The sequence below is a fragment of the Triticum aestivum genome, chromosome 3B (assembly GCF_018294505.1).
Source record: "Triticum aestivum cultivar Chinese Spring chromosome 3B, IWGSC CS RefSeq v2.1, whole genome shotgun sequence".
Lineage (NCBI taxonomy): Eukaryota > Viridiplantae > Streptophyta > Magnoliopsida > Poales > Poaceae > Triticum > Triticum aestivum.
This window is the reverse complement of record NC_057801.1, coordinates 557,299,718-557,370,837: the sequence shown is the minus strand read 5'-3', so window position 1 is coordinate 557,370,837 and position 71,120 is coordinate 557,299,718. Positions and strand designations below refer to the sequence as shown.

Here is a 71,120-nt window from a genome sequence, read left to right as displayed (position 1 = left end):
TATAAGCCGGCGCTTGAAGCGCTCCTGCTCTACGGGATCCTCAGGCACGCCGAATTCATCGTCGCCGAGGCTCACCTCGTCTTCGGAGGGAGGCATATATTTGTCCTCCTCCAAGTATCCGTCTGTCACCTGTTCATTTGGGCTAACCTGCCCGTCTTCCTGTTCGGCCTGCTCGAAGGCAGGCTGATCGGGATTGTATTCATCTTCGGCAACATCCAGATTGTTTTCATCTCCTGTGCCGGTATTGCTGTGGCGGGGCTTAGAGCGGCGCTGATGACGCCCATGCTTTGACTTCTGCCCTAAGGGGTTATCCTCTATTGCCTCATCGCCATTGGTTTCTTTGGGAGTTTCCACCATATATATATCATACGAGGAGGTGGCTGTCCAGCGCCCTGTGGGCGGTGGTTCTTGTTCTTCTCCTGCATCGTCGTCCACACCGTCGATGTCTTCGGAGTTGAAGTCAAGCACGTCGGTCAAATCATCGACAGTGGCAATGAAGTGGGTGGTGGGTGGGTAACAAATTTCTTCATCGGCTGCTTCCCACTTGAGCCAGACATAGTTTGGCCAAGAGTCTCCTGACAAAGACAGAGACCTTAATGAATTCAGCATGTCGGCGAAGGGCGAGTGCTGAAAGATATCCACCGTGGTGAACTCCATTACCGGAGCCCAATCGGATTCGATGGGCCCGGGCGCGTACAATCGGGAACCTACAGCCGGACACAAGTCCGGGGGTCCGGTAACACAGACTTCCTTAGAGGTGGAGTCTGTGTTCGGCTCTATCGCCAATGAGTATGCGGCCTCTGGGCGGGGTCCATCCACCCATCCTCGGACGATGCGATCTGCCTCGGATTTAGGTCCGGAGCTACTGCAGGTGCGACATCCCAAATATTGTCTAATAACAGGTCTAAGCCGTGCTCGTCGTGACTGTTCAGCGCTCCTGGCGTAGGCCTGAGTCCGTCGAATATCAATCTCTGCGGATATCGGCCGTGTAGCTCAAGTTTCCAAACCTGACCTGATGGCCAGGGGCGTAGCTGTCGATCTTCTCCAAATGGCCAAGCGAATCAGCCCGCAGTGCGAAGTCACCGAACACGAAGATCAGTCCGGGGAGAAAAGTTTCAACTTGGACCGCGTTGTTGTTGATGATTGAAGGAGCCATCGAGCCTTGCTGCGACGACACAGAGGAACTCTCAATGAAAGCATCAATGTCGGTGTCAAAACCGGCGGATCTCGGGTAGGGGGTCCCGAACTGTGCGTCTAAGGCTAATGGTAACAGGAGGCAGGGGACATGATGTTTACCCAGGTTTGGGCCCTCTCGATGGAGGTAATACCCTACTTCCTACTAGATTGATCTTGATGATATGAGTATTACAAGAGTTGATCTATCACGAGATCGTAGAGGCTAAACCCTAGGAGCTAGCCTATGATTATGATTGTTCTTGTCCTACGGACTAAACCCTCCGGTTTATATAGACACCGGAGGAGGCTAGGGTTACACAGAGTCGGTTACAAAGAAGGAGATCTAACATCTGAATCACCAAGCTTGCCTTCCACGCAAAGGAGAGTCCCATCCAGACACGGGATGAAGTCTTGAATCTTGTATCTTCATAGTCCAACAGTTCGGCCAAAGTATATAGTCCGGCTGTCCGGATACCCCCTTATCCAGGACTCCCTCACCCACCATACCAAAAATAGTGATGCCGGCACAAGAGATGATAACAATCCGGATGGTGCCAAAGACGAAAACAATCCTGCCCAGCTAGGCTTCGAGCAGGCCGAGCAAGAAGATGGGCAAGCTAGCCTTAAGGAACAGGCAACAGATGGAGAATTAGAGGATGATAATTACATACCTCTCTCCAAAGACAAAGTGATCCTTGGCGACGAAGAATTTATCATGCCTGAGGATCCCGTCGACCAGGAGCGCTTCAAGCGCCGGCTTATAGCCACTGCAAAAAGCCTGAAGAAAAAGCAGCAACAGCTTCAAGCTGATCAAGATCTGCTAACCGATAGATGGACCGAGGTCCTGGATGCCGAGGAATACGGACTCGAGCGCCCTACCAAAAGTTACCCAAAGCGCAGGTTGCTACCTCAACTCAAGGAGGAGGCGTTAAAACCCACACTACCAGCGCATGATGCGGCTGACCGGCCACCCCGTGGCCGAGACAAAGCGGCATACCAGCCCGAAGTCCATCCCGCACCCCGACGCCAAACAAGCAAAAACACGAAGGTCGGGGGCTCTACGCATGACCTGCGAGACAAATTGAAAAACAAAGCAGGCCGGTCAAGATCAATCTACGGATCATGGGGGTGCGCCCCAACGCGTAACGATTACCATCATGCCGGATACACCAACAAATCTGGCCAGACCGAATTCAATGCAGCCCGACATAGAGGCGCCGCACACCCTCAATGCTTCACTGATGAAGTAATGGATCATGAATTCCCAAAAGGGTTTAAACCCGTGAACATTGAATCATATGATGGTACTACAGACCCCGCGGTATGGGTAGAAGATTTCTTCCTCCATATTCACATGGCCCGCGGAGATGATCTACACGCCATCAAGTACCTCCCACTAAAACTCAAGGGACCGGCTCGGCACTGGCTGAATAGCTTGCCGGCAAACTCCATCGGGAGTTGGGAGAACATGGCAGATGCATTCCTTGAAAACTTCCAGGGCACTTATGTGCGACCACCAGATGCTGATGACCTAAGTCACATAACCCAACAGCCTGGAGATTCAGCCAGGAAATTTTGGACCCGGTTCCTAACTAAAAAGAACCAAATTGTCGACTGTCCGGATACCGAAGCCCTAGCGGCCTTTAAGCATAACATCCGTGACGAGTGGCTCGCCCGACATCTCGGCCAAGAAAAGCCAAAGTCCATGACAGCCCTCACAACACTCATGACCCGCTTTTGTGCGGGCAAGGATAGCTGGTTGGCTCGTAGCAACAACACAACAAGCAATCCTGGCACATCAAAAGCCAGGGATAGCAACGACAAACCACGGTGCAACAAACACAAGCGTCGCAAAAACGGTGATAGTGCCGAAGATATGGCAGTCAATGCCGGATTCAGTGGCTCCAAGTCTGGTCAGCGGAAAAGGCCATTCAAAAAACAATTCAGGCTCGTCCAGTTTGGACCACATACTCGACCGTCCATGCCAAATTCATGGCACCCCAGGAACACCAGCCAATCATACCAACAAAGAATGTTGGGTCTTCAAACAAACCAGCAGGTCAGGTGCCGAAAACAAGGGGAAGGGGTCTCAACGCGACGATGACGACGAGGAGCACCGATCACCGAACACAGGAAGACAGAAGAAATTCCCTCCCGGGGTGAAAACGGTGAATATGATATAGGCAACCCATATCCCGAAGCAGAAGCGTGAACTAAGGGACGTCTATGCAATGGAGCTTGTCGCCCCAAAGCTCAACCCATGGTCCTCTTGTCCGATCACTTTCGATCGAAGGGACCATCCTACTAGTATCCCTCATGGCGATTCAACCGCATTGGTCCTCGACCCCATCATCAACGGATTCCACCTCACACGAGTCCTCATGGACGGTGGCAGTAGCCTGAACCTGCTCTATCAAGATACAGTGCGCAAAATGGGCATCGACCCCTCAAGGATCAAGCCCACAAAAACCACCTTCAAAGGTGTCATGCCAGGTGTAGAGGCCGGTTGCATGGGCTCAATCACACTGGAAGTGATCTTCAAATCTCCGGACAGTTACCGTACCTAAGAGTTACTCTTTGACATCGTCCCCTTTTGCAGTGACTATCAGGCATTGCTCGGACAAACCGCGTTCGCTTGATTCAATGCGGTGCCACATTATGCCTACCGTAAACTCAAGATGCCTGGTCCACACGGCGTCATCACGGTTAAGGGCGGGGCCGAACTCCCCCTCACTGTCGAAGAATCTACCATCGCTTTAACAGCAAGAGCAATGGATGGCACCTCCCAATAGAACCTCGAGTCGATGGCCAAGCTCATGGACTCCGCCAAAGGAGTCCGCACTACTGCACAACAGAATAGCCCGGCCCATCCGGAGCTTAATTAAAAACACTCCGGCAAAACTTAAGACAAGCCACATACTGCGGCTCAACCGCTCCGTGGCGAAAAACCATTTCTTGCATTTTCTTCGCAGGTTCACCTTTGCGTAGGCCAGGATGGATGGCGTGGAAACAACGCGAGCACGTAACGGAATCATCAGATACTCCCCTCTATGATCATCCGACTACACTCCGGATCCGCGTACAACCTCCTCCTGCCTGGTCTCAGCAGTTCTGCAGTCATATTTCTTTTTATCACATTACCTGTACTCATACGCATTGACGTATTATTCAAATACAACATGTGGATTTATATGATGCTCGTCTACTGCTATCTCTTATTAAAACTCTTTTATCAAAAGGCAGTTGCACATCACGATATGCCTTAATATGCCAGTGGCTTCATTACACCCATTATACGGCAAAAAGTCCGAACACCTTCACGGTAGTTCGGCACCCCGAACTTATAGCATTACATGCATCAGCTCTGAATCATGTCTTGGTTCAATAGTTGGGTTTGCCCGGCTCCTATGTTTTGGTACCTTACATTCCGCTATATCGGTTAAGGTAGCGCAGGGAGAACTACTGCGATTGTGTCCCGGTTCTTCCAGACGAGCACCTCAATAGAGAAAGCCGAAAACTGACTGTCATGATGAAGCGAGAGCTGGTCAGCTGTTCGAGAGGTTGTAAAATCTTTAAGGATTTCTTCCGCATAATGCCATAACGAGGAATCGGCCTTTGTCTGATTTAGGCGTGTATAGCGCCCCATGTTCGGCCTTCCGAATACCAGGGGCTATGCCAAAATTTAAAATTATAGAACTTCTATGGCTAAGTGAGAGTGATAAAGTTGTATAGTCCAATTGCCTTGTTCGTTGCGCTAAACACCTCCTTAAAGGACCACAAATTTGGATAAAGGGTGTTTAGATTTATCCCGAACACCGCGGTACTAGTTACATGGGGGCAGAAGTCAACGACTGGCCAACTCTCAGATTTTATAAATGGCCGCACATAAGGTAAAATTTTAAATCAGCAAGCGTTATATTGCGCAAAAGAACTTGTTTCCTATTACAGGACAAAATAAGTGCATTCACTCAAAGATTACATCCTTCGCACATTGCTCCGCCACAAGGTGGGAGCCCTTCAGGAGACTATCATAATACTTTTCAGGGTGGCGATGCTCCTTGCCCTTCGGCGGCCCTTCGGTCATGAGCTTCTCGTCATCCATCTTCGCCCAGTGCACTTTTGCACGGGCGAAGGACATTTGCGCACCTTCAATGCAAACTGACCACTTTGTAACTTCAAGCCGCGGACAGGCACTCACAAGCCACTTTACTAGGCCGATGTAGCTGTTGGGGCAAGGGCTCGGCAGGCCACAGCCGGACTATGAGGTCCTTCACGGCCAGTTCTGCCGCCTTGTGCAGTTCGACCAGTTGCTTCAGCTGGTCGCTCCAGGGCATCGGATGTTCGGTCCCAAGATACTGAGACCAGAACAACTTCTCCGACGAGCTCCCTTCTTTAGCTTGGTAGAACTCTGCAACATCAGATATGCTGCACGGTAGATCTGCGAACGCTCCGGGAGAGCTCCAAATTCGGGTAAGTAAAAGGAAAGTCTCCTTCACATGCTTGCTTTGCATAATGAATGCCTTACCCGCCGCAATCCTCTTGACCGCCTGAATCTCCTGGAGGTCCTTTTGGGCTTTGGCTGTCTTGCAAGCTTTGGAGGGCCTTCGCAAGCTCAGATTCTTGCGTCTTAGAGTCACGCTCCAAGGACTCGTATTTTCGGATGAAATCCTGGAGCTCTTGCTGGACATTGTTGACCCGGGCGGCTTCCTTCTCGCTCTCGGCGCGTTCCTGAACCGCTTTGTCTTTGGCCTCGGTAAGCGCCTTCTTAAGGGCCGCCACTTCGGTCGTGGCCCCTATTAAAGTTCATGACGCTTCTATTAGCAGCAACAATTTTCCTTTATAATATACAGACGGGGTATTGTGTACCTTTGTTTTCCTCGAGCTGCCTCTTCACGAGGCGGAGCTCTTCCTCGGTATGCTCCAGGTCCCGCTTCAGTCCAGAGACCTCCGCGGTACGAGCGGCAGCGGACAGCAGCAACGCCTCCTTATTCACATAGACATATTTTGATTAGACTCCCGCATATGTTATTTGATCCTTTGTTCGACCTTTCTTTCCGAACACCAAACAGAGCATCAGGGGCTACTGTGTCTATAATGTGATATTTTCTTACAATTTGTTTACTTGCCTCAAAGGTTGTTAGGAGGCTGCCGCAGGCTTCGGTTAATCCTCTTTTGGCGGACCGGACCTTCTCGATCACCGTACTCATGATGGTATGGTGTTCGTCATCAATGGAAGCTCCGCGAAGCGCTTCCAGCAAGTTGTCCGATGCCTCTGGATGGACAGAGGTCATCGGCACGGGTGGCTCACCCCTCTTAGAGAGAGGCTGCCTGCTTGAATCCGGAACCACTGGGGGTTCTGGAGCAGTATACGGCTTGGGGCCATGCTTGCTGCAGCCCCCGTTATCGGAGTCCATGGGGGTCTTCCCCTCCCATGTGCCCGACGACTGGGATTTCGCCTGGGGGCGTCTCCAGAACTGTATCCCCCTCGTCCCGTATCCTCTGAAACAACACCTCGGTGTCGTCCGTGGGCCTAGGGGAGGAGGTTGTCGGGTGTGAATCGCTGTTCATCGCCGACAGGCCAAGGGACCCCTCTATCGGTGTCAAAACCGGCGGATCTCGGGTAGGGGGTCCCGAACTGTGCGTCTAAGGCTAATGGTAACAGGAGGCAGGGGACACGATGTTTTACCCAGGTTCGGGCCCTCTCGATGGAGGTAATACCCTACTTCCTGCTTGATTGATCTTGATGATATGAGTATTACAAGAGTTGATCTACCACGAGATCGTAGAGGCTAAACCCTAGGAGCTAGCCTATGATTATGATTATGATTGTCTTCTCCCTACGGACTAAACCCTCCGGTTTATATAGACACCGGAGGAGGCTAGGGTTACACAGAGTCGGTTACAAAGAAGGAGATCTAACATCCGAATCGCCAAGCTTGCCTTCCACGCAAAGGAGAGTCCCATCCGGACACGGGACGAAGTCTGAATCTTGTATCTTCATAGTCCAACAGTCCGGCCAAAGTATATAGTCCGGCTGTCCGGATACCCCCTAATCCAGGACTCCCTCAGTAGCCCCTGAACCAGGCTTCAATGACGATGAGTCTGGCACGCAGATTGTCTTCGGCATTGCAAGGCGGGTTCCATCTCCGAATACTCCAAGGTAGATTCTGGACACAAGGATCGTGTCTGGCTCTGCAAAATAATTTCCACATACCACCGTAGAGAGCACAATACTTTACAAATCTAATATGCTGATGATTTTTCATGGCGTGTCCTTATGCTGCGGCTTGGCTTAATACGAACCGTTTTCCTCAGCCTGCCATGGCACGCACTTCAAGGCGGTTTTATTGGCATGCCTCGTCGAAGCAGAGATTGTGTCCCCCTTATTGCGGGATTCTCATCAATACGGGTGTGGGCAACCCAACTACGCCTGTTGGCATGACTCCTTGTTTTTAGGCAAGTCCCAGATGGTTACGCTGAAGACGCTTGATATTCACCACCTTTATAGAGGGGCCAAGGCCTACTCCTCTCTCTTACGATGCTTGCGCCTTTCCCCATCTCGAGTTCCAACACCCGAAGCTCAAGCTTAGGCACTTCGGATCTTCAATCATGTCCGGATCCAACCTTCAAGGCCGGTGGATGGCCTCCTCTGTCCCAGAGGAGGACATTGGAAGCTTAGGGAGGCCAGATATCTGACCGCCGACATCAAGCACAGCCTTCCTGCTGCCAGGGCAGGTCATCCCCACTCCTGAGCCCAATGAGAGCGTCGTATTTGTTTCTCACTTACTCCGAGGTTTAGGCTTCACCCTTTATCCCTTCGTGAGAGGGCTCATGTTCTATTACGGGCTAGATTTTTCACGATCTACCTCTAGACTCCATCCTTCACATCTCGTCCTTTATCGTCGTGTGCGAAGCCTTCCTCCACATCACCCCACACTTCGGCTTGTGGCTCAAGACCTTCAATGTAAAGCCAAAGGTGACCGAGGGGCGACACGCGGAGTGCGGAGGCGCTGCAATAAGTAGAAATGTCGATGCCCCATGGCCAGAGGGTTTCTTCCGAGAGGTGTCCGATCTATGGCAGCGGAGGTGGTTCTACATCACGGCTCCCGAGGCACAAAGTGGGCGGCTGCCCCCGACTTCCGCTCAGGGCCCTCCGCCTCAACTGGCGTTGTGGGCCAACGTGGGACTGGACTGGGGGCCTGCCAATGACGTACCGGCACTGTAGAGCTGTATTCGGGAGCTCCTTGAGAGGGACACCGGTCTTGTCAGGATAATTCAGGTAATGCTAGTTCGACGGATCCTGTCGTGCAAACATCGGCCTCTCCGGATGTGGGAGTTCAACCTAGAGGGTTTGCGAACTATTCAGCACTTCTTCGGCATGACACTTGAAGGGATGTACAGGTTGTTCTTCGGACCACGAGTAAAGTGTTCGGACACCATCGAGGATGCGGGCCTGAGTTGCAACCGCCCAGATACCCAAGTAAGTAACCTTGAAACCGAACACTTCGTTCATATTTATCACAACATTATTCTGAAAACTGTCCGCGACCAGGATTGGCTCAGCAAGGCGGAGAGAATCAGGTGTCCCCCACTTCCCGAAGGCTCGCCTAATCCTGCAATAGCCAGGATGCTTAGACGTGTGCTAAGTCAAGTGCCGTCGGGGAAAGACGAAGGGAAGAATAGACAAGTCGAGCTTCACACATTGTACATCCAAAGCGGGGGAATTACTATCTCCATGAAGGAGGATAGTCGGGGAGGGTAATCTAAGGTTTCCTCCCCCCGTGGGAAGAAGAGGGCCACCTCCGAAGACTTGGAAGCGGAGGTGCCTAGACAAGGGAAGAAATCTTCACTAGGGGGCCCTGCCCCGGAGGGCGTCCTCACCGTGCCATGCCCGCAAATGGGCCATCCCTTCACCAAGCTGTAAGTTAATCATAAATACAAAGCTACTGCTTCCTCCTCCGGGAACAATAACCAGGATCCATCGCTTGCAGTCCGGCTGGTAGCTATTCTCGACAGAGTTCGTCTTCGGGGGATCTTCTTTCGGAGATGGTGGAGAGTGAAACCCCACCTGCCTCTCCGCCCCATGGGGCGGGCGACCCCGAGGTGTCGTCACGGAGAAGTCCAGATCCGCTAAGGTCAGAAGCTAACACTTCGGCCACCCTGAGCCCGGAGCGTTCGGCTCCCACGGGGGGCGATAAGAAAGGTCCGGTACAGTCCAGTGACCGGCCGGACACGCTGACGGGCCTTCTAGAGCAAGCTGCTCTCTCGGAGGATCACCGTGCATTAATGGGTACGGTGTTTGAGAAAATTTCAGCCGCCGCAAGCGGGTTGAATGAAGCTTTTACGAGCCTGCTCAAAGGCTTTGAGGTACATAATGAAATACGTAATTTTTCGGTTGTACCGCACGCGCTAGGTGTGCTCTATATAGATAGTATCCCCTGAGACTCTGGTTGCTAGCCCTAGGCAGCAAACGAAGGATCACACTCTCAAGTAATGATCGTACTGCATTCATGCGCAGGTGGCTAAGGGTCCGGCGATAGACCGGACCGCTGAATTCGCCGAATTGAGGCGACAGATTGATGTGGTGGACACCGACATCACGCTTGTAAACGAGCGGCTTGACGAGTCACAGAGTATGTGCTCTTTTTCCCTCATTTATTATAGGAAATATTAAGTGGAGCATAATGTTAATGTCATATACTTTGGCTGCAGGCGGAGCTGCTGCCGTGGAGGCCCTAAGGGCGGAACTTGCCCTAGCCAAGGAACAAGCCCGGGCTAGCAATGTGGCTGCCCTAAAGGCGGCCAAAGATTTGAGAGCCGAACAGGCTGCTCATCGCCGAAGCGAAGATAAAATAGTCGAGATGGCTGTGGAGCTGAGAGACGCTGCTGGCCGGTATGAGCTCCTTGAAAAGGATCATCACGCAAAGTCGGCTGACCTAAAGAGGGCCCTTGATGCGGCCAAGGAGACGCGTTCCAAAATTAGGGATGCGCGGGAGGAGCTTCGACAGGCCGGAGAAATCACGGCTGGAAGCCCCTATTTGTTGCGGATGAAGTTTTTAGATCCAAAGTACGCTCCTCTGGATCGTCTTTGGAGCGCTGCAGACGCGTATGCGGATCTGGCAAAAAGTACGGCTGATGCGACCAAGTTCTTCAAGGATCAAAAAGATAATGAGGTAGAAAGGCTGTTCTGGTCGTAATTCAGTGCTTCGACGCGCCCGTTGCCATTGAGTGAGAGGATGGCCTCTATGGCCAAGCTCCATAGGTTGTCTGGTCTTGCAATGAGGTCTGTAATAGACCATCTATGGCCGAAGGGACTGAGGTCGAACAGTTATTTTGGTTTAGTGCAACAATTCCTTGGCGCCGTATCGTGAATCGATGCCATGAAGAGGTCGGCGTGCATAGAGGGTGCGCGGATGGCTCTTGCCCATGTTAAAACATATTGGGTGGATATGGAGGCCACCATCATTGCAACCCAGAATCTAGCAGGAAGTCAGGACCCAGCCGAGCACTATTTTGAGCAGGTCGCAGAAGGTGACTGTTTAATAGAGGCTCAGTGCTCAAAGAGTGTCTTGTTTGAGTGACAAGTCGTTCAATTGTAAAAACAATTCTATTTTAATTATAGAGGCTATGTTTATACTTTCACCCGAAAGTGTTATAGTGCCTCCTGTGCGGCCGTTTGATGTATATATATATAACCTAAAAGTTAGCAGTCGTTGGCTTCAGCCCCCATGCATATAATGCGGGGGTGTTTGCAAAAATGTGCGTAATCACACTTGATCCAACGTCTTGGTCCATTAAGGAGGTGATCGCACGTCGAACTAGGCAACCGGACTATATAGCTTTAACACTTTCACTTAGCCATAGGAGTTTGACGGTGGGGCTACTATGTAGCCCCTCGTACCTTCGCGTGCATCCAGATACGGGCGCGTATGTACATGACCGGGCAGCGGCCCTTTGTTAATGCAGAGGAATCTCGGAGATTCTGATGAGTCCTCGAGTGGTTGACAAGTCTCTCGATGTATCATGACAGTCAGTTTTCGGCTTTCTCTACTGAGGTGCTCATCCGGAATAACCAGGGCACAATTGCAGTAGTTCTCCTTTGACCGCCTTAGCCGATAGAACGGAACGCAAGGCAGCAAACCCAGGAGCCGGGCAAACCCAACATTTGACCAAAGACATGATTCAGAGCTGATGCATATAAGGCCAAACTCGCAACGCCGAACACTCCCAAAGGTATTCGGACTTTATAACATATACTGGGCTGAGCAACGCCCTTGATTATGAACCCTGTATTTCCAGGTACGTGCATTAATCTGTCATGGCGAAATGCCAATAACGCCAGTATCCCCTGTGGGTGTATTGAATACCCATGGGATATCAAGCAACAAGAGACAGTAAATAAGGTTTACACAGGGGCTTAATCTAAATAGAAACCTTTGAGCGGGGCCCTGATGCACGTCCGTGCCTTTGTCTCCATTGTGCCGTGTCCTGGAAGGGTGTCGCACGAATGACGTCTGTAAAAAGAAAAACTCATGTAAAAGAGTATGGCGTAAGCATGCGAAAAGTTGGTTATTATCAATGGATAGTAGGAGTGTGAGACATTGGCATGTTAATAACGTTAAGCCAAATGCTGGGCTTTATTACATGTTTGCAGCCCCTGATGCCCTCTATGGGGTACATATATAGCACCCAGCTCAGGTTTATCTGGGCTGTTACCGATGGTGGTGCACCGGACTCGTCTAACCGTGCTCGTGGTCTTAACGACCAATCATGCATTCTGATAGGAGAGGCCACTTAGTGTCCGGCTGCTAGAGCCGCCACATACTCTTCCGCACGTAAGGAACGCTATGTGTTTCCGCTAACAGTGATGACGCCACGTGGACCGGGCATCTTGAGTTTAAGGTAGGCATAGTGCGGTACTGCGTTGAAGCGAGCGAAGGCCGTTCTTCCGAATAATGCATGATAACCGCTTTGGAAGGGAGCGATGTCAAAGAGTAATTCTTCGCTTCTAAAGTTGTCAGGAGAACCGAATGTCACCTCTAATACGAGGGAGCCCCTGCAGCGGGCCTCAATGCCTGGTATCACTCCTTTAAAGGTGGTGTTACTTTGGCTGATTCTGGATGGGTCTATCCCCATTTTGCGGACAGTGTCCTGATATATTAGATTGAGACTACTACCGCCATCCATGAGGACACGAGTGAGATGGTATCCATCGATTATTGGGTCGAGCACCAAGGCAGCCAATCCTCCATGCCGGATACTAGTCGGGTGGTCCCTGTGATCAAAAAAGTGATCGAGCAGGCTGACCAGGGGTTGAATTTGGGGGCGACGGGCTCTACAGCGTATACGTCTCTGAGCGCGCGTTTGTGCCTTCTCTTTGGTATGTGAGTCGCGTAGATCATGTTTACTGTTTTAACTTCTGGTGGGAATTTTTTCTGTCCCCCAGTGTTCGGCTGACGAGGCTCATCCTCGTCTTCACTTGGTGTTTCCCTTCCCTTGTGTTCGGCATTTAACTTGCCGGCCTGCTTAAAGACCCAGCATTCTCTGTGAGTGTGGTTCGCAGGTTTTTCGGGGGTGCCATGAATTTGGCATGATCTGTCCAGGACTTTGTTCAGGCCGGACGGTCCCTCTTTGCTGCCTTTAAATGGATTCTTTCGTTGACAGGGTCGAGAGCCCCTAAATCCGGCGTTAACCGTCCTGTTATCCGGACTTTCTTCCTTGCTTCGACGCTTGTTTTTATTGCGCTGTGGCTTCCCATTGCCATCCCTAATTTCGGATGTGCCCGGGTCACTGGTGCCTCTACGGGCCAACCAGCTGTCTTCACCCGCGCAGAAGCGGGTCATAAGGCTTGTTAAGGCCGCCATTGTCCTTGGCTTTTCTTGGCCGAGGTGTCTGGCGAGCCACTCGTCCCGGATACTATGCTTGAAGGCCGCTAGGGCTTCGGCATCCGGACAATCGACAATTTGATTTTTCTTAGTGAGAAATCTGTTCCAAAGCTTACGGGCTGACTCTCCGGGCTGTTGTATTATGTGACTTAAATCGTCTGCGTCTGGAGGTCGGACATAGGTCCCTTGAAAATTGTCCCTAAAAGTGTCCTCAAGTTCCTCCCAACTTCCGATTGAATTTTCGGGGAGGCTTTTCAACCAATGCCGAGCTGGCCCTTTCAACTTGAGGGGAAGGTATTTGATGGCATGGAGGTCATCCCCACGAGCCATGTGGATATGAAGGATAAAATGCTCAATCCAGACCCCAGGGTCTGTCGTTCTGTCGTATGCCTCTATGTTCACGGGTTTGAATCCCTGTGGGAATTCGTGATCCAGTACCTCGTCGGTGAAGCACAAAGGGTGCGCAGCCCCTCTGTATCTGGACATGTCATGGCATGCTGTCGACTTTTGTTGTGTCCGGTGTTGATTCCGAACTGGTATTCAATCAGTCTGATCGTTTTGGTGACCGTAATCCTGCGCCAGAGCATGTCCTCTAGATCCATAGATGGACCTGGTCGCACCGGCCTTTTTGTCCAGGAGCTCACATAAATCGTGTGCGGCGTCAATAGATGCTCTATCGCGGTCATGATATGGTTGGTCCGGCCAATTGGTCGTATTGTTCTTCGGCGAAATGGCCTCATCATCGAATTCTGGCAGCAGCTTTCATTTTGGGTAGCTCTTTGTGTGGCGATCGTCGCCATATTTTTCTTCAGTGTCTAGCACTTTATTCCATCTACGGTTGAGCGTATCCTGCGCGGCCTTAAGCCTTTGCTTCTGCTTCTTTAGGCTTCTCGCAGTGGCCATAAGCCTTCTGTGGGGGTTTTCTCGTTCCAAACATTTTTCCGGGATGATGAATGCATCATCGTCCGGACTGTATTCTTCTTCGGAGGCAGGTTGATGAGTTCGGCCCTCGGGATCGCTGTGATCGGGCATCTGCTCCGGGCTGTGTTCGGCGTGACCTAGCTCATCCTGCTCCATCGCTGGGTCCATATGTTCGTTGTTGCCTTTGGAGTTGACTGGGGTGTCGATTTTTCTAGCGTTGTTATCGCTATTTTTACTGTGGCTGGACTTAGAGCGGCGCCTGCGCCGTCGCTTTGGCTTTTGTCCGGGGGGGTTATCCTCCGTTGTGTCCTTTTTGTCGCTGTTGTCCTTCTTAGGCATGTCCACCATGTATATATCATATGATGAGGTAGCAGTCCAGCGCCCCGTGGGCTGTGGTTCCAAGTCGTCCCCTGCGCCGACGTCCATACCGTCGGTGTCGTCGGAGTCAAAGTCAAGCATGTCTGTTAGGTCATTGACAGCGGCTACTAAGTGGGTGGTGGGTTGGCGGAAAGTTTCTTCGTCATCCGAATCCCCCTCGAGCCGGACATAGTTCGGCCAAGAGTCCTCTGACAAAGAGAGAGACCTTAAAGAGTTTAGCACGTCACCAAAGGGTGGGTGCTGAAAGATATCCGTGGTGGTGAACTCCATGATTGGTGCCCAATCAGCTTCGATGGGCACGGATGCGCGCGGTCCTGGACCTACAGTCAGAAACAAGTCAGGGGGTCCGGCGACACAGATTTCCTTAGAGGTGGAGTCTGTGTTCGGCTCCAACACCGATGAGTATGCGGCCTCCGTGGCGGGGTCCATACACCCGTCCTCGGACGATGCGCTCTGCCCTGGATTTAGGTCTGGGGCTGCTGCAGGTGCGATATCCCGAATACTGTCCGACGGCAGATCCAAGTCGTGCCCGTCGTGACCGTTCGGCGCTCCTGACAAAGGCCCGAATTCGTCGAAGATCAAGTCTCCGCGGATGTCAGCCGTGTAATTCAAGTTGCCAAACCTGACCTGGTGGCCAGGGGCATAGCAGTCGATCTGCTCCAGGTGGCCAAGTGAGTTGGCCTGCAGTATGAAGCCGCCGAACACGAAGATCTGTCCGGGGAGAAAAGTCTCACCTTGGGCCGTGTTGTTGATAATTGAAGGAGCCATCAAGCCTTGCGGTGACGACACAGTGGAACTCTCAATGAAATCACCAATGTCGGTGTCAAAACCGGCGGATCTCGGGTATTACCTCCATCGAGAGGGCCCGGACCTGGGTAAAACATCATGTCCCCTGCCTCCTGTTACCATTAGCCTTATACGCACAGTTTAGGACCCCCTACCCGAGATCCGCCGGTTTTGACACCGACACCCCCCCCCCTCCGTGGCCTGGGTCTTTCTGGGACGAAACCTCGGCGTCATTCACATGTTTGGGGAGGGGGCCTTCGGGGGTATCCCACTCTCCATAGCATCCGAACCCAACAAATCCTCCGACGAGGATTGTTCGGTGCGGGACCTCGCAGGACTGTAAAGAAGCATGGCTCAGATTAAAGTGTTATGCCATGACAAGTCTGGACGCATAAGCATGTTCGTATTTTATACTCACGAGTTCACCAGGGGCTGGGCCCTGGGATCCCACTCCGGGCTGCTATCGGCGGCGGCAGTGGACTCCTCTAGAAGGGGAGTTTTTTCCCTCTTAGGAGACTCGGCCTCCAAGGAAGTGGAGGCCGTCCTTTTCTTTCTTCCTCCCGCGGGGGATTCGTCTCCCTCCTCCTCCTCGTCCTCTTCGGAGGAAGAATGGGCATTGGAGTCTTCGGATTTTGTGTCTAAAGTGCCACAGCGACAGAGGCCTCCCCTGGTCTTCTTGGCCTCCTTTTCGGCCTTCTTCTTCGGTGCCTTATAAGGCGCCGGGACCAGCATCTTTGTCAGAAGTGGGCCGGCCGGTTCTTCTGGCAGCGGGGCCGGACAGTAGATCCGCCTCGCCTTCTTCGCCCAACCCTAGGAAAGTTGTGGGAAATACATTAAGCCTTTTCCTAAGGATATGCCAATAAAACATATGAATTGTCAACGTACGATTACTTACCGAACTTGCAGGGCGGGACAGTTGGTACCCGCGGTCCTCGGCGGAGTCCGGCCATGATTTGCCGGACTTGAAAAGCACCTTCCGGATGTCCTTGTGCGAGGAGCCAAAGAGCTCTAGCAGGGTCTGGTGCTTGGCCGGGTCGAACTCCCATAAATTGCAAGCCCGATGTTGACAAGGTAGAATCTGGTGAACTAACATCACCTGGACTACATTGACAAGCTTGATGTTCTTGTCTTCCATATCTTGGACGCGCGTCTGGAGCACTGATAATTCGTCAGACAAAGCCCAGTCCAGGCCCTTCTTGGGCCAGGACGTAAGTCGCGGGGGGGCTCCAGATCTGAACTCCGGAGCGGCGGCCCATTCCTTGCCGCGCGGCTCAGTGATGTAAAACCACTGCTGCTGCCACTCCTTGACAGAATCATTGAAAGTACCTGTTGGCCATGTAACATTGGCCATCTTGCTCACCATGGCGCCTCCGCACTCGACATGCTCGTCGCTCACTACCGTGGGCTTCACGTTAAAAACCTTCAGCCAGAAGCCGAAGTGTGGCGGGATGCGGAGAAAGGCATCACACACGACAATGAATGTCGAGATGTTGAGGAAGGAATTTGGGGATAGATCATGAAAATCAATCCCGTAATAATACATGATGCCGCGAACGGACGGGTGAAGGGGAAACCCTAGCCCGTGGACAAAATGAGGGAGGAATACCACCCTCTCATGGGGTTCCGGAGTGTGGACGATCTGTCCCGCCGTCGGAAGACAGTGGCCAATTCTCTTGGCCAAATACCCAGCACTCGAAGCTTTTTGATATCCTTCTCCCGGACGGTAGAGGCCATCCACTTGCCTCCTGCTGCGGATCTGGACATTTTCGGGAAACCTTTTTGGGCAGAGAAGACGAACACTTGGGCACTAGGGCTCGAGCGAAAAGGAATGGATGAGCAGAGGAAGAAGAAGGCATGGGTGAAAAGGGGAGTTCTTATACCCTTATAAAGGCAGCGGATATCCTGCGCCTCCCCACTTGCCCGGTAAATTAGCATATTTCCCAAGCGCCATGTTGATGGCACGGTTGGGTTACCCACACCCGTATTGATGAGAATCCCGTGATAAGGGGACACGATCTCTGCTTTGACAAGACGTGCCGATAAAACTGCCTCGCGATATGTGCGGTGGAAGGTTGTGAAAAGCGGTTCGAATAATGATCAGGCCATGGTGTGAAGTCATGCTATGGAAAATTGTCAGCAGATTAGATCTGTGGAATATTGTTCTCTCTACGGTGGTATGTGGAATTTGTTTTGCAGAGCCGGACACGACTCTCATGTTCAAAATCTTCTATGGAGTATTCGGAGAAGGAACCCGCCTTGCGATGCCGAAGACAATCTGCGCGCCGGACTCATCATCATTGAAGCCTGGTTCAGGGGCTACTGAGGGAGTTCGGGATTAAGGGGTCCTCGGACAGCCGGACTGTTGGACTATGAAGATACAAGATTGAAGACTTCGTCCCGTGTCCGGATGGGACTCTCCTTTGCGAGGAAGGCAAGCTTGGCAATTTGGATATGTAGATCCCCTTCTATGTAACCGACTCTGTGTAACCCTAGCCCCCTCCGGTGTCTATATAAACTGGAGGGTTTAGTCCGTAGGACAACAACAATCATAATCATAGGCTATAGCTTCTAGGGTTTAGCCTCTACGATCTCGTGGTAGATCAACTCTTGTAATACTCATATCATCAAGATCAATCAAGCAGGAAGTAGGGTATTACCTCCATCGAGAGGGCCCGAACCTGGGTAAACATCATGCCCCCCGCCTCCTGTTACCATTAGCCTTAGACGCACAGTTCGGGACCCCCTACCCGAGATCCGCCGGTTTTGACACCAACACCCGGATTGCTTGCTGCAAGTGCTATCTACTAAGTACTCCGATCACTACCCGCTTCACCTTGTGCTACATGAGCGCATGCATGTCAGGAGGAGATTTTGTTTTGAGAAATTTTGGGTCAAGATGGACGGTTTCTTGGATGTTGTCAAGGAGGCTTGGGTCTGCGACCCGGATATCACTGATCCCTTCATGCGACTTGACATAATGTTCCGCAACATAGCCCGAGCTCTTGCAACATGGGGACGAAAGGAGATAGGTAACATAAAACTACAAATTGCAATCGCCAACATAGTCATCTTGCGGTTTGACTGTGCTCAGGAAAGTCGAGCGCTAACAGAGGAGGAGAGATGGCTTAGAAGGATGCTTAAAAAGCTTGTGCTGGGGCTGACATCCCTTGAGAGGACCATTGCGAGACAGAGCTCAAGAATCTCTTGGATGCAAGAAGGAGACGCAAACACGCGGTTGTTCCACTTGGTTGCAAATGGGAGACGAATGAAAAACTACATACCCTCCTTGACCATGGACGGGCACAAAATCACAGATCAGAATGGCAAGGAGGAAGCTTTCTACAATGCATACAAAGAGTCGCTCGGCAAGGATAGTGCCCGAGACTTCACACTTGATCTGGAGGGACTGGGTGTCACGCGTATTGACCTTTCAGAGCAAGATCGTGTGTTCTCTGAAGACGAGATTTGGGGGGTAATCAAGGATTTACCTTCGGACAAGGCGCCTGGCCTGGACGGGTTCATTGGCCTATTCTTCTAAAAGTCTTGGGAGATAATCAAGGAGGATATAGTTGCGGTGGTCCATAAACTTTTCCTTGGCAACGGGAGGGGGTTTTGAAGGCTTAACCAAGCTTTGATCACACTTATACCTAAGTCCCCGGAAGCGAGTGTTGTGTTTGACTTCAGACCTATATGCCTTGTGCACAGTATGCCCAAGATAGCATCCAAACTGCTGACAGCCAGGCTAAGGCCACGTATGGGAGAGCTTGTTTAGACAAACCAGTCCGCGTTCATCAAGGGCAGATGCTTGCACGACAATTTCCTCTTGGTTCGGCGAATGGCGCGTTCGATGCATAGGAGGAAAGCCAAGGGAGTGTTGCTTAAGCTTGACATTTCGAAAGCCTTTGACTCCCTGGCGTGGCCGTTCTTGTTTGAGGTGTTAAGGGCTAAAGGCTTCTCCGAGCGTTGGATCTCTTGGATTGCGATTTTTCTTACTACTGCCAGCTCGAGAGTTTTGGTGAATGGTTGCGCGGGTGACAAATTCATGCATGCCAAAGGGCTTAGGCAAGGGGACTCAACATCCCCCTTGCTGTTTGGTATTGCCATGGACATTTTAGCGGCTATCATCAGCAAGGCGCATGAAGCCAGAGTGTTGAGGACCATCAATGGATGTAGCCCTATGCAGCGCTTGTCCCTGTACGCGGATGATGTGGTGCTCTTCATAAAGCCAACTTGGCCAGATCTCATGTTCGTCAAGGAAATTCTCACCATATTCGGAGTGGCATCAGGGCTCAAAGTAAACTATACCAAATCTGCGGCGATCATGATCAGGGCTGGGAGTGAGGATGAGGAACTTGTCAAGTCTGCTCTGCCATGGAAGATTGACAACTTCCCATGCAAATATCTAGGGCTCCAGCTAAGCATAAAACAGCTAAAAAGATCCGAGTGGCAGCCCATTGTTGATACAGCAATACACATTTTGCCAGGATGGCAAAGGGAACTGGTGACGAGGCCTGGGAGGCTCATACTTGTTAACCAAGTCATGAGGGCGCGCGCTACACATCACCTCATGATCGCGGAGGCACCAAAATGGGCTCTGGAAAGAGTGGACAAAGGTTGTAGGGCTTTCTTCTAGGCCGGGACTGAGGCGTTGCATGGGGGCAAATGTGTTGTCTCATGGACTAAGGTGTGCAGGACAAAGCACATGGGAGGGCTTGGAGTCATTGACCTGTCGAAACACGACATCGCGTTAAGATTGAGATGGGAATGGCTCCGACGCACGGATGAGTCTAGGCCTTAGCAAGGACTCAATTTGACCGCGGACAAAAAAGTGGATCAAGCCTGTGGGAGCCTAGTTAAGTGGGAAGTTGGATCCGGAGGCAAGACCTTGTTTTGGAAAGACCGATGGATACATGGTGCAACAATCAAAGAGATTGCCCCATTGGTGGTGGCAAAGGTGCGGACACAAGTAGCAAATAGGAGACTCATGCGAGATGCAATGCACATGCATGCATGGATGGATGATCTTGTAGGAGACCTATGTACGGAGGGTCTCACTCAGCTCATCGGGCTTTGGGAGATACTCATGGAGGTCCAGCTGGATGATCAAATTGAGGACCGTCCCATCTGGGCTTGGAGTGCATCGGGCGTATATACTGCATCCTCGGTGTACAAGATGTTGTGTCAGGGAGGAACTAGATTCCATTCCTTCGGGGCCATATGGAAGTGTTGGGCACCTCTTGCGTGCAAGATTTTCATGTGGCTCGCGGTGCAATATCGTCTCTGGACATCGGACAGGAGAGCCACGCATGGGTTACAGGACCAAATCTCACAATGCTACATGTGGGACCAAGAGGAGGACACGGTTGATCATATATTGCTGCAATGCGTCTTCTCGCGGCAAGTGTGGTTCCGCTGCATCGTCAGGATGGGTCTGACGGCTGACCTATGCCCATCTAACAACTCGAGGCTGGTGCAGTGGTGGTCAGAAGGTAGAAAACGAATACATAAGCAATCCCGAAAAGGCTTTGACACTTTCGTGATGCTAATCTGTTGGACGTTATGGAAGCAAAGGAACGCGAGGGTCTTTGGCACCGGAATGATCAAGAACGAATGGGATACGGTGGACATGATCTTTGATGATCTCAGGACTTGGGCAAGAGCAGGAGCGTTCGGAGGACATCTAGATATAGAGTAATCGAGTAGACTTAGGGAGTGGCGTGGAGGGTTGGTTAGGGTCGACTTGTGACCCCTAACTAGCACATGTGTAATCTCTTGTACATACTTTTCTCCCTTCTATAAAGCTAAGGTACGTCTTTGATGTACCGTCGAAAAAAGAAAGTTTATTTTCATACGTGCATGTGTTGTATGGATATGAATGAGCAGGATTTAAGATACACGGGTACGAACGCAGCAAAATAAAAAAAATGGTCGGTCCGTGCCCGCGGATGCAAGGTGCCGGATTTGATGTTTTCGCTATGGATGCTCTAAGTACCTCGATACAAAGTCACGGTGACCGGATACAAGCGACGTAGCGCTGTGCGACACGACTTTGTCACGGAGCAACCAAATTTTTCTTAATGAGCAAAATCAAAGTTTGATCGAAGCTTATTTACAGTGAGGTGAGAGCTGGTGCTACTAGACACTTCGCAGGATTCACGTCTCGTTAAAGAAAAGTACTACTCCCTTATTCCATTTATATAGGCCTAACCGTTTTTTAATACCATCTTTAACTATTGAGAAGATTAATAATACATGAGATATATAATATGAAAATTATATTATTGAAAGCTCTTTTCATGTATGAATTTGACGGTATGCTTCGTATAAGTTGCATGTCATATATTATTTTTCTAACATTTAATCAAAATTAGTTTAAAAAACGCATTAGACCTATATATAGATGGAAGGACGGAGTACACAGTATCCACGTCTCCGTAAAAAAAAATAGGGACAATTGCATTTTTACCCCTAGTTGGTTCCTACCCACGGGTTTTGCCCTTACTTTTCGAGCTTGCTCAGTTTTGCCCTTACTTTTTCCATCGAGGTCCCTCAAATGCCCTTTGACTGTTTGACCAAAACTTTAAAAATTCATAACTAAATCATACAAACTCAGAAAAATGCAAATAAGATATTAAAATGTTCAGATAAACATTACCTTTATGGGCATATCATTTACAGTCAGGACAAAAGCATTGTTTAAACTACCCAAGGTAATTAATATTATTAACATTATTAAAAATAAATAGGTATAAACAATATATTTTTCATGAATAAAAATTACATGCAAATGTAGGTGATGTTTTCTAAACATCCTAATAACTTATTTGCATTTTTATGAGTTTGTATCAACTTGTTATGAATGTTCTAACAACTTTGACCATTATTTGGAAAGATCATAACAAGTTGATACGAACTCATGAAAATGCAAATAAGGTATCAGGATGTTCAAAAGACATCACCTACATTTGCGTATAATTTTTATTCATGAAAAAAATATTGTTTATACCTATTTATGTTTAATAATGTTAATAACATTAATTACCTTAGGTAGTTTAAACAATGCTTTTATCCTGAATGCAAATGATATGCCCATAAAGGTAATGTTTATCTGAACATTTTGATATCTTATTTGCATTTTTTCGAGTTCATACGAATTAGTTATGAATTTTCAAAGTTTTGGTCAAACGGTCAAAGAGCATTCGAGGGACCTCAATGGAAAAAGTAAGCGCAAAACTGAGCAAGCTCGAAAAGTAAGGGCAAAACCCATAAGTAGGAACCAACTAAGGGTAAAAATGCAATTGTCCCAAAAAATACTACACAGGATCCACGTCTCAGAGGAAACGCAGGGTCCAGCCAAGGAAACACGTGCCCGCCGCGCTGGCGTGCACGTGTGAAGAGCGCGTACCCGCGTAGCGTAGCCTTGCCCCAACGGTCGGTTCGGTCGATGTAGCCGGTTCGAATTTCGAAATAAATATCCCCTTCCTTCCTTCCTTCCTCCGCCTCCCCCAAATCCATTCCCCTCCCCTCCCTTTCCCGATCAGTCCACGCCGCCGCCGCCCGCCGCCGCCGCCATGGATTCCCTCAAGCGAGCTCTCCCCCAAGCCCAAGGTAAATACGGATCCTCTCCTTGATTTCCCTCCAACTTGTTTGCTGCTTCCTTAATTGATCCGTATTTATTTGTTTACTTATGCGGCCAGGTTCCCCGCGACGAAACCCCAGAGCCATGGAGGGCGACGAGAACGCGACCCCGAGGCGCCCCGTGGCGGCGGGGTCCGCGTCCCCGCAGAGGAAGAAGGTTCTGGGGGAGCGGAACGGCGCCGGACGCGGGGAGGGCGCCGCGTCGCCCGCCAAGGCCGCGCTCACCCCGCCGCCTTCCACCGGAGGGGGGGCGGGGACGTACGACCCGAAGACCAACTACACCACGCCGCGGCCGGACTTCCTGCGCTACGACCCCAAGCGGAGCCGCGAGATCATCCTCCGCCTGGGGCGCGAGGTGGAGGGCGACAGCTCCAGCGCCACCTCGGGCACCGAGCTCTCGGAGGTGCTGTCTTCCGGCTCGTCGGCGGCGAGAGGGAGCGACTCCGAGTGCGACGACGCCGATGAGGAGGAGGTGGTGCCTGCGCAAGGACGGGGAGGCCGCTGGGCGCGGCGACTGCTGCTGCTTCTCCTGTCCTCGGCCTGCCTCTTCTGCTACATCTACTGTATGAGTTCCGCTCCCTTCCCTGCTACTAATTCAGAAGAACCCATCAGTTTCGTCGGATTGAATGGGAGCATGTATGATGTCGGTGTTCACGAGGTAGTTCCTCTGCTGGGGCCAATTCAATATGAACATGAGGCGGATATAGATCAAACTGTGGTCGGAGACAGTGAAGATGGTATCCTTTTGCACGGCCCAGGAGCTTCACCTAGCAATTTCATGGCAGTTGCAATGATGGGAATGGCAGATGACTGCCCTAATGTTGCCTTCGGAGAATTTACATGCCAAATCGGGGATGAGAGCAGCGAGATTTTGGATGTTCTGAACGAAGATTCTGGGATAGGCGAGCTGAAATCAGAAGCGAGCATGAGGCCACTCGAGAATGCTGAAGAAAATAGTGAAGTTGTATGCTCGGGTGGAGATGTCACTGCAGCTCCCTTTGGTTCCACCCACAGCGATGATTTGGATGAGGACAGGCTAGGATTAGTTCCTCAAGAGACAGGGGAAGATGATTCAGAACACTCCATGCCACAGTCGGTCACCATGGATGAAATTCTGGAATCAGAAAGTTTGAAGGTGGTGAGTGATGATAAGGGTTTGGAAAGTGAGAAGTTAGATCAAGAATTCAACTCGTTGGAGTATGAGAACACAGCAAAAGCTGCCAAGAAACTTGTTGATATGGTGAAAATACTGTGGGCTGCAGTGGAACCCCATTTGCTGAAGATGCTGGCATGCTTGTCTGTTGCAGGCCTTGTGACTGTTATGTTCAAATATTCCCAAAGGTCTCGTAAGGTCAAGGTGCCCGTGTCACAACGTATGCCTTCAGTTCCAACCAGGCGAGTGCCAGTATTAGCTCCACATAATACTGTGCCGCTGCCGGTGTTCCATTCAGAGCAACCTGTGCAACGGATTGTGCCCAAACAAGAGTCGTCTGCCTGCTTGGAGCTTCCCCTGCAATCCTTGTTGTCAGAGTCAGACCAATCTGTGTGCCTCAATGTTCCATCAATTGGTCATAGGGATCATGATCAGAAAGTTCAGCAAGAGGATGGTGGTGGCATTGAAAGGGCTTCAGATGGCAGTACTATGGATCAGAAAGATACTGACAGATCAAAGCCACCGGTGGTTCAGTTGCTCGGAGAGTTCTCGTTTGTAGATGCGGATAGCTCAAGACGGAGGCCTGTCAAAGACTCAATTCAGCATGGCGGAGACGTCACGGTTCAGGAATCCGTGTCTTCGAGGAAGCGTGTAGTCAAGACGCAAAAGGATTCTGACAAAATGCAAACCCCTGGTCTTCAAACAGCAAGAAAGAAGGTAAATTCTGGTTTCTTTTCAGGACAACTTTTGGCATTGCATTTTTGTGTGGGAAGTGAGTGCATCATATGAGGCTATCCTCTCTAGAATTACATTGCATTTCAGTTCCTTGAAAAGTGAATTTTAGAATTATCTGTACTTACACCAAACATGTTTTCTGGCCCTATGGGTGTGTTATTTTCTGCCAATTACACAGGTACACAAAAGTAGTTAGCTTAATGTGCATTCACGCAGGGGAAGTGTAATGACTGGTGGTCATTCACATTAGTGGCCACTATTATGATATGTGACATCATCGTTGCTAGTCTTTATAGTCTGATCCATTACACATTTGAAAATAAATTAAACACACACACACACACACACAGTGCTTCAGATTTATCTTATCATTACCATTATGCCCCAGACATTAAGTGTATTTTCATGCTTTTAGTTCCCACACAGTGCTTCAAGCTTGTTATTAACTCGATGTGTTGTTATTCTGTTCAACAGGAGACTACAAGAGCAGAAGAAGAGAAGGTGGATGCTACACCGACTCCGAGGCGTTCAAACCGTCTCCGTAAACTGGCTTCTCCTTGAGCCAAGACAGACACGGTGCATTTTGCTGATGTCGGACGCTGATTCGTCATGTGGTGCTGGGAGCTGTGGGAGACATCGCCTAGTTGTAACCCAACGATGCTTAGATTTTGATGCTGTAGCTGTAACAGGTTAACTAGTGTACTAAGGCTTGCAGTGTGTTTGGTTTCCCAGAAAACCTGTATAATCTGCATTTGACATTATTGTACTCAGTTCAAATCCTCACTTACTTGCTGCAGGGACCAAAAAATTGAACTCTGGAACTGTACTTATGGGTCACAAAAAGAACACTAGAACCAGGAAGAATACTAGGACCAAAGTAGTCTAGGGAGACATAAACAGAGAAACTACTTGAGAGTTTCTGAAAACATAACTACAGTTACAGCACATGGTCAAAATAAAAAAAAAGATTTGGGGGAGCATGTTCAGAGAGATATGATATCATTTAGGAAAAAATGCTTGAACAAAAAAATCTAGGAATGTTGCATTATCAGAAAGCTATGACTGTATTTTTAGACACTTTGGTACTGACAAAGATTGTACACTAATCATGTTGGAAAAGCAATGAAGCTTGGAAAGAATCGCCCTCAGCAAAATCATTGGAAACAAATTTATCGCCATCAGACTCTTCGGAACAAGCAGCAAGAATGCCCTTACCAATACCCTTACTCAGTCTAACCATAGTTTAAATTATTTCCTAAATATATATAAATACATGGAAGAGAAAAATGCGGAGAACTAGGGCCAACGGCGGAGCTATGTTGGGGCCGAGGGGGGCCGTGGCTTTGGAGAAAAGCCTGAAGAATTATTTTTTTGAAGGGCCAAGATGAGATGAAAAATAGCCTTTTGCCCCATAACAAGGTATAATGGATAAAACATTACAAGGTATGTTTGTTGCTTAAACAGCCAGGCCTAACAACCCCATAACAGGTTGCTACCAAAGAGAAAGACATATCACAATCCACAGAGCACTCTAGTTATAAACTTAAAATCCAGAGATGAAAAACAAATAAGAACTAGCATTCATTACTTCATTTCTTCAGAATCTTGGGTCCTGACAGACACGCCTTCCCCCGGGGTCTCCTGCTTCTGCTTCACCTGAGAAAATCGCCACCTACGCACAATGAAATCATGAATTAGTCTGACGATATAAATCCATGGGTTCAAGCAAGATTCAGAATAAGAAATGCACCTCATGGGGAACCTTGAACTTGGTTCCCGATCACCATGTTGCCTCCGGGGCAGCAAGCAATCTGAACATTTATGTTCGCCGTCGGCGACCCCGCCGCCGTTGCCGCCGTAGCCCAGAATGGAGCGCAACTGATTAAAAGCCCACATGAAGCAACAGGCCGCGTCGTCTGCTAGATGGTCACGGCGCGGAGCTAAATCTTTCTTGCCGCATTTTCTAGCGAGATAAGCCAAAGATCTCAATGGCACTAGACCAGCGAAAGCCAAGGCCATGACACCGACTAACGCCGCCATGATTACAACGGCGGAGCTATATACAAGGTTGAGGGGGCCGTGCCCCCCCCCCCCCCCCCCCCCCCCCCCCCCCCCAACCAAAGTGCAAATTTTTTACTAGGTAGTAATCACCCTGCCCTGCAACTTTTACATACACGTAGAAGGCCACAAGCCTCTATTATCACGCATGCGCACGAACCTGCTCAGGGCTCGGTTGCTTCGACTCTTTTTCCCTCAACCGCACTTGTCACTCGGTTACGGTTGCTCGCCTCCATCGCCTGCCGGCCTGATCCATCCATGAACCAAGCTGCCGCATTGCCTCGATGTGGGCGCCGAGGAGAAGATCGCCTCTGATCTGCGTGCACTAAGGTATTTGATTTTGTATGTGCCATCCACCCAGCTCAAATGATGTGCTTCACTCAACCAGCCGAAGGCGCCGCGACGGACAGCCTGGAGCCCTCGACTTCGTCCGGCCTTTGCTGAGGAGAAGGCGAGGAGGTTAGGAGGAGCTCCGCGTTCGGGCCGGTGGCGACGACTCCAGCGCCCGGGGGATCAAGGGCGCACCCAGTATCAGCCACTGGCCGGTGGTCGCGGGTCTCCGATGGCCGATGCTGTCGACCACTTGAACTCTGGCCTGATGGCCGCTTCGTTGTCGCCGGCTGCCACAGCCTGCAGATTTCTCTGAATTCTCTAACACCGAAAGCGTTGCCTGTACATCAACACTGTTGTACAGTACGAGTCAAAGTGTTTTTTTCTTTTGTTGTTCCGTCGTGTGATTTGATATAGTTGGGATTTTTTTTGTGTTAGCACTACAATTTTCTCTCATAGTTAGTTAGTGGTTGATTGAATTGGACTATACAAATTATTAATTTGTTCTCTCAATAGCAGTTGCTCACTACAGATATTTTTCGTATTTTGTCTAGCTCCGCCACTGCATGATTACCCACAGAGTGTTGTTACCCTGATGATCGTCGTTCGCCACGCGGTTGGCATCCGTGGCTTGATGTGTCGTCGACGGCGGGCGGGGCGGAGCCGCCGGCCTTGGCGGCTGCAGGCCGGTGGAAGCCGGAAACGCCGCCGGCTGCAGGCTGGGCAGGGCCGGAAACGCTGCAGCGGGTGGAGCCGGAGAGGCGTCAGGCTGCAGTCTTGTTGGAGCAGAAAAGGCTGCAGCGGGTGGAGCCGGAAAGGCCGCCGGCCTTGGCGGCTGCGGACTCTCAGGGAGGTGACGCCCTCCTGCCACCGAGAAAACCACAGCCATCATCAACACAGCACACACCGTGTTCTTTGCCATCGAAGAACTGAGAGGGGAGGGGAGGGGAAAGTGTGGAGTGGAGAAGATGAGGGGGAGCGAATTCTGATGGGGAGAGAGAGATAAATCGAGCACCGGCGGCCACCATCCCAATTTCAGTGTCGGACCAAGCATGTGCTGCCTTCCATTTTGGGCATTAGGCGGGCATGTGGCCGTTCAGGCGAGGTTTTTTTTTCCGTTGACATTTCAAATTCATCAGTACATTCGGATGAAATGAATGTACACATATTCTAAAGTGTAGATTCACTCATTTTGCTCCATATGTATTCACTTGTTGAAATATCCATTGGTATTTTCTTCTTTCTTATGACGCCCCGCCGAATTCCGGCGGCCTGGCCGTCGCCCCGCCCGGAAAGGTGAAGAAGAAGCCGGCCAAGGGTCCAAAGAAGCTGCGGTCGGAATGCACGCCGAAGGAGCTCGCAAAGATGGAAGCGGAAGCGGCGAAGAGGAGGAAACGGAGGGCGGCCGTCAAGGGCAAAAACGCCGCGGCCAAGTTCGCCGCCGAGCGCGATGCGGTGGAGGCCGCGCGGCGCAAGGCCGAGGTCGACGAGAAGGAGGACATCGTCAACAAAGCGCACGCCCTCCTCATGCTTGGGCTGTGCCGTTCGGCGGGTGTCTCTGGTTCGGCCGTCGGCCCGGCGAGCACAGGCCCGGCGCTCGCCAGGCCTCACCACTGGCCCTCGCCGATGTCGCGGACGACGCCTTTGTCGCCCGGCTTCCCCCCGCCAAGGCACGATGGCCAGACCCTTTTTCGGGGTCAACGGATGTTGGCGCGGTCTCGCCGTCCACCTCGCGCCCCTCGGCCATCATCGACCTCAACGTCACGTCGGGGTCCAGCAACGGCGGCCGTCCGTCTGTCGAGATGCAAAGAAAGCAAGCACGGCCACCATTTACGGGCACCATGCGGTCGCCCGCGTCCTGTTCGACGAAATAGCAACACCAACGCTAACGGTCGACGACCCCTATTACAGCCAGTTCATGGAGAATGTGATCTAGGAAAAGGGGGTTTAGCTGGCCCTTCTATTTCTGCTGTAATGGTTTGTATTTTAGCAGACAACTGCGGCATCTTAACTGGTGTGTTCCTAATACATAGCAAGTGTGAGATAAATGCAGAAAAGGTCAGGTAAATTGATCCCACGCCGTGAGAAAGAAATTGATAACCTTATAACCAGCCAATGCAACATCATGTACAGTTACTACTGCCTGTAACATGTCGAGTAAGGGGCAGAAACCTCATATGCAGAATCAATTCCGATGGGGAGAGAGAGATAAATCGAGCACCGGCGGCCACCACCCCAATTTCAGTGTCGAACCAAGCATGGGCTGCCTTCCATTTTGGGCATTAGGAGCGCATGTGGCCGTTCAGCGAGGGTTTTTTTTTTCTGTTGACATTTCAAATTCATCAGTACATACGGATGAAATGAATGTAGACATATTTTAGAGTGTAGATTCATTTATTTTGCTCCATATGTATTCACTTGTTGAAATATCTAAGTGGCAAAGTGGCAAAGACTAGCTTAGTATGCCATTAGCCCCGTTTGTTCGTTGGGCTTCGCAGATTTGCCACTCTGAAGATTTGATTCGCACATTTGCCACTTCAGTCGTTGCATCCTTGATTAGTATGCCATTAGCCCCGTTTTAATAGTTTTTTCACATTAACAGGCTAGTGAAAAGACTAGCTTATCCCTGTGGCTATCTACACGAATGTATCTGCCAACGAGTCAGCACTTGACCGCAGAGGGCACGCTGGCTGTCGATAATATAGCTAACTGCGCCATGGCACCAGTTGCCTGGACGTGGCTCGAGCGATTCTTCTCGGCATCTTGCGTTGCTGATCGCCGCCGGGTGGAGGTCTTGCACTGCTGATTGACTGCACGTCGTGCGTCGCGGATTGTTCGCTATCGAAGTGGCGGCATGGAACCTGATCGGCTCGGAGGGTAGTATGGTTTTCCTTTCCCTTGCTTTGTTTGTTTGATCTCCAGTTCAAAATTCTACAGTGGTCGATCTCTCTTCTCTTACAAATCCTGGAATGAATAGCAAAATACTACCACATTACGGGCTATCGTTCCGAAAAACTACCGCTTTTTTTATTCTTTTCGAAAAACTACCACAAAAGTGGCTGGCTGTTCCAAAAAATCCAAGTGGTCGAACGGTTAAGTTTTAACTGGGGTTATGACATGTGGGGCCCGCCCGTCAGGGTTTTGTCGGCCACAGTGCTCACGGCGCGCGGGTGACGACCGTTAGGGCGCACGGGCCGTCCCGACCAGGTAAAAACGGATCCGGCCCTCACTCTGTCTCCCTCGCGCTCACTCACTCTCACTCTCCCCCTTCGCTCTGTTTCCCCTGGCTGAGCTCTCCATCATCGCCGACCACCTCAGTTCCTCGTCGCCGGCCAGGATGCCTTCTTGGAATGATGGGGATGAGAGCTCCGACGACAGCATGGGGGGCAACCTGATGGACATGGAGTACTTTGTAAGCCTCATCCTCCTCTCTGTCATTATCTAGGGTTAGGGTTAGGGTTGAATCGATTTGGGAATGAGGGTTGATGAGCTGCATATTTGTATGGATGGATTCGTTTGGTTTGGTTATCTATTAGTTTTGATCTAGGGTATGGATGGCTGATACGTCTCCAACGTATCTATAATTTTTTTATTGCTCCATGCTATATTATCTACTGTTTTGGACAATATTGGGTTTTATTATCCACTTTTATATTATTTTTGGGACTAACCTATTAACCGGAGGCCCAACCCAGATTTGCTGTTTTTTGCCTATTTTAGTATTTCGAAAAAAAAGGAATATCAAACGGAGTCGAAACGGAACGAAATCAACTGGAGAAGTTATTTTTGGAAGGAAAGCTACCGGATGGACTTGGACCCCACGTCAGGAGAGAAGGGAGGTGCTTACGAGGGTGGGGGCGCACCCACCCCCCTAGGGCCCGCCCCCCTGCCTCGTGGGGCCCCCGAAGCTCCACCGACGTACTTCCTGCACCCATATATACTCACGTACCCTAAAACTTCCAGACCGAAGAATAGATCGGGAGTTCCGCCGCCGCAAGCCTCTGTAGCCACCAAAAGTCAATCAGGACCATGTTCCGGCACCCTGCCAGAGGAGGGAACCCTCGCAGGTGGCCATCTTCATCATCCCGGCGCTCTCCATGACGAGGAGGGAGTAGTTCACCCTCGGGGCTGAGGGTATGTACCAGTAGCTATGTGTTTGATCTCTCTCTCTCTCGTGTTCTTGATTTGGCACGATCTTGATGTATCGCGAGCTTTGCTATTATAGTTGGATCTTATGTTTCTTCTCCCCCTCTACTCTCTTGTAATGGATTGAGTTTTCCCTTTGAAGTTATCTTATCGGATTGAGTGTTTAATGATTTGAGAACACTTGATGTATGTCTTGCCGTGCGTATCTGTGGTGACAATAGGATATCACGTGATTCACTTGATGTATGTTTTAGTGATCAATTTGCGGGTTCCGCCCATGAAGCTATGCATAGGGGTTGACACACGTTTTCGTCGTGATTCTCAGGTAGAAACTTTGGGGCACTCTTTGAAGTACTTTGTGTTGGATTGAATAGATGAATCTGAGATTGTGTGACGCATATCGTATAATCGTACCCACGGATACTTGAGGTGACATTGGAGTATCTAGGTGACATTAGGGTTTTGGTTGATTTGTGTCTTAAGATGTTATTCTAGTACGAACTCTAGGGCTGTTTGTGACACTTATAGGAATAGCCCAACGGATTTATTGGAAAGAATAACTTTGAGGTGATTTCGTACCCTACCATAATCTCTTCGTTTGTTCTCCGCTATTAGTGACTTTGGAGTGACTCTTTGTTGCATGTTGAGGGATAGTTATGTGATCCAATTATATTATTATTGTTGAGAGAACTTGCACTAGTGAAAGTATGAACCCTAGGCCTTGTTTCCTAGCATTGCAATACCGTTTACGCTCACTTTTATCATTAATTACCTTGCTGTTTTTATATTTTCAGATTACAAAAACCTATATCTACCATCCAAATTGCACTTGTATCACCATCTCTTCGTCGAACTAGTGCACCTATACAATTTACCATTGTATTGGATGTGTTGGGGACACAAGAGACTCTTTGTTATTTGGTTGCAGGGTTGCTTGAGAGAGACCATCTTCATCCTACGCCTCCCACGGATTGATAAACTTTAGGTCATCCACTTGAGGGAAATTTGCTACTGTTCTACAAACCTCTGCACTTGGAGGCCCAACAACGTCTACAAGAAGAAGGTTGCGTAGTAGACATCAAGCTCTTTTCTGGCGTCGTTGCCAGGGAGGTGATTGCTTGAAGGTATATCTTTAGATCTTGCAATTGAATCTTTTTGTTTCTTGTTTTAGCACTAGTTTAGTTTATAAAATAAAACTACAAAAAAATGGAATTGAGTTTGTCTCATACGCTTCATCTTTTTAATATCTTTCGTGAGTATGATGGGAAGGAAAATTGTGCCATAGTGTTAGAAGAAGAATGCATTAAAATATTTGGCACTAAATCTTTGAATGATGAGCATGATTGCAATGTTGTTAGTATGAACTCCTTTAATATCCATGGTACTAATGATGATTACACTAGTTATGATGAAAATATCTCCTATAAACATGTCAATTTTTATGGAGTGTATTGGGTTTGCAAGTACACACCAAATAGAGAAGATAGATATTGCAAGAGGCATACGCATTTAGAAACTAAATGGTTGCAAGAAAGGCTAGAAGTTAGTGCTGAAAATTTAAGATATCTTAGCCGTACTTGTGAACTTTGCAATGAACATGGTCATTTAAATATCAATTGCAAATTGTTTCATGATCGAATCGTGTCCAAAAATTGTGATGACTTGATTTCCCTTGCGCATCATAATGAACTTAGTTTGCTCTTGGGTTATGAAGAATTGAAACGTCAAACTAAGCATATTCCAGAATATAACCTCAAGAAATTCCTCGATATTGATCTAGAAGAAATTTATATGTATTGTGCGGTGAATTGTATTGAAAATCCTTATATTGCCAATTACATAAAGAAAAGAAAACAAATAGAGGATAAAGAGAATACTAATGAATGGGAAGAGACTTCCCAATATCCTCCTATTATTTCTTATGATGAATCAGGTAACGAGGAGGAGTCTTCTATTCAACCAATCTCATTAATAAGGGGCTCCGAAAAGAGGATTGAACTCACACATGATGTGGTGAAGAAGAAGAAAAGAAAAAGAAAGAGAGGTAAAAATGTATCTCTCCCAAATAATGTTGCTCCTATTATTATTGTGCCTCGTGAAAATGAATCAAAAATAATTATGGAAGATGATGCACTTGATGATGATCTCGTTATGCCTATTGCTTGTTGTGATGATTATGATTGGGAAGATAATTATACTCCTTATGATCTTGAAAATCTTTTTTGCACTTGCCTGGAAGAATATGATAATAATGTTTGCTATACTATTGGTGATATCCATACTATTAATGATGAGAGTGATTATGCTTATGATATGAAAAGGCCCAAGCTTGGGGAAGCTATGTTTGATGAGAATGACATATTTGAGAATATATTTGCTGCAATTACTGTTTGTCCCAACCTTAGGGATGCTATATTTAATGAAGATGATATTTTTAGCCTCTCAAGTTTTGATATGCAAAGTTAATGTGATGATAGCATGCCTTCTACCTATGATGATTATATTGATGAAAGTGGGTTTGGAAGAGTGTCAACTTTAGGAAGTAATGATCCCACAATATTGGAGGATGTTGAATCTTATAATATTTATGAAAGTGGATTTGGAGACGTCATGACTTTATTTAGTGATGTATCCACTATTTCCGAAGAGGTTTCAATCGATTATGATGAGAACAAAGTTGCTACTTATGATGATTATTGTGATGAAACTTATGCTATAAAAAGTAGTAATGATTATATTTATAAAACTTGTCATGATTATGATTACCCTTTTTCTGAACATTACTCTTTTAATGTGGAAACAATTTATAGTATTCAAGTCTCTTATGATACTCCCACTATTCCGAACGAGAAGAATTTTGCTTATGTGGAGAGTAATAAAATTTCTATGCAAGTAGATCATGAAAAGAATGCTTTATGTGTTGGTTATATTGTTGAATTTATTCATGATTATATTGAAAATTATTATGAGGGGGGAACATATGCTTGTAAGAATTGTAATAATATCAGGTTTCCTCTCTATGTGCTTAAAGTTTTGAAGTTATGCTTGTTTTCCCTTCCTATGCTAGTTGATTATTGTTTCCATAAGTTGTTTGCAAACAAAATCCCTATGCATAGGAAGTGGGTTAGACTTAAATGTTTTAGTCATATTCTTCATGATGCTCTCTCTATGTTTCAATTCTTATCTTTTATGCGAGCATCATTGAAATCGTCATGCCTAGCTAGGGGCGTTAAATGATAGCGCTTGTTGGGAGGCAACCCAATTTTATTTTAGTTTATTGCTTTTTGGTTCTGTTTAGAAATAAATAATACATCTATATTCTGTTTAGATGTGGTTTTGTGTTTTAATTAGTGTTTGTGCCAAGTAGAACCTTTGGGAAGACTTGGGTGAAGTCTTTATGATCATGCTGTAAAAAACAGAAACTTTAGCGCTCACGAGATTAGCTAGAACTTTTTACTGGAGAGTGCTATTTAGTTGATTCCTTTTGCAGATGATTACTAGAAAAATTACTCAGGTCGACCAATTTATTTTAGAATTTTTGTAGCTCCAAAAGTTTGCGTTAGTTACAGATTACTACAGACTGTTCTGTTTTTGACAGATTCTGTTTTCCGTGTGTTGTTTGCTTATTTTGATGAATCTATGGCTAGTAAAATGGTTTGTAAACCATAGATAAGTTCGAATACAGTAGGTTTAACACCAATATAAATAAAGAATGAGTTCATTACAGTACCTTGAAGTGGTGTTTTGTTTTCTTCCGCTAACGAAGCTCACGAGATTTTCTGTTAAGTTTTGTGTTGTGAAGTTTTCAAGTTTTGGGTAATGATTCGATGGACTATGAAATAAGGAGTGGCAAGAACCTAAGATTGGGGATGCCCAAGGCACCCCAAGGTAATATTCAAGGACAACCAAAAGCCTAAGCTTGGGGATGCCCCGGAAGGCATCCCCTCTTTCGTCTTCGTTCATCGGTAACTTTACTTGGAGCTATATTTTTATTAACCACATGATATGTGTTTTGCTTGGAGCGTCATTTTATTTTCTTTAGCTTTGCTTGCTGTTTGAATAAAATAACAAGATATGAAATTATTAAATGTTAGAGAGTCTTCACATAGTTGCATAATTATTCGACTACTCATTGATCTTCACTTATATCTTCAGAGTAGTTTGTTGTTTGCTCTAGTGCTTCACTTATATCTTTTAGAGCACGATGGTGGTATTATTTTGAAGAAATAGATGAACTCTCATGCTTCACTTAGATTATTTTGAGAGTATTAAATAGCATGGTAATGTGCTTAATTCTAATATGCTAGGTATTTAAGAATAGTAAAAACTTTCTTATGAGTGTGTTGAATACTAAGAAAAGTTTGATGCTTGATAATTGTTTTGAGATATGGAGGTGATAATATCAAAGTTGTGCTAGTTGAGTAGTTGTGAATTTGAGAAATGCTCGTGTTGAAGTTTGCAAGTCCCATAGCATGCACGTATGGTAAACGTTATGTAACAAATTTGAAACATGAGGTGTTATTTGATTGTCCTCCTTATGAGTGGCGGTCGGGGACGAGCGATGGTCTTTTCCTACCAATATATCCCCCTAGGAGCATGCGCGTAGTACTTTGGTTTTTTATGGCTTGTAGATTTTTTGCAATAAGTATATGAGTTCTTTATGACCAATGTTGAGTCCATGGATTATACGCACTCTCATCCTTCCATCATTGCTAGCCTCTTCGGTACCGTGCATTGCCCTTTCTCACACTGAGAGTTGGTGCAAACTTCGTCGATGCATCCAAACCCCGTGATATGATACGCTCTTTCACACATAAACCTCCTTATATCTTCCACAAAACAGCCACCATATCTACCTATTATGGCATTTCCATAGCCATTCCGAGATATATTGTCATGCAACTTTCCACCATTCCGTTCATCATGACACATTCGTCGTTGTCATATTGCTAGCATGATCATGTAGTTGACATAGTATTTGTGGCAAAGCTACCGTTCATAATTCTTTCATACATGTCACACTTTGTTCATTGCATATCCCGGTACACCGTCGGAGGCATTCATATAGAGTCATACTATGTTCTAGTATCGAGTTGTAATCATTGAGTTGTAAATAAATAGAAGTGTGATGATCATCATTCAATAGAGCATTGTCCCAAAAAAAGGCCAAAGAAAAAAAGGCCCAAAAAAAGAAAAAAAAGGGGCAATGCTACTATCCTTTTTCCACACTTGTGCTTCAAAGTAGCACCATAATCTTCATGATAGAGAGTCTCTTATTTTGTCATTTTCATATACTAGTGGGAATCTTTCATTATAGAACTTGGCTTGTATATTCCAACAATGGGCCTCCTCAAGTGCCCTAGGTCTTCGTGAGCAAGCAAGTTGGATGCACACCCACTAGTTTCTTTTGTTGAGCTTTCATACATTTATAGCTCTAGTGCATCTGTTGCATGGCAATCCCTACTCCTTGCATCAACATCAATCGATGGGCATCTCCATAGCCCATTGATTAGCCTCGTTGATGTGAGACTTTCTCCTTTTTTTGTCTTCTCCACTTAACCCCCATCATCATATTCTATTCCACCCATAGTGCTATATCCATGGCTCGTGCTCATGTATTGCGAGAAGGTTTATAAGTTTGAGATTACTAGAGTATGAAACAATTGCTTGGCTTGTCATCGGGGTTGTGCATGATGAGAGCATTCTTGTATAACAAAAATGGAGCATGACTAAACTATATGATTTTGTAGGGTTGAACTTTCTTTGGCCATGTTATTTTGAGAAGACATAATTGCTTAGTTAGTATGCTTGAAGTATTATTATTTTTATGTCAATATGAACTTTTGTCTTGAATCTTTCAGATCTGAATATTCATATCAAAATTAAGAAGAATTACAATGAAATTATGCCAACTAGCATTCCACATCAAAAATTATCTTTTTTATCATTTACCTACTCGAGGACGAGCAGGAATTAAGCTTGGGGACGCTTGATACGTCTCCAACGTATCTATAATTTTTGATTGCTCCATGCTATATTATCTACTGTTTTGGACAATATTGGGCTTTATTATCCACTTTTATATTATTTTTGGGACTAACCTATTAACCGGAGGCCCAGCCCAGATTTGCTGTTTTTTGCCTATTTCAGTGTTTCGAAGAAAAGGAATATCAAACAGAGTCGAAACGGAACGAAATCAACTGGAGAAGTTATTTTTGGAAGGGAAGCTACCGGATGGACTTGGACCCCACGTCAGGAGAGAAGGGAGGTGTTCACGAGGGTGGGGGGCGCGCCCACCCCCCTAGGGCGCGCCCCCTGCCTCGTGGGGCCCCCGAAGCTCCACCGACGTACTTCCTGCACCCATATATACTCACGTACCCTAAAACTTCCAGAACGGAGAATAGATCAGGAGTTCCGCCACCGCAAGCCTCTGTAGCCACCAAAAGTCAATCGGGACCCTGTTCCGGCACCCTGCCGGAGGGGGGAATGTTGGAAATATGCCCTAGAGGCAATAATAAAATGGTTATTATTATATTTCCTTGTTCATGATAATTGTCTATTGTTCATGCTATAATTGTATTAACTGGAAACCGTAATACATGTGTGAATACATAGACCACAACATGCCCCTAGTGAGCCTCTAGTTGACTAGCTCGTTGATCAATAGATGGTTATGGTTTCCTGACCATGGACATTGGATGTCATTGATAACGGGATCACATCATTAGGAGAATGATGTGATGGACAAGACCCGATCCTAAGCATAGCACAAGATCGTGTAGTTCGTCTGCTAAAGCTTTTCCAATGTCAAGTATCATTTCCTTAGATCATGAGGTTGTGCAACTCCCAGATATCGTAGGAATGCTTTGGGTGTGCCAAATGTCACAACGTAACTGGGTGGCTATAAAGGTGCACTACGGGTATCTCCGAAAGTGTCTGTTGGGTTGGCACGAATCAAGACTGGGATTTGTCACTCCGTGTGACGGAGAGGTGTCTCTGGGCCCACTCAGTAATGCATCATCATAATGAGCTCAATGTGACTAAGTAGTTAGTCACGAGATCATGCATTATGGAACGAGTAAAGTGACTTGCCGGTAACGAGATTGAACGAGGTATTGGGATATCGACGATCGAATCTCGGGCAAGTAACGTACCGATTGACAAAGGGAATTGCATACGGGATTGATTGAATCCCCGACATCGTGGTTCATCCGATGAGATCATCGTGGAACATGTGGGAGACAACATGGGTATCCAGATCCCGCTTTTGGTTATTGGCCAGAGTGCTGTCTCGGTCATGTCTGCATGATTCCCGAACCCGTAGGGTCTACACACTTAAGGTTCGGTGACGCTAGAGTTGTTATGGGAATTAGTGTGCAGTTACCGAATGTTGTTCGGAGTCCCAGATGAGATCCCGGACGTCACGAGGGGTTCTGGAATGGTCCGGAGGTAAAGATTTATATATGGGAAGTCCTATTTTGGCCACCGGAAAATGTTCAGGATTTTTTCAGTATTGTACCGGGAAGGTTCCGGAGTGGGGCCCGGCTGCATGGGGGGCCCACATGAACGTGGGTAGTGGGGGCAAGGCCCCACACCCCTGGTCAAGGCGCACCAAGATCCCCCTTAGAAGGAATAAGATCATATCCCGAAGGGATAAGATCAAGATCCCTAAAAGAGGGAGATAACAATCGGTGGGGAAGGAAATGATGGGATTTCTTTCCTCCCACCTTTGTCAACGCCCCAATGGACTTGGAGGGAAAGAAACCAGCCCCCTCCACCCCTATATATAGTGGGGAGGCGCATGGGAGCTTCACCCTGCCCCTGGCGCAGCCCTCCCCCTCTCCAACTCCACCTCCTCTTCAGTAGTGCTTGGTGAAGCCCTGCCGGAGAACTGCAAGCTCCACCACCACGCCGTCGTGCTGCCGGAGCTCTCCCTCAACTTCTCCTCTCCCCTTGCTGGATCAAGAAGGAGGAGACGTCCCCGGGCTGTACGTGTGTTGAACGCGGAGGCGCCATCCGTTCGGCGTTAGATCGGATCTTCCACGATTTGAATCACCGCGAGTACGACTCCCTCATCCGTGTTCTTGTAACGCTTTCGCCTCGCGATCTTCAAGGGTATGAAGATGCACTCCCCTCTCTCTCGTTGCTAGTCTCTCCATAGATTGATCTTGGTGATGTGTAGAATTTTTTTGAATTATTGCTACGTTCCCCAACAGGGAACCCTCGCCGGTGGCCATCTTCATCATCCAGACGCTCTCCATGACGAGGAGGGAGTAGTTCACCCTCGGGGCTGAGGGTATGTACCAGTAGCTATGTGTTTGATCTCTCTCTCTCGTGTTCTTGATTTGGCACGATCTTGATGTATCGCGAGCTTTGCTATTATAGTTGGATCTTATGTTTCTTCTCCCCCTCTACTCTCTTGTAATGGATTGAGTTTTCCCTTTGAAGTTATCTTATCGGATTGAGTCTTTAATGATTTGAGAACACTTGATGTATTTCTTGCCGTGCGTATCTATGGTGACAATGGGATATCACGTGATTCACTTGATGTATGTTTTGGTGATCAACTTGCGGGTTCCGCCCATGAACCTATGCATAGGGGTTGGCACACGTTTTCGTTGTGATTCTCCGGTAGAAACTTTGGGGCACTCTTTGAAGTACTTTGTGTTGGATTGAATAGATGAATCTGAGATTGTGTGACGCATATCGTATAATCATACCCACGGATACTTGAGGCGACATTGGAGTATCTAGGTGACATTAGGGTTTTGGTTGCTTTGTGTCTTAAGGTGTTATTCTAGTACGAACTCTAGGGTTGTTTGTGACACTTATAGGAATAGCCCAACGAATTTATTGGAAAGAATAACTTTGAGGTGGTTTCGTACCCTACCATAATCTCTTCGTTTGTTCTCCGCTATTAGTGACTTTGGAGTGACTCTTTGTTGCATGTTGAGGGATAGTTATGTGATCCAATTATGTTATTATTGTTGAGAGAACTTGCACTAGTGAAAGTATGAACCCTAGGCCTTGTTTCCTAGCATTGCAATACCGTTTACGCTCACTTTTATCATTAGTTACCTTGCTGTTTTTATATTTTCAGATTACAAAAACCTATATCTACCATCCATATTGCACTTGTATCACCATCTCTTCGTCGAACTAGTGCACCTATACAATTTACCATTGTATTGGGTGTGTTGGGGACACAAGAGACTCTTTGTTATTTGGTTGCAGGGTTGCTTGAGAGAGACCATCTTCATCCTACGCCTCCCACGGATTGATAAACCTTAGGTCATCCACTTGAGGGAAATTTGCTACTGTCCTACAAACCTCTGCACTTGGAGGCCCAACAACGTATACAAGAATAAGGTTGCGTAGTAGACATCAATGGCACTGTGATGTCTGATATGACCTTGAGCAAGGCAAAGCTTGACTCAAGTTGAACTAGTTGATGCATTGGTTCTGATCTACCTTTTACTGCATGTAGGACACACCTGACACCATCCCAGAGCCACTCTGGTGTGGTGCTCCCATGGAGGAAGTTGCCAAGTGTACTCTACACGATATGAAGCCTAGGAAGTGTGTTGCTTTTGAAGGTGCTAACACTGGGAGGAGGTTCTATGGATGCCCTGTTTAGGTGAGTAATTGAGTATGCTGGGTGGATTCAGGTATGCCTAGTGGATTCAGTTAATGTCTAGATTCAGTTATGCCTAGTGGATTCAGTTATGCCTAGTGGATTCAGTTATGCCCAGTGATTACTGAATTTGTACATTAACTCTGTTTGAACTGAATTTAGTACTGAATTTATGGTTACATGTCCTCCTTGTATACCAATCCTATTTTTGAATTGAAGTTAGAACTTAATTTATGCATTTTCTAAAGTATGTGTTCTCTGATCAAACTACAGGGAGGTGTGAATTGTGGTGTAGTTCAGTGGGTTGATCCTACCTGGCCTGATGTACTTAAGAACTGCCTCATCAAGTTGTGGAAATGTTCCATGAGCAAAACCTTGGAAGGATTCAAGACAAGCATGCATATGAGGATGAGGTTGCCAAGTTGAAGGACTATGATCATCTCTGCACTGAGTATCATAAAATGGTTGATGATGTTAGCAAGATGTTTGACTGGCAGGATGGTGTTGGCAAGATTGACTACCAGAAAGCAATGGATGCTGAGAAATTTGAGAAGCAGAAGGAAGCACTAGAGCTAGAGATGAAGATGGAGAAGCTAAGGCTAGCAAAAGAACAGAGGTGTATCCTTCAGGCTCAGGCAGACATAATTCACAACACCGGGAAGGCAATGAAAGAGATAAAGGTGGACAGGGATCTTCTTGCACAAGAGAAGACAAAGCTTGAGAAAGTAGTTGCTGATCTGCTGAATGCTGGCCATGGGAGCAAGGAAAAGCTTGAGTAAATCAAGGCCATACTGGAGGCTTGAAGATTTGGACAATGGTGGTTAAGTAAGTAAGGTGGCCTATACATATAACAGGACTTGCAAGATGATGGTAGGAGTATATTTTGTGGAGTCCTATATGAACTGTTTAAGTTATGGTAACTAGAGTGGTGGAGAACCTTTGCTAAGTCTGGCTTATGTTATTGTACTGTTAAGAACCTATCTATCTTAAGTAATGCAGTGAAGAACTGTTTTATTTCTTTAGGTTGTTTTCCTGAAACTAGCAATGTTGTACTAGTTTATTTTTTGGCCTAAAACCATTATGTATACAATGTGGGCCTAGACTGGGCTGTTTTATTACTCCACCTACCTACCACCAACCATTAGTAGTCTATAAAGCCCACCCCTTGGGTGAAACCGCAGTCAATCCCCCCATCCCCACCCTTCTCCACCCCAGCCGCCAAAGAAACCCTAGAATCCCAGGGAGAGATGCATCCTGGAGAGGTCATGGATGGAGAAGAAGAGGTGCCCAGGCAAGCCAGGCGCAGAGATGCAAGGAGGAGGGCGAGAAGGCAACTTGCTGAGATGATCCTTGCAGCACGCAACCGCAAGGACATAGAGCAGTCCTGGAGGCATCCCCCTGGCTCCAACCCTAGTGATGATGATATCATCTACTAGGCAAGGAGGAGGGCAAATTTCCATCCCTTTCAGGTCACTAGGCATAGGTGGACTAGGATTTTGTACCCATGATGTTGTTGTTATGTTTCTGTGTTCCTAGATCAGTTCCTAAAGTTGGTGTAAGAACAATGTTGAATGAGCTATGTATGTGATGAATCAAGTTATCTATGATGCAAAGTGGCCACTTTGGGTGCCTAGATGGGCAAATCTTGATGTTTTAGCTTTGATATGTTGGGTTTTGGTCCTAGATAGCCACTTTGGGGTTGGTCGACAAGTAGCCACCCAAAGTGGCCACATTTGGCACCTTTGGGGGTTGGTCGACAACTAGCCACTTTTGGGGTTGGTCGACAAGTTGCCCCCCAAAGTGGCCAAATGTGGCCACTTTGGGGTTGGTCGACAATTAGCCACTTTTGGGGTTGGTCGACAAGTAGCCACCCAAAGTGGCCACATTTGGCACCTTTGGGGGTTGGTCGATAACTAGCCACTTTTGGGGTTGGTCGACAAGTTGCCCCCCAAAGTGGCCAAATGTGGCCACTTTGGGGTTGGTCGACAATTAGCCACTTTGGGGGTTGGTCGATAAGTAGCCACCCAAAGTGGACACATTTGGCACCTTTAGGGGTTGGTCGACAACTAGCCACTTTTGGGGTTGGTCGACAACTAGCCCCCCAAAGTGACCTAATCATATCAATCAATTATCAACAAAATAAATCACTTGATCTACATAACAATGATCAGCATAAGAAATAATTTCATATGAAACAATTCATAACCTAGGACATATCAAATCAAAATAGAGCTTGACAACAGATAACTTAATTGTTCCAAGCAGTTTAAACACAGACCACATAACTTAATTGTTCCAAGAAGTTCATACACAGACCACATAACTTAATTGTTCAAATGAAAACAGAGTTCACTGCAAATAGCACAGATAGTAAGCATGCCTAACAAGCAGAGTTCAAGGCATAAAGCATAATTGAGTGCAACACATTCAATGGTTGCCACTGGCTGTGAAATACAAAGCAAGTTTGCTTGGGGCCTTCCTTTTCCTCTTATAACCAACATCAGCTTGACCTGATGTTGATGCTACCCTTGGAGCATTGAAACCGCTTGCACTTAACCTGGTGTTCTTTGCTGGAGATGATGCACTTGACCTGGTGTTGTTGGCTGGTGCTGAAGCAGGTGGTGGGTTCTTTCTCTTTCTTGATCCACCTGTTGAAACTGCAGTAGATGTGGTTGCCCTTGTTGAAGCAGATGTGGTTTCCCTTGTTGAAGATGTTGCTGGTTTCCTGCCCCTAACTGGTCCTAAAGTTGGAGCAGGACCTGAAGCTGGAGCTGGACCTGATGATGTGACCCTAGCTGGAGGTGGCCTGGTTGGTGCTGAAGTTGCTGGGTAGGATGCCCTGTTTTCCTACAATTAAAAACAAGTTGCAGCTCAAAAGATGTATGCATTAAAAACAAGTAGCAGATTTTCCTTGATGAACTGGCTTAGTTACCTGGTGGTTGTTTTTCCTTGTCATAAACTTGGCCTTAAGTCTGTCTCCACACATTGTCCATATGTGGCCTTGCAGACCACAGTTACTGCATGTTATTGTGCCCATCCTTGATGTATCCTTTGGAGCTGGCACCTCAAATTCACCCTTTCTCCTAGCTGTCTGCTTCTTGCCTTTCTTCTCCCTAAAAACTGGTGGTTCTATGTCTGGTGTGTTGGTGTTGGGCCAGAATTCAGGACCAGGGACAGGGTAGATGATGTGCTGGTATGCAGCCTTATATATTGGCTTCTTAAGGAATGGATGCACATAATCTTCTAGGTGAACTTTTATCTTCTGCATTGCAGATATTGCATGGTGGCAAGGTGATCCAGTCATGTCCCACCTCCTGCAAGAGCAGCTCCCTTCATCAAGCTTCACACAATATGTGTTCTCTCCATTAGTTACTTGCCAGATGTTGGGACCAGCCATGTTTGCTTCACAGTATTTAGCCCACTTCTTGCTCTCTTCAAGCTTCTCCATGTAATGTGGGGTTATTTCCCACCTACAGCTCTCTGTTTTCTCTCTGATGCCCTGGTACTTAACCATTAGTTTGGTCCTCAACCCTTCAAACATGGTCTTAATTGGTTTTAACCTAACATCTAGAATCATTTTGTTGAAAACCTCACTAAGGTTGTTCACTACCAAGTCAGTCTTGCACACATGATCCATTGCATATCTAGCCCAACACTCCTTAGGGATGCCATTCAACCACATGTAAGCTGGTTCACATGCTGCTTTCAAACCTGCCATTCCTTCTTTGTGACCATGTTTAGTGAAGGAATAGCTAGCTTTGTCAACCCATTTCTTAAGTTCTTCTGCTCTAAAGCCAGCTGACTGGAAGTTGGCATATATGTGTCTTAGGCAATATCTTTGTGGGGATTGAGGAAATACTTCATTAATTGCTTTAAGAAGGCCCTATTGTTTGATTACATAAGGTAGTAATGAGATAACTATAGCAGCATTGCTATGTGCATAAGAATAATACAGAGTCAGAGAAAATACCTTCTGCCTGTCAGACATGATGGTGCAGTTCCCAAACTGGTTGCTGGTGCCAATGCAGACTCTAAGTTGGTTTAGAAACCAGGTCCGGCTAGGCCCATCCTCTTTGTCAACCACCCCAAAAGCAATTGGGAACACATTGTTGTTCCCATCTCTCCCAGTTGCTGCCAATATCTGCTGGCCTGTGGATAACTTGATGAAGCAACCATCAAGTTTTGCATAAACAGAGATAGTTAGGGCCAAATTGAATAACTTGATTACATTTCAAACATGATCACATCACTGATTTGTACCTATGAAAGGCCTACAACCAGCAAGAAATCCATCTTTTGATGCCTGGAGGCAATAGAACATGTACTTGAACCTTGGTGTGGGGGATGGGTTCAAAGGATCCTCAAAAGTTGTCACTATGCACCTGCTTTCATGGTTTGTGTCAAGCACACATTGTAGGTAGTCCCTCAACCTCAGATACTGCTTTCTATGATCACCTTGCACAACATGAACAGCCATCAGTCTTGCCCTATGTGCCAAACTCCTAGGTACATGCACCCCAAACTTCTTCTTAGTATGTTTGAGAATTGTCTCTACATCAGCCTTTACATTTTATCTAACTGTGTCCTCCACAGCTTCTGCAACCCATTCAGTAGTAACCTTTGTACTCTCTCCACAAGCTCCACAACTATAATCCATGTGGCACTTCTTGATTGTGAATGTATCTTCATGGGCTACTTTGGATGTAGTCGTGAAAAATTCACATCCATTCTTCTTCTCTGGGCACCAAACAATAATCCTTAATGGTTCATTCCTATGGTACTGAAAGTTTCTCAAAGTCCTAACATGAAAATTTCTCAATGCCTTTCTAAACTCATACACATTGGTAAAGCAAAGGTCCTTGCACAGCTGCTCATGTGCATCAGGTACCTTTGGGTCATACCATTTCCTCTCTTTCTTCTTCTTCAATCTTCTCTTCCTTCCAGAAGGTAGTCTTGGAGTCCCTCCATCTGAGTCGGAAATGCCCACATCACCAGGGAAGCAATACTCATCAGCTTCAGGTACAAAATCTTGAAACTTTGGGATCTCTGGCTGACTGTGAGCTCTGGAAGTTGGACCTGGATTTGCTGCTGCTCTTCTCACAAGCTTGAGTTTCTCAGGCCTGCATTTTTTCACAACTATTTCCTCTTCACTGTCAGCCTCTTTCTCCTCCTGCCAAAACTCTGAAACATCACTGTCACCTTCAAACTGTGGTCTGTCTTCTACAGCATCTCTTTCTTCTTCATTTCTAATATTTTCTTCACCTCTCTTCCAAGCCTTGTAAGACATCTTTATCCCTTTATAGTCACCCCTATCAATCTCAAAGTCTGAGGATGATTTGTCAATATCATCATCCTCTTCACCAGCAGCCTGTCCATCATCATCTCCACCATTAGCTTCTGAAATGTTCAAGTTACAGCTTTGTTGTGTGTTCAAATTAACTTCAAGAGGGTGGACCACTCCATCTTGTGATAGACTTAACACAAAACCAGGACCCCCCACTGGACTGCCTATTGGAATTTGTTCTTCACAAACATTGTGAGCCCTGTTACATTCAACATCTCTATCTTCATTTGCCTTGGAAACAATGATATTGAGCACTGTGAAATCTGAGTGGTCTACCATTTCTTCAACTGCATCTTGACTGTCCAGAAGAAATAAACCTTCCTGTCCAATCCCTTGTTCGTTTACCTAGTACATGTAGTCATCTGACCCATAGCCTTCAGTCTCAGTAAGTGCTATCAAGTTCAGAAAAGTGATGTTTGGAACAGAAAACCTCCTTTCCATGTTATCTCTGCCCTGGAAATGCAACCTAACCTCCCAAATGTCATCATCCAGCCTGCATTACATAATATGTTATTTGAAAAGCCCAACTAACTAAGTGTTTTTTGCTACAAAAATTCAGTGCACACTAACTATAAAGTACAGAAAGGAATCTGAATCTAACAAATGCTTCTCTGAATCCACCATGCATTTCTACTAAATCTAACTAATCCTTCGGTGCTAAGTGATACTGTTGCATCCAAAACATGCCACAGAGTGTTTGCTCAACTATTATTCAGTGCATGTTCATGTTCTAAGATGAATCACAGCAACATCAACCTAGGGTTTGGTCAAAAAACTAACTAAATTATGCTATGTTGTTTGAAATGAACAAGCAGAAATGCAGAAACTGTTGAAGGAGCTCATAAGAGAAAAAACTTACTCCACCCCTCCAAATGCAGAGGCCCGGTGCTGGGAGTTGGCCGGATCTGCCTGCACAGCGCTAGCAAAAGACCTCGCTGCTCTGTACTCAAGCGAGAACTGGCAATCATCAGGTGACGGCGGTGTAGCCTGTGGCGTAGGAGCCTGCATCAGAGCTGCAGCCTGTGGTGTCCGTTGCGGCGGCGGCGGCGGCGGCTGGGTTGTGAAGCTACCGCTCCCCAGCCAGTTATCAACCTCTGAGAACTCGCCGCCTCCATCCCTCCTTCCACCTCCACCCATTGAATAGCCGCCATCGCCTGGTTTTGCCGCCGCCGACGCCATCGGAGAGGGAGGCGCGAGAGAGAGAGAGGGAGACAGAGAGGGGGAAGACAGAGTGAGGTGGGCCGGATCCATTTGACCTGGTCGGGACGGCCCGTGCGCCCTAACGGCCGTCACCCGCGCTCCATGAGCATTGTGGCCGACAAAACCCTGACGGGCGGGCCCCACATGTCATAACCCCAGTTAAAACTTAACCATTCGGCCACTTGGGTTTTTTGAAACAGCCAGCCACTTTTGTGGTAGTTTTTTTGAAAAATTAAAAAAAGTGGTAGTTTTTCGAAATAGTATATGGGAGTTTGCATCTACAGTTGCATAATGTAGTTCCATTCCGTCCATCCTTATTCAGAGATGAACTGAACCTCTCATTTTTCATGTACTTTTGTGTGATTGTGTGAAAGTGAGGTGGAACTGGGGGGAATCAAATGATACCATATTAATATAGTACACTACCAGGGAAAACCTTATACACAGAGTTATAGCAGTAGCGCTGGTCATGGAAGGGCGCTACTGATATTTAGCAGTAGCGCGTGTCAAAAACACACACTACAGAAATGGTCTTAGCAGTAGCGCGCCTCCAGGAAAACGCGCTACTACTAGAATTCCCACATTGTTCCCGGTAGGCTAGAAATAGTAGTAGCGAGTCCATCGAAAGCACGCTACTACTAAATGCCTTGTAGCAGCGCTTTTCTGGTGTAGCGCGCTACTGCTAAGAAAAAGAAAATAAATAGAAAAATAAGTAGAAAAGTAAATGAAAATGAAAGAAAAAATCGATAAATGAAAAATGAAAAAAAGAAAATGTAAAGAAAAAAACAGAAAGCAATAGCGGTAGCGCATTTTTCTGGAAAACACTATAGCTAAGTTAGCTATAGCGCGTTTTGCCAAACGCGCTATAGCTATTTTGACTTAACCCACGCGGGCTCAAAATTTCGCTAAGTCATTTTCCCCCTCTCCCCCCTGTCCCCCAACTCCTCCATCGTCGTCGTTGATCGCCATGCCGCCTTCGACCACACCGCCGCCGCCCGAGGCCGCTCACTGCCGCCACCCGAGGCCGTCGTCGACCTCTCCGCTGCCGCTCGAGGCCGTCATCGACCTCCCCGTCGCCTCCCTCGAGCTCACGGCCGCCGCCCGAGCCCACCCAGGATCCGCCGCCCGAGCCCGAGCCTGCCCTCGCCGCCGACCGTAAGGTTGTGCCTCTCCTCTCCCCTACCCTCCTCTCTCTCTCTCTGCTAGGGCAATTCATATGTTGTTGCTGTGTTGATGTTCATATGAACCCTAGGTGTTCATATGAACCCTAGATTTTTTTAGGGCAGTAGGCATTTTTTAGCATTTAGGAAAAATGATTAGCAATTTTTTTAGGAAATTAGCTAGGGCAAATTTTTATGAAAATGCCTAAAAGTAATTCCATTTAGTTTTAAATTAATAGAGGGTACATAAATAATAGTAGCATTTAGCTTTAAATTAATAGAGGCAATAAACAAAAAAACAGTTGCTATAAAAAATTATTTGGACTATGGACCTGAATCTGGTCCAAATTTTTGAAGAAATTGGGTGTAGGTACTAAGATCTTGTTGTGGAAATTTTGGTGAGGTCAGAAGGGTTAGAGAAAATGGTGCTCCTAGACTTTCAGCTAAAACAAAAGTATTTTAGGTATAAATAAAAAACAGTAGCTATGGCATTTAGCTATAAACAAAAAATAGAATTGTTTTTCTTTTCAAAAACTTGGTTAAAGTAATTGTTGCTATGTAAACAAAAAACAAGATTGCTGTTATATGATATATGTCATTGATGTTCATTTGCATATTCCATTATTGTTGATTATATCTTTTGATTAAAATGGTCATGTTATATATGCAAATTCCTCAATAGTGTTTCCTCATGTTATATGCAACATTGAAGTGGTTCGATTATGCCCAAGTGGCCTTTTGTTGTTTCCAAGGAATGAAGCCGAGTTAGCTATGTTTTGCCGGAATGTTGATTCATTTCTGTTCCGGCAAATTTTAGGTTCTCGATTTTTCCACTTTTTAGCAAAGGTCATGCCAAAATTTTCCATAAATTTCGGCATGACTTGTGCTACAAACTAGGACATATCGAGTTCCCGGGATTTGCCGCACCGGAAAGGACTCAATGTTCCTACAAAACATATGCCTTTTTTATGTCATTATTCATTTTATTAGGTTTAGAATTAATTGACTAGATTTAATCGTAGGAAACATGGCTAGCAACGATGAAGGACAATGTTCTGGTGATTGCGACAACGTGTACCTGGTGGCAGACGAATTTTTGAGCTTTGCTGACGATCAACGTTTGATGTTGTTGGGCCCACCTTTCACATCGGAGACTGATGCCGACATCGAGACCGGCGCTGAGACTGAGACCGGCGCTGAGACTAGCGGAGCCGGTACAGAACCAAAAGCAAAGAGGCAACAGCGCCCAAACCAGCTCATAACTACTAGACTGGTGATCACGGAGGTGGACGGCGGCATTTTTGAGCCAAAAGCGCCCGCGAAAGCGCGCGCGTGCTACGGCAATCAAATAGGCTGCATCGTACGGACAACCGGCACCATCAACGATGAGAAACTAAAGAAGATAGATAAAATGAGGCCCTCCCTCCTAAAGAAGATAGATAATCCTGAATGTCATAGTTTGTACCAAATGACTGAAAAAACGCTTCCAAACCACATAAGTTCGTTCGTTGATATAAAAGGTACAACAAGTTCTCACTGATATACATCGATCCTGCTTTCCTCGTACCAACAAAGCATATCCATAACTTGGGATTATACCACAAAAATTGCTAAAAGAACAAACACCCAGTCAAAGCTCTAAATAATTAGGTACTGTAAAATGTATCTCCTGCATAACTGCATTTTGCCATTAGCTTCAGGCACTTCTTGTTCGCCAATCCGCGAGCAGGGAGCGGGAGGCGCAGCTAGCGAACAGCGAGCGCACGGGTGGCGCAAGAGGTGACAGAGAGCGGGCGAAGATTGCCAGTGGTGAGCGGCGACGGCAACCTCGAGCAGCGATCGGCACTAGCGGCGAGTACGCGAGCATTGCGACCAGCAAACGGACGGGGCAAGTAGGGAGCCGGAGCGGCAACCGGCGACTAACGAGCCCGGGGGTGGTGCAAGAGGTGGTGGCGAGCGGGCGGCGACGGCGAGCGCAGAGCGGCAGCGGGCGATCTCACAGGCGAAGCCAATGCCTGGTGCTGGTACGAACTGAGCCCCATGGTCAAACTATACACGTACGTGTAAATCAGATTCATTCGTGTAGATAGCCACAGGGGTAAGCTAGTCTTTTCACTAGCCTGTTAATGCCAAAAAACAATTAAAACAGGGCTAATGGCAATACTAATTAAGGATGCAACGACTGAAGTGGCAATTGTGCGAATCAAATCTCCAGAGTGGCATCTCCCTGTTGGCCAACCCTTCAGTTTATTTCTTAAGAAGGATCCCGGGGAAAGTTAAGACTCTGGTTAGCCTTGATGTGAATAGGGCACAAATGTTTCACATTACAGGAAGGAGGTCCCTTTCTACCAAAGTATAGGTCAAATTTTTGAGAAAAGATTAGGTAGTTTATCTTTACCTAATAATAAAGCAAATTGGGTTTCTTTCGTCCGTCATGGTATTTTTCTAGAAAAGTCCCTCTATTTCAAAGAATTCAACCTGCAATCCTGTTTTAAGTTAAAACGAATCGTTATTTTTGTATTTTATACAAAAGTCCCTGTCTTTTTTGAAATCAACCCGCCGTCCGGATTTAAGTCACACCCGAACCATTATTCTACATTTTTCGAAAACCTCTGATGTTTTAGGTAATTCATCCGCGGATCATATTTAAGTCAAACAAATACTTTTTAAAATCATCCATATCTTTTAAACCGTAACTCCGATTTGAACATGTTATATATGAATTTTGATTAGAAAAATATGTAGAATATGAATATGAGATTATTTTTACCTGTTAAGTATTTTTAAATATTAGTTTGGAATATATTTGAGTCAAACCAAATGATTCTCTAAGTTATCTGTATCTTTTAAACCATAACTTCGATTTTAACATATTATATATGAAATTTTATTACAAAAATATGTGTGAAATCTAAATATGATGTTAATTTTACCTGTTAAATATTTTTATAGAAGCAAACTTATAATTTATAGCGCAAGATCCTTTTTTTCATACCGGCGGCGATCCTGATTGCAAATAAACACCCCACTATAACCATATACGAAAAAGAAAACTTCAATAACTACACGTGCATACCTCTGAAAAATGTCGCAAGGAAAACAACAGATTTCTCATCACGAGAGTGAGAGAAAGCGAGCGAGAGAGAGAGAGGGAGAGAGAGAGGGAGAGGGAGGAGAGAGGGAGAGAGAGACGCCTTAGAATTAACCATATTCAACACACATTTTTTGTTGTTTTGTGTGAACACCGAGGCCATCACCGGCAAGGGTGAGAAGGAGGATAAACGGCAACACAAATATGATACTCCCTCCGTTCCGAATTACTTGTCTTAGATTTGTCTAGATACGGATGTATCTAGCACTAAAATGAGTCTAGATACATATGTATCTAGACAAATCCAAGACAAGTAATTCGGAATGGAGGGAGTACCTCGCAAAAATAAAGGAGATGGACCTATTATGATCTTGAGTGATGGTTATTGATTTTTAAGAGTGTGTATTATGTTTTTTCTCCCGTTGCAACGCACGTGCTCTTTTGCTAGTCAGCCTAAATTATAAGCAACCCATCAACGTGGAACGTGTGGAAGGCTCATCTGGAAGAAGGGAAATCCGAAGCAACCCCACCAACGCGACGCGGCACAAGACCGCACGGAGCTTCAACTACAGAACCCAAAACCAAACCCCTCGCCGTCGCAACCAAAACCCACGCCCACCCCACCCCATCCACCGGCCAAAGCCAAGGCCAGCCATGGAGCTCGCGGAGGCCGCCAGGGACGAGGCCGCCTTCGCCATGCGCGTGCTCCGCCACCTCGCCTGCGGCGGCGGCGGCGGCAAGGCGGGCGCCAACCTCGCCGTCTCCCCTCTCTCCATCCACGCCGCGCTGGCGCTGCTCGGCGCGGGCGCCCGCGGCGCCACGCTCGACCAGATCGTCGCCTTCCTCGGCCCCGCCGGCGGCTCCGCGCACGCCGCGCTCGCGTCCCACGTCGCGCTGCGCCTCCTCTCCGACAGCCCCAGCGACGACGGCGGGCCCAGCGTGCGGTTCGCCAACGGCGTGTGGGTCGACGCCGCCATGGGCCTCAAGGTCGACTACGCCGCCGTCGTCTCCCAGCACTACCGCGCCCAGGCGCTCCCGGCGTCCTTCAAGGACATGGTGACCTGCCTGCCCTCCCTCCCCACGAAATTCGCCCCGGAATCGCGACGATCGACTCACAATTTGCGTCCGTGTATGATTGCTGCAGCCAGAGGAGGCGAGAACCCAGATCAACCGGTGGTTCGAGAGCGTGACGGCGGGCCGGATCAAGGACCTCCTGCCCCAGGGCTCCGTCAACGGCGCGACGCTGGCCGTCCTCGGGAATGCGCTCTACTTCAAGGGCGCCTGGTGCCGCAAGTTCGACCCCCGGCTCACACTCGACGACGCCTTCTACCTCCCCGCCGGCGGCAGCGTCCGCGCGCTCTTCATGTCGAGCAGAGACCGCCAGCAGCACATCGCCTGCCGCTTCGGCTACAAGGTGCTGAAGCTGCCGTACGCGCGCGGCCGCGAGCGCCGGCACTTCTCCATGTACATCTACCTCCCCGACGAGCGCGACGGCCTGCAGAGCCTGCTGCACAGGCTGGGGTCCGACCCGGCGCTGCTGGAGAGCTCGACGACGCTGATGGCCCAGGTCCCCGTCGGCGCCTTCAAGGTGCCCAAGTTCACCATATCGTGCAAGACGAACGCGACCGAGCTGCTGCAGGACCTCGGCCTGCGCCTGCCGTTCGCGCCCCTCGCCGCCGACTTCTCGGAGATGCTGGATTCGGCGGCGCCGCTCGTTGTGTCGGCCGTCTTCCATCAGTCCTTCGTCGAGGTGAACGAGGAAGGGACGGAGGCGGCCGCGGCGACAGCCGTTGTTGCGTCCTTTGGCGCCGCAGCGGTGAGGACGCCGGTTCAGGTCGTGGACTTCGTGGCCGACCACCCGTTCATGTTCTTGATCAAGGAGGAGCTCAGCGGCGTCGTGGTTTTCGCCGGCCAAGTGATCGATCCGTTGGTTCCATGAATCTGGATGTGCAGACACAGAACATCGTATCATTTTGTTTTTGAGCTTTGTGGATGTTATTTTTTGTGTAATGTGGAGTGTCCTTTTTCTTCTTTTAGTGAACTTTTCTGCCTTCTCAAAGATGTGTCCAGTACTCCAGTATGATCGGAGGGAGTACTATCTTTGGTATGTGGATCCAAGATATTAAGATCTAAACCCTCTTATATTTCTTTACGGATGAAGTACACTTCAAGTGAGACATCAGAGACGAATGAGACATAAAACCTACTCCCTCTGTCTCAAGTTAGTACAAAGTTGAGCCATCTATTTTGAAACAGAAGGAGTATGTGCAACAAAAAGTTTCATACTTAGCCAGCAATCGAAAATGGTACTCAGACCTGATTTTTTTAACACACGTAAAAAACAACGGCATCAGATCCATATAAACAATAAACATTGTGCTACAGTTGTAAATGGTTTCATGCGCACATCACAGACTGTTTGTCCACTACCTCGGCTAAACCTAAGCAAAAGAAAAAAAGGTCCAAGAGACAGACCCAAATAAAGAAGAAATAGTAATCTTTGACGAATTAGAAAGAAAAAGGATTCTTATTTGATACAAGAAGAATCGGCACCAAAAAAAAAAGGCTTTTTCTTGTGCCGAATAGACAATATGAAAAAGAAGAAAAAGTGGATTTCTATTCACAGGCTGCAAAATTCAGAACAAATTGGAACCCTTTTTTTCCATTGCAGTAGTGAACTACCCCCCCCCCCCTCCCCAACCTCTTCTTGAATGGCATATTAAAATATTGTGGCTTTATGCTTAATCCATGAGAGATCTCAGCGTGAAGTTACTACTGAACATAAAATCAGGAGCTTCCTGGGTCATGAAGAGAACTCTACAGTAGATCATGTCATCGTGCAGTCCAGATTTAACAGTTCAGTTGGTAAACATAGACTGGGAAGTAAACTTATTGCCTAGATGTTTGCATTAGTATGTAGTAGGACTGGAATGCTACAACGCATGGGAAGAATGCTTAGTTTCAAAGGGCTAACATTCTGATGTACTCCGTACTAGATAAAACAAAAGGAATCACAGCGCCATACTAATAGACCCAAGAACTGTTTACTGTGCGCAAAGCCAGCAGCGACAAGGTTTATTACATACACGTTCTACAACGATTTACATACACGACAAACTATATCAAGACACTTCAGTGGTTGTTTCCTTTGGCAGAACCACGGCGATTAGACATTCGGTCGGTTGAGGCGGAAGGCCTAGCAGTCCAAACACCTCAGATGTGGGAGGAAGGATAAATAGCAGCCTCGACCCCATGGGCTTCACAGGAGCAATCTTTATGACCCCGGCGTACTTGTTCAGCTTCAGATAGGAGATGAAATCCCGGAACTGCGAGATGCAAAAGGTAATTATGCTTAGACAACTACTTTTTCGTCAAGTTGCAACGAAGCAATCTCTGACTATTACATTCTAAAAGTTGAATTCACAAGTTTTGAACTTGTAAATCCACTAAAGCACACACGTGATCTGCAAATTCATAAGTTTTCAACTTGTAAAGCCACTCAAGCACTTAGACGACATCTCAGAATTCTTAGGTGATGAGCTGCAATTAATACGACAGATATGCTGCTGTTATTCTGCATACTGCAGCTTATGCAGGCCAGCAGGTCCATATCTCTTCAACGTTCATTATTTGAAATTAACTCAACTCCAGAGAAAAGGTAAACCTAAGTCTACACGTCTTAGGGCAAAACAGAGGCAGACCAGAGTTGCTTAAAGTTCTCTTTGGTGCTTATAAACAGTAAAACTTGCACAAGATCATAACACCTATGACTCAAGATTAGAAGTCATGTAGTCGTAAATGTAAAACCCCAAAATGTGTGTCAGGAAAGAAACTACACCTATTGCCTGACTGGTGCCTGAACAGTATGGAATTATCGTCCCTGTCTGATGATATCTACACCTAAATGACACAATTTTGGCTTCTGTCAAGATGATAACTCTCTGGCTGCTCAACCACAGCTCCTAAAATGACAGGTATTGATCAAGTCATATACACATTTCCACCAAAGTTCCCCCTAGATAAAAGTGCCAGTATGGATCATACAGTCACTAAAGCAATATGCAAAATCCAGCATAACAGACTGATAGCTACCCCCATTTAATGCAATCAAATAAGTCTTGAGCCTGTCGTGTTAATACATATACTTGTTAAACAGCTGTGTTATCCAAAACTGCCTCGAACAAGAGAGTAAATTCCAGGTGCTACATGAATACTTCCAGGTCATTTGCGAGAGTAAATACAGCAGCAAAAGTAGACAGGATACATTTCATCAAACCAATCTCTCTACTAAATTCAATTTCCGCCTCAAGTAACTATCATGTCAGTTCATCTCAACCTGCGAGACCACACTAAAAATTCTAGGTATTCCTATCTCTTTTATACTTGGGGCAATTCACAAGTATTTAGTTTTCATAATAAATCAATTACAGAAAGTGACAATAATTCCATCTGCTGTCTGTTTAGGTAATTATATTTTTTAATAGGTTATTATGTTCAGTATATGATTGATGTAGACGCATATATACAAAAGTAAAATGGTTTGAAAAGTAAAGGGATTGAATCACATAGCAGTTGATTTTGGTCATACCCCTTTCTGATCACCATTCGAACAAGGCAACAACCGACAGACTTCTTTCTGCAAAACGAAAAATAGAAGTTAATATTCTGTTATGCAAATTGAAGAGTATAAAAAAGGTGATCATCTTTTCTCTCTGCAACACACTATTTGAGCTCCTTAGCATCCTTAAAACATCTCTATTTAGTAAGAGAAACCATACAAGAGTTAAATGCCAGTATGGGTTGAAGGCGACACAGCCACAAAGTATTATTTACAAAATACATGTTGACTGCAGCCACAGCACTTAAGCAATTAAGATATGGCGTAAAAAATATGTCGCCAGCCATATCACCTTTAGACATCAAAACATAACCAGCACACTCTCTACAACTTGACTAGCACTATTGCCTACAATCAGCTGTCAACATTCTGCTCAAAGCCTAATCACCTTGTTTTTAGTAGCAATAGCATATCCATTTATCATGATTCCCCACTTTAATCACCACCACTGTGAACTGAGTGAGACATCAAAATATGCTATTTGTGGCTTCAAGTGTCACTGGTGAATGGCAATCACGCATCATTGACTGAATCAGATCAACTATGTACTAAACTTGCAAGATATGGAACGTGCTGACAGCTATAACATTGCATTGATCCAAAGATATCAAAATCCTTGCAAACATCACAACTATTGGTCGCACGGCCCTCGTCAAGTCGGTTATCTCCTCCCAAGCAGTGTACTCCATCACGCCTCTCATCGTGCCACCAAGCACACTTGATAACCTAAACAAGATTGAAAGAGCTTTTCTTTGGTCCGGTATGGACAAGACGACAGGCGCCAAATGCAAGGTCAATTGGGAAACGGTTTGTAGACCGAAGGAGTATGGTGGCCTAGGGGTGCTTAATACCGACAAGTTTGCACGTGCTTTACGGCTAAGATGGCTTTGGTATGAGTGGAAGGAAACCCGCAAATTATGGGTAGGATTTGGCAACCCTTGCACGGAGGATGATCTCAATTTCTTCTATGCCTCGGCTACCATCACCGTGGGGGATGACGCCAAAACAAGATTGAAAGAGCTTTTCTTTGGTCCGGTACGGACAAGACAACGAGCGCCAAATGCAAGTTCAGTTGGGAAACGGTTTGTAGACCGAAGGAGTATGGTGTCCTAGGGTGCTTAATACCGACAAGTTTGCACGTGCTTTACGGCTAAGATGGCTTTGGTATGAGTGGAAGGAACCCCGCAAATTATGGGTAGCATTTGGCAACCCTTGCACGGAGGATGATCTCAATTTCTTCTATGCCTCGGCTACCATCACCGTGGGGGACGGCGCCAAAAAGCCGTTTTGGGACTCCCCTTGGCTTCTTGGGTGCAAGCCCAAGGATATTGCACCACTAATTTTTGAGGCCTTGAGGAGAAAGAACTGGAAGGTTAGGGAGGCTCTCAAGGGACCACTAATTTTTTAGGCCTTCAGGAGAAAGAACTGGAAGGTTAGGGAGTCTCTCAAGGGGAATGCATGGATCTTCAAAATCAACTACAACACTGTCGTCTCCGGTGAACAAAATCGGGCATTTTTCACTCTTTGGATGCTTGTAAATGGTTTCCATCTTGATGAGCACCTCGAGGATGATATTGTTTGTTAGCACTCGAATGACGGGATCTACACGGCGGCCACCACGTATAAGGCCCAATTCCTTGGATTAACTCTTCCCCCATGGACCGCATGGTTTGGAAAGTTTGGGCTCCCCCCAAGGTCAAATTCTTTGCATGGTTGGCTCTTCAAGATAGGATTTGGACCGCCGATCGCCTGGAGAGACGAGGTTGGGCAAATTATGACCTTTGCCCTCTCTACAGAAGGGAGCAACAAACGGGTGCACACCTCGTCTTTAAGTGCCGCTACACGCTTAGGCTTTGGAGGTCAATCATCACCAAGCTTGGCCTTGCACACATGGATACCGCTGATTGGCACCTTGCCGATTCCGTCCACAAATGGGGGACAAGAGAATCGGCAATCATGCCACCAACCGGAGCACTATGACCTCCCTCGCCATGCTTACTACTTGCACCATTTGGAATGAGAGAAATGCTAGGGTGTTCTGTCACAAGTGCACGCCACCGCCTATCCTTCTTAACATCATCTTGGAGGAGGCAAAGCTTTGGGTTACCGGGGGAGCTAAAAGACTAAGGCTTATAATTTTGCGTGAGTAATTGTCATGCCGTGTATGTGGGTGATTTGTAAAACTCTAAACTCTATTCCCTCCTTATTTAATAGATGAGGCAAATCTTTTGCCTCCATTTCGGAAGAAAAAAATCCTTGTATTCAAGCATAAAGTCTTGTAGCCCAACGCCCATTGTAGATGATCCGATGCTCCCTTTCAATGCATCAAGTAAAGACATATATGCATGCTAGAATTTATAGGAGTTGCATTGTCGGCAGTGCCTCCTATTGCACTACAACCAACACTCTAGCGCACATGTAAGACTCATGGCACAGAAGAGATCGATTCATGGCCTAATTCCTTTTCTCATTCCTTTTCTGCTTGGCCTGTTCCTTGTATGCAAGCAACTTAACCATTCCAATTTTGTCTCCTGGATGGATAGTTGGATACAAACCTGAAAGTAAACATGCCAAACTTTTCATGGCCTAATTCAACAGGATATGCAAGCATGATTGATATGCATAACTTGCTGGACTCCTTTCCTTAAAGGACAGTAGATGGCAAACTCAGACAAAAAATTTGCAATTGTGTGAGCCCTGAATCTCTCCCGCAGAATTGGGCATCTCTCAAGGTTTGGACTCTTCCATTTGTAGGCCTCTCTTCCAAGGGAACATAATCAAAGCTCAATCCAAGTTCCCTTGTTTTGTTCAAAAAATCAGACCAATCCGGTTGTCTGACCGAAAATAATGGGAACCAGCGACCTGTCCAGTTTCATAGGACTAAAAGAATGTTTTAGAAGAAAATACGAAAAAATATTAAAATGAGTTGTTTCATGTGAGGATCGAACACCATGGTGGCTTCGTTTTGTGATATAGTGGTGGGCTACGCCCTTTATTATGTGTATATGAGTGTATCCATGGGATCTGAGGTCCTATTTTCTCATGTAAGCTTAAATATTAATTAAATATGACTGTTTTTTGCCGCCATTGAACCGGACGAACCAGTGAACCAGTCGCTCGACCGGTTCACTAACCATCTGGATTTTTGAAACTATGGTTTTGGTGCATGAAATTATCTTTCCAATTTGACCTCGTGCTCTTTCCTATTCTGTCTTAGCTGTCAAACGCACCGAATAGAACCCATACTTCCTTTAATGGTTTTGGTTTTCTTCCTTAAAAGTTGCTCGAGTCCTCGACATCTCCTGGATCAATTAAGAATCTATGTGCACCTGGGTGTGATTGATTCTTGCAGCCTGCAACACATGAATCTTGCTCCAATTCTTCTTGTCAACGTTGCTTTCTTTCCTTCCTCAGCAGCTCGCGCTCCTTGCTAGCTTCCTTCCTGACCTGCACCACACGACGCCTGCATATCCCCATTGCTTGCAATCACGTGCTTCAGCTGCTACCACAACTTGATGCTTCGCCTTCACTACTGAAACGGACCCCTCCGCTGTGTGGCTGCACTGGCTTTGCATCTTGTTGGTCCTCCTTTCTTGGCTGCGTCTGTTGCACCTCTGCTGCTTCTTGCGACCGTGCCACTGCCACCGCTGCATCATGTTTTGTCACCACCATTGACTTGGCAATGTCTAGTGCCGGATGATATAGGGAGTGACTCGGTACCAGGATATTGCAATCCTGTAAATTCGTGAAAGCTCGTGCTGCATCATGGTCTAAACCATATATTCAACGAAGACCATGATCCATGCCCTTGCTAGAAAATTTCTGATCGCCTCCACTTCTCCATAAGGATCAAAGACCTGATGAAGCACACTGTCAGCGGTAGGGTAGAGACATGAAGGATCCTTCACGATATCGTCTTGGCAGCAAAAGTCATGGTGGTCTGGTCGGCTCTTATACCAAATGTTGTGAACCTAGATCCACAACAGGATAACTACTGTGCTGAATATAACCAGGCAACGTGGCTGCAAGGGATTGGGTAGACATAGGTTGAGACTAGAGAACAACGGGAAGATCAGATTGATTGCTCTTGCTTGATTGCAAAGCAGATACACTCCATCCTTATCCTTATATAATGGATGCTCGGGTCTCTGACCTCTCCTAGTATGATTTGACTTATTAGCTCGTTCCTAATGCAATTGGACGCTTTCATAATGCTACGATTTCCCAATGGACTTTCATTCTTCTCTCACATGGACTCCTCCCATGCTGCTGCCCCTGCCTTGATACAGTGGACCCATGTTTTTCAGACAATCGGTGGAATGATCAGTTTCTTACAGAGACCGACATGCACGGGGCCTACATCTGTTGGGGCTATAAACGCCTGCCGCCTCCCACCTCCTACCTTTGTATCCAGAAGTGATGCTGTTGTCGAGGACAAGGATAGCAATAAATTTAAAGAACTGTCGAACTCAACTTCCTAAATGTTATACAAGATATTTTTCACAATTCATCAACTTCCAGAGGTCTGGATTCAGAACTTTCAACATTGAATCAAACGAATGAATACGTACTCTCAATTAGATGAGAACCAACTTTCATTCAGATGAGCCAACTTTCAGTTCATTACATGCCAACTTTGTAATCAAAACAATTCATGCTTTCAAAATCTATAGAATCAACTTTCAGCCCAAACAACTGGAGCTTTAACATTATAGAACTTTGCCTTGAATAAAACAAAACTGGCATACAAAAATACTAAGAAACAGACATTCCCACACCTTTTACGGCGCCGGAAGCAAGAAAAGAAAGTCAGACAGCAATGAAGACAAGTGAGGCACCTACAGCAGCGGAGTGTGGGGCCAGAGGAGGTGGAAACCAGCAGCGCTGAGGAGGTGCCCAACGGCAACGCAAGATCCTCGCTAAACCTAGAGTATCGGCAGACGCTGAAGGACATAGCACCGCCACCAAAGGAGGCAAACTCCGGCAGTCCGCAAGCTATTGAATTTACAAAATGCGAGTAGTAGAAAACTGAAGAACAAGGAAGAAAAGAGGAGGTTGGGAAACAAAAGGGAGAAACTGACCAAGGAATAGAAGAAATGAGAAACTGCTGGCCTTCACGGTATAAAGCACAAGTCATTTGTTGGGAACATCACCCATCAAATAGTGCTTTCGTATCTTCCAGGCAACAGACCCAAACAAAGAATGTTCCTATGTTTTAAAGGCGTCCCTAAGGCGACGCCTAGGCGACGCCTAGGCGTCGAAGCGCTCCCCCTCCGCTTTGGAAAATCGACCGCTTTGGGCGCCTAGGCGTCCAAAGCGCCCGCCTAGGCGTCGCCTAGGCGCCAAAGCGCCCCCCCCCTCCCTAAGGCGGTAAGGCGTCGCCTTAAAAACATAGGAATGTTCTATGGCGCAGTGTCACAGTTTATATGTAAGTTTGCAGATTAAAAGCATATTTAGTGAAAACATGGCAATTAGTCAGAAAAAATTACGTGTTATGTACAAGAAAATGACACCCTTATCACTGCGACAACTTAAGAATCTTAAAAAATTTAAAGTACAAGTAGGTTAGATATATTTCTGAGTACATGACCTCAGAATCTTACTTTATTAGGTGGAGCATTGGAGATGATTGTCTTCGCGTGCTGGAAAGCTGTGCGCTTTAGAACATCTAATCTTGAGGGCCATCTGAAATGTGCAAACAAGGTTAACATATAATGTAACAAATTAGCAATGCGCAAATAAGAGTAAATTTATGTGAGCCTTACTCTGCTGGTTCAGAAACAGTACTTTCGTATCTACAAGCATCCAACTCTATTCTACTTGCATAGATTGTGCAGTAGTGTATGCCACTTTTTGTAAGAGAACCCTGCCATTGAGGATGAGGGCATGGCTTCTGTGAATTACAAGGATCAGTTGAAGGTTGTGCCGGAGGAGAACTTGGGGGTGGTGGAACAGAAGGTGGCTCGGAAACAGGTAATGGTGGTGGAGATAGTGGTGGAGGTGGCATATCTAGAGGTGTAAATGGTGAGGGAGCTACATTTGGTATAGGTGGTGGCATTTTCTCTGAATGCTGTGCTGAGCTTCCAGGAAGCTGTGTAAGAGGGGTGATACATGACGGTATGAAAGGAGGAGGAGCAGACGGAATACGGAAGCTACTTCCGGGCATCATGCGAGGAGAAACAATGCGAGGAGAAACACGGCCGAAGGGTGGATTTGGTGTAGTGTTTTCCCATGGACTGCCCGGACCAGGATATACAGGACGAACAAAAGAAGTTTGGATAGGAGGTGGTGGTGGTGGCATTACAGAAGAACGATGTGCGGAAACAGGTGGGCAGGGAGGCATTCCTTGTGGAGCCCTGTTTGACTCTAGATCCTTGTACTGCCATAATTGTTGTGTACTGGGAGGTAGTGGACCTGCACACCAAGCAACGGATTGTTACATTGGAACTATATTATGCACAAGCTTGCAAAGTTTCTGTTTCGTTAAACAATACTGACCATATATTGGCCGATCCCCTTGTACTGTGTAACCTGTATGATAAGCTGAAACCCTTGGATTCCTGCATATGTTCCCATCACTCAAATAAGTATAATTGTCATGCAACATGGCAAATTTTCCCTTGTGGTGTGTAAACATCATAAATAATATACATAAATTGGTATTGGTAAACTAGAAAATTATGTCTGCATGTTATATAAATTAAATAAGAGGGCACCGTGTTCTGATGCTTTCGAGGCACCATATATTTCTGATTTATTTAACATAAGAGGAAGGCATGGTAATGAGTGTTCAAGTATGTGTTTAAGTAAATCCTAGATGCAACTTCCGTGATTGCAATTGCAAGCTGGTATTAAGAACCATGAGTTGTGAATTATAATTTCCGCTACTCATGTTTGTTTGTATGTCGTTTCCATATGCACTGCGTGATTGCAGTATGCCAATATCAGCTATAACCTACTCCCTCCGTTCCGAAATAATTGTCTTTCTAGCCATCTCAAATGGACTACAACATACGGATGTATGTAGACATGTTTTAGAGTGTAGATTCACTTATTTTGCTCCGTATGTAGTCATTTGTTGAAATCTCTAGAAAGACAATTATTTCGAAACGGAGGGAGTATATGTATGTAGCATATTTTGAACATGTAACCAGATCCAATGATACAATACCCCAAGAGGCATGAGCATGTACTAGTGGTGGTAACACTGCAGAGTACCCCGCTACTCTCCTCGTAGGATACTTATCAAAAGCTCAATTTTGTACTGGATCGGGAGCAGAGTGAATCTGATGTACTCTGTACTTAAGGACTGACAAATAAATAAATAGTGCATATGAAAAAACATAAGGCAGCAACAATATATGTGTAGTGCTAACAAAAACATATGCATAGGCTCACAACCGTAGTGCCACAAAACACACCAATTTCCCATGTAACAATCACATTGACAAAAAAGAGGTTAAATCAAGAAGTATCTTCCATGGTATATTTAAATTCGAATGTTGCATCTTCATGAAATTCTAGTTAGATGACCAGAAATAACATGCTAAAAATAGGCAGACAAAACATGCCCAGTTGCATATCTAAAGTTGACATGTTTATAAATATCATGGGATGGTCCCACAATCACGTTAATCTGACTGAGAAGTCGTCCAAAGAAGAGACATGGTCATAAAGCATGTTTTGGGATCTATGTTCTAATCAAATTAACCACCAGTGACTTCTATGCTTTGGTTTAGCTTGTCGATAACCGTCCATGTGTGGGACATTATCTTACCTATTATGTTTCTGTTATGGTCTCATAGTATGGTAGTTTATCTATTTAGAAAATCTATGTGAACACCAAATAACAACAGGTCCAACCAAGAAACTATCCATGTAAGAGCTAGAAAAAAAGGCTAACCTGATCTCATGGTGACTGCTGCTGTCCGGAAGGTTCTGGGCTGGCATTCGAATAACAGGTGAAAATGTTTTGTCGTGAACAGTTCCTACGCTGCATGTCCTAGATTCAACACTAATCAACTTCAAGCCAAACCTTGCACCATGCATCTGCGACTTTGCACAGGCAGCAGCACTGTGTGATTCATAATCTATCAAGCAGCTCCCATCAATCCGATTAAACTGCCACCTACTGACCTCACCAAATCGTGAGAAAGCATTGATAAATTCCGTCTCAGGGATTGACTTGTCCATGTTATGTACCAAAAGTTGATGAATAGATGTATTCTTATCCTGGGAACAAACATCTGAATGAGCTTGGCGCCTAATATGGGCTTTTGCAACAGCTGCATCAACTGATGTCTCAAATTCAAGAATGAAAGCATTTTCGCCGGAGATATCGATACAGGCACATGGCCTCTTCAGGCCTGCTGACTTCAATTCATTGAACACCTCATCTTTTTCTTTCTGATTCTTGACTTTACCAACATAAATATGGCAGCTTTCACCAACAGCTATACCACCAACAAATCCCTTGCTACCTATAAGTCTATCTAAATACCTTATTTGAAGATCACCACCCCAAATAGAGGAGCCCCGCATATATCCACATGCCCGAACAGCGTGCACTATGTTTCCATATTCAATCAAGGCAAATTCTTTGGAAGGATAAAATAAAAAGTTCGTTAATGGGCCAAACTCCTCGAATTTAGATCGAACTAGTGCCTCTGCAGCACTATTTCCCAGTGAACCAACCCAAAGTTCCTTTGAGACCGAAATTACATCACTCGAGACAGAAGCAACATAAAGATCAGGTCTTGCACTCTTGCGGCCACCAGTTTTCGCATCTGCTAGCTTCTCAGTTTTCACATCATCTGTCTGCACAGACTTTAATACATGGGTATCAATATTGACAGTTTTTTCTCCTGCACTTTTGTCGGGCTTCTCCAGCACTGATGGTTCACAGTCCATGGAACTTTTATCCTCATCGAGTTCTGATAAAGAGCCCAAAACTTTTAAACAAGATGATACCTCTGAAAGCACAGTAGATCCACAGGAATCGCATAATTTTTTGTACCTCCGCAGTATCCAACCTCTCAAAGATGGATGTCTAGATATTGCCTGCTTGAATAAAAATAAATAAATAAAAAGGTCCCTGCAACGTGAAGCAAAGCTAGAGGACAGGATTTTACCACATAATTAAGTGGAGGATTGCAACGAAGACCCAAGAGATCACCAACTCATTATCTACTCCTAAGTGCCCGTGCACTTTTTCCTCCCCTCATATTTTCTTATTTTTTATTACAAAAAAGAAATCATTCCATTAATATTCACAAGAGAATAGTGACTGTTGGAAGGGCAAAATCAGTTCATCCCTATCCACACAGAAACATGAACCAAGGGTCTACGTCAACACCCAACCATAAAAAAAAGGGCAGGAGGTAACATAGGTACTCACACGGCCATTAGGAAATTGTGAGTTGCTGAGTCATAATTTTATAGTAACGCTAGCTTAAGTCAACATAAATAATCAATCTCTAAAAGGCATGCATAATATATCCTTTTCCCATAGCAAATCTGGCTAATAAATTTCTGACTTAACCTTAAATGTCTGCAGACCATCATTATAAACAGGAAATGAAAAAACAGTGCTTGATTCAGGTTCAACTATCCATAACCAAACAAATGTATGAGCCGAAGTAGATGGGTAACCAAATTAATCAGTTTCAAAATGTTCTCTGGAGTTACCATTGTACGCTACAACCCATTATTGTTTCTATTGTGCAAAACCCAAATGTACCAAAAAGGTGAAAATGCTTCATCAGCCAAAAATGTACATACCATTGTGATGTAACACTCATTTGATTCTACCATAGACCTTCCTGAAACACCAGACGCATCAGAAGAAGGCTTTGAATCAACAATCTCTTTGGTGCCAGACAGATCTATTTCCATCTCAGTACACTGCGAAGCCACATCAGCCTTATTGTCCAGAGCAAGATCTGAGATATCATTGCTCACATTGCAGGTCAGCTGATTTAAAAAGTACAGTCCTCTTATATGGTCAGTTTCTGCAGAAGCAATCAACGCAAAACACGCTTCTAGTAGATTCTCTGGGGATAAAAGAAATATGCATAGCAAGGATTGTGCCCTCAGTTCAAACAAACAATCATGTGCCAGTTGGCTGTCATCCCCTGACTCCTGCTTTAAAATATCTAATAACTCCATGGGGTCCTGAAGCTTTGAAAGTCTTCTGGAGCCTATATGATGGATATCCTTCCCCTCAAATGTTGAAATGAAGAAAGTGAGGACAGTCATATAGACTGCGGAACAGATTCCTGTGATAACAGATGACTTGGGAGCTTCAAGAGATGCTGTGGAGCATATGTCAACTAAGCCAACAATACAAGCCCTAGCAGTCTGATATGCCACGCCATCTGCATCCTCCCCTCTTGTTACAATGGCCAAGTTCCAATTGTACATCTTGATGGAGACTTTAGCTGCTGCCTCAAGTGCAGTAGGACAATACGAGGCATATTGAGGAATCAGCTTAGCTAAGATACGTTGTACACTTGTGCAACCTGTATGGATAGACGAGGAAAAGAATGAAAACGGTTTCTGAACATGTTAGGAGATAACCGCTTTCACTATAAAGATTTCAGTCTTGTAACCAAGTACATATGCACTCTAAAATAAATTTAAATAATGTGAGAATACAGAGAGAGAGCTTGACAAAGGTTTGGCCTAAATAAAAAAGTAGAGCAACTTGGAAACAAGGTTAATACGATGCATATCTGCCCGTCCAAGCTGTTGGGTGCCATAGATAAAACTGGTTACAAAAGAGTACTTAAACATGACGCTACCAAAAGAAAATTTGGGCATCTGCAATTAAGCTAGGAAATATTACTATTTTGTTCTCCAGTCCCAAAGATATTACAGGTCCTGCTGGTTTCATTCTGGTTAATGGAAAGGGGGGGGGGGGGGGGGGGGCTATTTGCCTTCCTGATCAGCTAAAAAAAGATAATACAGCATTTCCTCCTAAATAAGAGGGGGGAGGCTATATGCCTTCCTGATCAGCTAAAAAAGATAATACAGCATTTCCTCCTAAATATTGCTCCTTTTGACCTTAGGATTGGCGTGCCTAACCCTGGCAAGTCGAGGGTAAAACTCTGTACCCTGCCTCAGGGGTGACTTGGCAACACCATGACACACAGAATAATTAAAATAGAAACTTCAATGGGATTACTCCAACTTTCCATCAAAGATGGATCCACTCTTGCTTCCAACATTAGTTAAGAATGACGCAGAAATTTAAGTTGTGTATTTGCTAGATTTTCATAAATAAATTATGGTTCACAACTTCACGGAGGCATATCGAACAACCATGCATCCAAGAACCAAGACACTGATGTTGATAGTGTCAGGTGTCAGCAGCGCATCTAAAGCGCGTATCCAGCGGCGAACTCTGTATTAGATCGATGCAGTGCCGATTTCTTTTTCTTTACTTTTTTTTATCTATGCAGTGCCGATCTCACATTCTCAGCCTTGGGTATGTTTTGTTCGTGTCCAGAACGAATCCTACCAATTTAATGTTGGCCATGGCCAAAGTTTTGGTCCTTGTTTGGATGATTGCCAAAGCTTTGACATGTCCACGGCACCTTACCAATCTAGTTAAAAAAATTATCAGCATTTGTCAAATCTTGGGCAAGGAAAACCATGACATTTCGCTATGCAAGTGTTTGGTACGGTAGGCATGGGCTCAAACCAAACACAGCCTACCAATAACACTCTTGTTGATCTACCAAAGCGTACTAGAGTTTTGAGCTACATAAGGACAGGTTAACCAAGTGATGTTTAGCAAAAACATTTTCCCATGGAATGATGGGCTCACGATACTGCCATCCACTGGGACTGATCCAATACAAAATCTAGCTTCGAATATGAAGTGGTTTCAAGCATGCCCACCTCACGATTCACTACATCGGCTACTTACAAAGGTAATTTCTAAAAACAGCATCTAAGACAAAGGGGCCTGTAGGGTTGGGGGAGGATCTTAGGTACCTCGGGACGCGGTGATGAAGGCGAGGTAGACCTGCTCGAGCTCGGGCATGAGACGCGCGTCCTTGCGCTCCACGCAGAGGCGGATGCGGCGGTAGCACTCGAAGAGTTTGCGCAGCTCCTCCCGGTTGCTGCGCTTGCGGTGGAGCTCCTCCGGTGTCGGCGGCGGCGACTGAGGGGGAGGTGGTGGGGCGGAGGGCGCCGCTGCTGCTAGGGTTTCGGGGAGCGGTGGGGTAAGGGGGAGGCCTGGGGGCAGAGGCGGGGGCGGCCGCGGAGTGCCTGAGGGGCTGGGGGTCTGGGCCTCGACGAGCTTCCGCTTCTTCGGCGGCGGCTCCGCCGACGACGCCATGATCGATCGATATCGGGAAGAAGTCGGCGGTTCTCCGGCCTGGCGGCCTGTCATGCGCACTCTCCCAAACACTTCTCTGAAGCACACCGCACACGTTGGAAAGTGGGAAAGAAGGCTACATAAGGCTGGTCATAGTGGGGAGTAACTTAGACTAATAACATACATATGTTACTAGTCTATGTTACTACCTTCATAGTGGGTAGTGTCATAGGTGTGGTAAAATAGTTGCCTTCATTTATTACTTTGTAGACTCATTATGCATTGGAAACCGCTATGTGATGGTAACATATTATGTTACTCTATTTGCCTCTCTCCTCATTAACTACTTGCCACATCATCATTTTTGCTTATGTGGCATCTATGTTACTACCTATGTTACTCCCACTATGACCAGCCTAACCCCCTCGCTCCAAAAAAAAAGTCTACATAACCCCCGAGGTTTCACGAACCCTGAAAAATCAAACCAATCCGAATATTTCACGCCGGCCAGATAAAAAAAACTATTACTAATATTTTCCACTCCGAATAACTTTGGGGTGTGCACGTGTCAGCCGCTACCTTGTGAGTCATCGGATGTGATGCTATCGTGCGGCAAAGCGATGTCTTTGATTCTCGCAACTGAGTTGTTGCAAAAATCTTTGCAACAAACTTTTGATTGCGAAAATCTTTATAAACAGGTCTTGTTGCACAAAAACTTTGCATTTTTTGTCTTCATCTTTGCGTAGAAACTTTTGCAACATAGATGTTCACTGCTGCAGGATGCTGTTAACGCGACACTACAATCAGAGACCCTTCGACAAAATTGTGTGCGATGCAATAATCGCAAACGGTTGTGTAAAAACCGTCAAAAAAGATGCAAAACGTTTGCGATGACGGATGCATCAAACACGGCTCAGATTTTAGTTGTGTGTGCGATGCAGGGCATACGGTTCAGTTCAATTAACTGTTTACGGTGAGGAGAAACAAAAAAACGGACAGACGGATGAAGGTGTGTGCGATATATAGCATACGGTTCACTCGGATGAACTGTTTATGATTAGGCAACACAAAAGAAACGGTCAGCCAGGTCAAGGTGTGTGCGATATACGGCATGCGGTTCACTCGGATGAACTGTTTGCGTTGAGACAAGAGAACATAAATGGTTCAATAAAACAAATTGTGTATGATACGCGTCAAGCAGGTCTGTAATCAGAAATGTGTGCCAAGACCGATAATAACACAGACGATTGCTGCTAATAAGACGTTTGTGTTGTGCGATGGGATTGCATATAGAACAACAACATATATATACACACTTATAAGGACATGGTTGCATAACCAAATTAAACATCCACTTACATAGGTGGCTACTACAACCATGGTATTTCCACACACCAAAATAAACTATTACATGCATAATTACATAGGTGGCCTACACACATGACATTTCTACACACCAAAGTAAAACTATATATTACATACATGATTAACTGGGATAAATGATCATCTGATCATCATCTACTTCTTGTGACGCTTGCTCTGCTTGTGGCTCGATCCAACCTCGTTGATTTGGGTAATGAGGCACTTCCTCATGTCAACGATCCGCCTATGCATCTCGTAGCATGTGTACACGCTCTTGGCCGCGAATCTGAGGTGAGGTTCATCCTGCTTCATCTTTTCGTAGTATGGGTCGATGATGGCCGAGGTGAGTTCAACCAGGGAGTCTTTTTTCGTGCTGCCCTAGACCTTGTAGTGCTCACGGATTTCGACAAGGTTCTTGCAGGCCAAGCCCGTAACCCTGAGCGCTTTTACATCGTCGGTTTTCACCGTAGCGAATTTGTAGTCGGTGCTGTTGACAAACCTGGCGAAACGGTCGGAATGCTCTATGGTCATGCAGTAGTGCTAGATGAGGAAATGATGGTGCACGCACAACTGGGCGACGACAACCTTCTGATCTATGCTGGGACGACCGGCGGTGTACTGGAGGTCGATGCCGACCACCTTGTACTTGTCTCGAGCAAGCAACTGCTCAATGGTGTTGATGTAGTTGTCCACCATGACTGGGTCGATGGTGTACACCATCGAGAGATCTGTCTCCCTCGCGTGGGTCTCCACTTCGAACTCCATTGGCGCTGCTAGACATCCCCTCTCTATGTGTCATCGTAAGTACGCTTGTTGTGTTGTGGGGCGCGATCGAAAGGTTGAAGAGACTAAGGTTATAATGGTAGCGAGAATTAAAGGGGAAGCCGGACGGCCTGGAATATCGGCATGCCCTGATGGCAGTTCTAATTTGCAATGGGTAACTCCATCGTGCCGCACGTAACTACACCGTGTGGCAACACGCACGGCGCAATGCATGCATATGGGGCTCCCAACGTGATCGTGCGCAGGCCCCACTGCTGGCAAAGTGCGTGCAGAGGGACGCGAGCAGAGCACTCCGTGATCGCCTCAATGACGAGCAATCATATATATACATATAGCAGTTGAACACGCAAGGAAAAGTTGTCCACAAGTCGAGCGCGCCGACGGACGCAAGCAGAGC

At 46.4% G+C, this 71,120-nt stretch overlaps 4 protein-coding genes across 5 annotated transcripts; 2 read left to right on the top strand and 2 right to left on the bottom strand.

Moving 5' to 3' along the window:
• The first annotated feature begins 22,595 nt into the window (after window positions 1-22,595).
• LOC123070889 (uncharacterized) lies at window positions 22,596-25,459 on the top strand. Of its 2 annotated transcripts, XM_044494271.1 has the most exons (4): window positions 22,596-22,754; window positions 22,844-23,347; window positions 23,447-24,654; window positions 25,147-25,459. In XM_044494271.1, the coding sequence occupies exons 1-4, from the start codon at window positions 22,718-22,720 to the stop codon at window positions 25,231-25,233; spliced, it is 1,836 nt and encodes a 611-aa protein (XP_044350206.1). In that variant the 5' UTR covers window positions 22,596-22,717; the 3' UTR covers window positions 25,234-25,459. The 2 variants fall into 2 exon arrangements, with proteins under 2 accessions (XP_044350206.1, XP_044350205.1); XM_044494270.1 differs by having other exon boundaries at window positions 22,597-22,754; window positions 22,844-24,654.
• Window positions 25,460-26,223: 764 nt separating this feature from the next.
• LOC123065705 (uncharacterized) lies at window positions 26,224-26,733 on the bottom strand. The gene is made up of 2 exons (XM_044488938.1): window positions 26,423-26,733; window positions 26,224-26,344 (listed from the first exon to the last, which is right to left on the bottom strand). Exons 1-2 carry the CDS (start codon window positions 26,710-26,712, stop codon window positions 26,257-26,259), a joined length of 378 nt encoding a protein of 125 aa, XP_044344873.1. The 5' UTR covers window positions 26,713-26,733; the 3' UTR covers window positions 26,224-26,256.
• Window positions 26,734-52,181: 25,448 nt separating this feature from the next.
• LOC123070887 (serpin-Z1) lies at window positions 52,182-53,671 on the top strand. Its single transcript, XM_044494269.1, has 2 exons — window positions 52,182-52,691; window positions 52,780-53,671. The coding sequence occupies exons 1-2, from the start codon at window positions 52,290-52,292 to the stop codon at window positions 53,572-53,574; spliced, it is 1,197 nt and encodes a 398-aa protein (XP_044350204.1). The 5' UTR covers window positions 52,182-52,289; the 3' UTR covers window positions 53,575-53,671.
• An 843-nt stretch (window positions 53,672-54,514) lies between these two features.
• Window positions 54,515-68,704, bottom strand: LOC123070886 (uncharacterized). Its single transcript, XM_044494268.1, has 8 exons — window positions 68,254-68,704; window positions 66,034-66,773; window positions 64,157-65,313; window positions 62,752-62,813; window positions 62,019-62,667; window positions 61,857-61,938; window positions 56,224-56,271; window positions 54,515-54,961 (listed from the first exon to the last, which is right to left on the bottom strand). The coding sequence occupies exons 1-8, from the start codon at window positions 68,651-68,653 to the stop codon at window positions 54,758-54,760; spliced, it is 3,342 nt and encodes a 1,113-aa protein (XP_044350203.1). The 5' UTR covers window positions 68,654-68,704; the 3' UTR covers window positions 54,515-54,757.
• Between the last annotated feature and the right edge of the window lie 2,416 nt (window positions 68,705-71,120).

Excerpts from the sequence above, each read along its gene's own strand:
- LOC123070889 (XM_044494270.1), top strand. The coding sequence starts at position 22,718 with ATGGATTCCCTCAAGCGAGCTCTCCCCCAAGCCCAAG. Across the intron at positions 22,755-22,843 it reads AGCTCTCCCCCAAGCCCAAG|GTTCCCCGCGACGAAACCCC; the intron begins GTAAATACGGAT and ends TTATGCGGCCAG. Across the intron at positions 24,655-25,146 it reads TTCAAACAGCAAGAAAGAAG|GAGACTACAAGAGCAGAAGA; the intron begins GTAAATTCTGGT and ends TCTGTTCAACAG.
- LOC123065705 (XM_044488938.1), bottom strand. The coding sequence starts at position 26,712 with ATGGCGGCGTTAGTCGGTGTCATGGCCTTGGCTTTCGCTGGTCTAGTG. Across the intron at positions 26,345-26,422 it reads AGTTCAAGGTTCCCCATGAG|GTGGCGATTTTCTCAGGTGA; the intron begins GTGCATTTCTTA and ends CATTGTGCGTAG.
- LOC123070887 (XM_044494269.1), top strand. The coding sequence starts at position 52,290 with ATGGAGCTCGCGGAGGCCGCCAGGGACGAGGCCGCCTTCGCCATGCGC. Across the intron at positions 52,692-52,779 it reads CGGCGTCCTTCAAGGACATG|CCAGAGGAGGCGAGAACCCA; the intron begins GTGACCTGCCTG and ends TGATTGCTGCAG.
- LOC123070886 (XM_044494268.1), bottom strand. The coding sequence starts at position 68,653 with ATGACAGGCCGCCAGGCCGGAGAACCGCCGACTTCTTCCCGATATCGA. Across the intron at positions 62,814-64,156 it reads AGCAGTCACCATGAGATCAG|GAATCCAAGGGTTTCAGCTT; the intron begins GTTAGCCTTTTT and ends GAACATATGCAG. Across the intron at positions 56,272-61,856 it reads CCAATGCTCCACCTAATAAA|AAAGAAGTCTGTCGGTTGTT; the intron begins GTAAGATTCTGA and ends TTCGTTTTGCAG.